This window comes from Helianthus annuus, chromosome 11, assembly GCF_002127325.2.
Source record: "Helianthus annuus cultivar XRQ/B chromosome 11, HanXRQr2.0-SUNRISE, whole genome shotgun sequence".
NCBI classification, from domain to species: domain Eukaryota; kingdom Viridiplantae; phylum Streptophyta; class Magnoliopsida; order Asterales; family Asteraceae; genus Helianthus; species Helianthus annuus.
The window spans coordinates 24,626,525-24,698,613 of record NC_035443.2 but is presented as its reverse complement, the minus strand read 5'-3'; the positions used below and the strand labels follow the sequence as shown (position 1 = coordinate 24,698,613).

Here is a 72,089-nt window from a genome sequence, read left to right as displayed (position 1 = left end):
AGTGTTAGTAGGGGTAGCACGGGCTACCCCTCAATCCTGTCTCCGTAGTGTAAAAATACCCCTTAACTCTATTTCCGTAGTGTAAAAATACTCCTCAACTCCGTTTCCGTTATATAAAAGATACCACTGATCCTAAAAAAAATAAGATACCTCTAATTTTTAGGCTAGTTTCACCACTACACACTCACAACATGCGCAAACATGCATGAGGGGGCTTCACACTCTCTAACGTCCCTAATTATTCCTTATCAGGAAACAATATCAAATGAAACTCTATGGTTGAACTTTCCTTTTATGTGGTTCCACCCATTTTTCAATTTGCCTAAGACCCCGCGAGCTTTGTGGGTGGCTAAACACTAACTAAACACATAGAATAATTTAAACGTAGAAGCGTTAAAGTGTGATTTGTTAAGCCTAATATTTTGAGACAGTTGAGCATGTCCCAATAGTATATCTACATAATGTTCGTTACAAATTAAGTTTTTGTCAACTAAACCTTCATGATGTTTTCATGATGTCTTCTTTAACTCCACTATCGTATTCATCCTCTGACATTATCAATTCCAATCAGGACGACTTAGAATTTAAAGCTCTATTGCTAGATTATTAAAAATATACATGAAATTAATTTGAAAAAAAAAATAGATTCTTACTTAAGTGTAAGAACAACTCAAACGGGTTCTTAGAGATATCAACTGGTTAGCTACCCTCCAACACTTGATTTGCTATAAACCCCTTTTATTGTTATAGAAAAAAATAAGGTTAATAAATTAAAATACCCAAGATACCAATAACCAAAAAAACTACTATCCTACATCATCTTGAATTGCAAAACTTTATAGATTACATGTAGGTCTTCTCCTCAAATGCATAGCATGAATTAGATGATAGAGAGGTGCACAATTCATTATAATTTGAAAAATTTATGAACAAATTGGTATTCCTATAAATAACAACCTTTAAAAAGATGTCCTAAAATCCTATGAACATAAGTTTAGCTTTTAAAACTAAGGCCTTAGATGAAGATACACAATAAGTCTTCAATGTACAATCTATATCTACATCATATACAAACCAAATAAAAAAAATAACTTTGAAAAAAAATAATATAACAGGATTTAAGTTCTTTTTATTAAAAATAAACCAAAATTAAGTGACTATCGACTACTTCGAGTCCTTTGACATGTTCTTTTTTGTACCTAAATTGTTTCGTATTACTTTCCATAAATTAGACCAAATAAATATAATAATTTCGGTAACATGTATTCTTAATTGTATTCTCTTTTACACATTATAAAAGACAACTGAATATAATAAGATCCCGCGAGTTTCGCGGGTGGACCAACACACAAATATATAACTTAAAATTGTTGAAATAATAATTGGAAAGAAATAAACGTTCAAGTACTATTGAAATTAGTAAACTACAATGAATTGAAAAAATGAAGTAACGCAAAAATCACAAGTCAGTCTATATAATGAAATATGTGGACCGACAATAACCGAATTTGGATCGGAGGACTGGATGTCCTTTGTAGTCAAAGTTACCGTCGACAAAGTTGTTGAGCATCCGTGTAGCTCAGCCGTCTATATCATAAAAGGATTAAGATAATAAAGATGTAGATCATCATCACCAAGCTAATGCATCTGCTGCCACTCTTTGCTGAATTGGCAGCCTGTTAGCTGCAACCACGGCTTTGTTCACCCTCTCATCCACATCTGTTGTAGCGACTGCTTCCCAGTTATACGTCTTGCTTCCTGAAAACAACATATCAGATTCATAAACCATAAGATGGTAATGATCAAGAGCATTTGAAAGAAGAGAAATGGAAGACAATGATAAAAAAAAACAACTGCACATTAAATTCCTGAAAACAACCACACATCAGAGAAACTGTAGTGATAGTTGTTTGATTTCTTTGGACTGTTTCAAGTACTTCGACATGAGAAACGGAAGAAGATGATCCAGGAAAAAAACACATCTTGAGAAGTTAAAACAGGGAGAACACCGTTATCCCAGTGACCCAATTGAGTTATGTCGTTTCTGAAAGTAAACATACAAAAACCTTGTCTTCCTACTTCATGCCAACCACCCTCATACAGTCATAACTATGCCCGTTTGCAAAACAGTCTCCAACATGTGTCCCTGTTTCTGCATCATGTAACTCAATGATACCATACATATCAATAATGTGACCAAGACAATGGCAAAATGTGTAGTTTCAGCTTTAAGGAATGCTATAATATCATGGATGTAAATAACTCGAATTGCAAGAAACTCTAATCACAATCAATTGATTCAGCTATCCAATTTTGAGATTAATTTAGCACTGAACACCTAGTCATCACCACATTGCAACTTGTAAAGTTTTAGATGATGAAACACGGTTCACAAAACACAAATGCATCAATAATACACCCTACGATCCACACTTAGAGCCCTAATTAAAACAAATAAATTCAACAAAACTCATTCAATTTCAATATAAGAATTACCTCCATGATTTCTATATAATTGTTACTGATTGACCCATCCAGCAAGATATTGAGAAGATCCCATCTAAACAACACCAACATAGAAGTATAAACATAACCCAAAAGAGACCTGCAACTAAACTAAACAATAACCAACAAAAACACTATTTTTGATCATTTGGGATAAAGTCAGACCACCAACTCCATTCCCAAGTTGAAATCCTGGTGCGATTCAATAAACAGAGAAATGTCGTCTCTTTAATATCTTCAATGGTTTTGGTAACCGAGCTTGGCCTACCATTAAATAACTTGCCATTCCGGATGATCCACAAACTCCATATAGTAGTATCACCCTCAACGAAAGCAGTTCCAGGTGACCTGAAAACATGTAACTACCATATAAACCCATTGATTGGTCTTCATAAAAAACACAACTTTCATGAAAAATAGACTTACATGTACTTTTGACCACCTTAGACATAAAAATTGTCCCAACTATCGTTATGCTATACAAAAACGCCAAACCATCCCATTAGTTTCAGTGTCGTCTCTGCATAAGGTACAAATACTAAATTATCTACAAAGAAACCTAATCTTGCATCATTTTTTACAATAACTTGCAGAAGATTTAAACAAAACTAAGGATATAACTTCATGCGTGGTTTGAATTATGCCTGAAGCATATAGAAGAATCGATTGTTTGACGACTGAGAAACGTCGAGCGAAAGAAACCACAATTGACAAACGATTTCGAAATTTTCATATTTCCATGATTATAGAAATTACGATTGAGAAAGTATTAAAAATATTCAAATCGTAAGGATTAGAAACAATGTGTATAAAATGAAATGTGTTCATACATTACGCATGGATGCAAGTGTGGGTAAGTGCACCGGCTCGGTTTCTCCTCTGCTTCTCTACCAAACTGTAACAAAATGAACAACAAACATAAAAAGGTCACTTCAAATAGCATGATTATTCACATAGAAAAACTTATCCGTATACACACATCCTCAAGTTTTATTATTATTAAAGCATTTAAAATATTGAACCACGCAATATTAAAAAGTCGTTGACTTTCACTTATGTGTTCTCGTTCTTCTTGTCTGCACACATCAAGTTAAGATTCCAAAAATATGATGACATTAATAAAGAGGTATTATATAGTAAATTCTACTTTTTACACAAATGTATGGATACCGTCCTCAAAGAAACGCCAGATCTCAGCAAGACAATTTGGTAAGAGTTCTTTGATGTTAGTGTAGTGATGTAATTCCGGGTCATCTGCACATACTGCTATGATTTTTTCATCACCTCCACCCTATAAAACCAAAACATATTCCAAATGATTAAGTTGAAAATAAGATGCATCTAAGGAACCTTGAGTTTGGCACAACGGTAAGCGTCTGATCCCCATCTATGTTAGGAGGGTATTGGTAAGCCTCCGTCAGCTTTCTCTAACGGATTCTCACGGTTGCATCTGATCGGAGTGTCGTGCTCCGATCAAAGATAATATTTATAAGCCCTATTTACCCTTAACAAATAGTTAGTGGTAGCAAGGGGTCGAACCACGAAGAGTATGTGGTTTGTGTGTGGATTTGAATGAATTATAGAAAAGTGTCACAGTTATGAAGCTTGCTATGATATTTATTTTCTTTTTGTTTTGTTGGAAAATGTGAATTTAAACTAATGAAATAGATTGGACTGATTAACAACTAACGAGTAACGATTGCAAGAAAGATTGATTACTAAACAATAATAAGATAATGGGATCACACCCGGTTTCGGTGATTGCCAACCTAGGGTTTCTACAAGTTTTTATATTCAACTCAATTGCGTATGATTAACGGATTTAGTGTAACGTGACTTAGGTGCTAATAACTATCAACGTTTCGAAAAACGGACAAGAATACACTTTATAATCAACACAAGTAAATCCTAACCACGACAACGTATAACTACACATAACCATTTCGTAAAGTCATAAGTTTTAACATCGTTCGACAATTTACGAATACGAAACAAATGTAAACTATTGTCAATGATTTCAAAAATCAAACACAAATTGTCACAAAGCTGAAACAAGAACAATTTGAAACCCTAAAGTTAACAACTACCTACACCGGGGTGAAACCGAGATGATTAGCCGCTCATGGTTGAAGAAGCTTGATCACCGGATGATTGGAACTTGATGAAGATCATCTTGAAGCTTAAAAGATGGAGGAATGGTGAATGATGAAGGTTTTGTAAAGGATGATGGTGGAAGGGTTGATGATATGGAGAACTAGGGATTGGGATGAATTGATTGTGAGTGATGTTGGTGATGGTGTTTCTTGATTCGGATGATGATCTTGATGATGGATGGAATAGCGATTAATGGTAGATGATAAGTGGTTAATAATGGCTCCTAAAGTGAATTCAAACTCCCAAAATAAGTGTAACTCCCGTATTCATTGGCCAACCACCAATTAACATCGAACTCCCCCAAAGAAATCTCAATTTCGCGTTTTGATAAACCCTTAGCCATCGCCGATGGCACATAACCCATCGCCGACGGGCTGTAATTATATCGAAGCCGTCCGACGGCTTAAGTGACTGGATATGACAACTCTTGGTTGACGGGCATATTTAGGGGGCATCGCCGACGGCCTTGGACCCGTCGGCGACGGGCTCTCCGTTGCCGTTTCTCCAAATTCTTCGATTCGCACTTCCGGTTGATCTATGACGCGTCCCAGTGCTCTGGTTTTCGACCCGATGACTCGTAAAGCTCCCGAAAAGCTCCTTAAACTCCATCAAACCTGCAAAACACATTTTTGATTAAAAGTAGTCTATCCGAAATTAAAACTTATGTAAAAACATTAAGTTATACACTAACGAACACCGGTTTTCAACCACGTATCACATCCCCACACTTGTCTTTTGCTTGTCCTCAAGCAAATCTGTTTTTCACTTTCACGTGGGTCGAACAACGAACACACTCCCCATTCCCGAGACAAAGGTCAAGGTCTAATGTCATACAAAAGTTCAAACTCTTTACAATTTTCACAATATTTAACAGTAAAAAGAATATTTCTATATGCAATGGTTATCCAAGATTAACCCGCCCGTAAAACTAACACTTCATGCACATCCCTCACAATGTTCTCTACACTCGGCTTATAATTTAGCTAATGTGTATAATATATTAGCACCTCAATCAAATAATCGCTCAAAACCGATTAGAACACGTACCCGCATAGGCTTGCAACTCAATCATTCTCCACCACCGATCACGAATACTAAGCACAAGTCGTAAGGGTTGTAACGGGGCTAGGCTAGGGGTAGGAAATATGATATTTTAAAGTGGCTAAGGCGATGAAAATTCGATTTTTTATTACAAAAGACTAAACTAAGCATCACTAAATATAAACATCAACTATGAGGCAACAACTTTCGCCTTTTATTCAACAAACTACTAGCACATCTTTTTGTGTTTTTCTCAATGCTTTTTCATTCTTTTTCGCAACATTTTCTGATTTTTTTTATTTTTTTTTTTGCAATACAAATGAATCACAACTATACAAAATTAAACTCTTATAATCGAATTTTCATCATACATGTTTAAAAAGAAAAGGCTTATGGTTATGGGCTAAGTGGGTTGTCAAACGAAAGGTTTAGGCTCAAATTGGGCGACTAAGGGACTTGTTTGGGTAAGGATAGATAAATGGTTTAAAAGGAAAAGGTTTACCTAATGCCTTAATCATTCTCGTGCTTGTATTCGGTCTATGGTCTCAAACGTATCAAAAGTTGCAAGTTCTACAATACGCCACTAATCGTCCACTCAAACAAAGAAACATGTAAATGTAAATCTATGATATAAAAGTGGCTCAAAACCTCACGTATAAGGGTATGATATGTGATATGCATCAAATGCTAGTTCCTTAGGCGAATTATTCCCAAATAACCACCCGCTAAATACCCGTCATGCTATTAGTTTGAACTTGACCATGACAAAAGACCAAATGGGTTGTGTCATCCCTCGCTGACTTGGTTACTTGTGCTTTTAAGATCGCTTTTGAAACAAGAAATTCTTGAAAAATTTTTGAAATTTTCCCCCCATCCCCACACTTGAGGTAAACATTGTCCTCAATGTGTAGTGTTTAAATGAACGGGTCAAAATCGAAAATTTTTACTACTCCCCCATCCCCACACTTAAGATAAACATTGTCCTCAATGTGTAAGAACTAGAGTTTGAAAACGCACAAGGGATGTGACACGTCTAACCTTCCCAAAATCTCACCACGGAAAATAAAATACAATTTACAATCCACTTATTACTAAACTAAGAATCAAGGTAAAAAGGAAACGCATGCACCTGATTTTTGTCGCTTGATGCTCAGATCTTCTTCTTCTCTTCATAAAACGGTTGTCCCGCGAACATGTTGTACCTACAAATTCTAACCCTTGTGTAGAAGCATGCTTCTCACAACCATCAAAATTTGTTAGTTACCTAGTTCTACCACTTTTATGAAAATATTACCAAGCCATGCGTTATTTCACTTTGATTTATGTGGAAAATAATTTACAATAACAACAAACCTAACTCACTTTCGTAGGAATCACGGTTGCATTTAGCTTATGAAACAAGCCCTTTTAAAACCCCAATAGCTTGGGAGGACGAGAGGTCTCGTGAGGGTTATATAGGGAACACACCCACAACGTTCATTTAACTAGGCAAAAAGTAAATAATAACGAAAAAGCAATAAAGAACTAAAGTATACAACAACAACAACACAAAACATACCTTGCCTTCACCGCTGATATCTTTCGTTGGGATTAACTGGCGAGTTTGGCAGGTATGGATAACCAGTGAGGGCTTCAAACATCTCCCTGTAGTTATCGAGTGGGCTCGGTCCTCCTTGAGATGGTGGCTGATAGGGTATCAGAATGAAGCTGGAGCCTACGGCTTCGGGCCACTAAGGAGATGGGTCGGATGGGCCTCGTGGAACGGGGAGGTTGTAATAGTCGGTCCACCCCGAATGCTCGACATAAGGGCGGCCGGCCTCAAGGTCTCTTTGGTGTCTCTCCTGATCGTGGAGAATTTTGGCATTGTTAATAGCCGTTTCATGTGAGACATATAAGGCACTCCAACGGTGGTCCTCCACTGTGTTTCGGTCATGCCGTGCCTTTTCCTCCCTTTCTTCCCATGCCGTCCGTGGGCCATGTCTTCTTCTTGCAACTGTATTAAGCGTTCCATGTGAGATCGTTGAAGCGCTTGGTGCAATTGTTGCTTTTCCATAACTTTCTCCATTCTCTCACGGTAGGCGGCTTGGGCGGCCCACTGTTCTTGCGAGTAGGTTCCGTGCATTCCTTCCCAATTCTCTCTCCTCCTATTATATTCTCGGCATTCGCCTATACATGCCGAGATGTTTTCATAACATGCTTGTTGCCCGCGGTTAAAATTTCTGAGTGACGGCCCTTGTCTTTGTTTCACGAAACCTGCCACATCTGCATTAATCTCCCTGTGTAGCCTCATGTACCTCTGTTGTGGTCCCCGTGGACCAGAAGGCTCATCCTTGTCTTCTTCATCAATCATCTCCTCATCTCCCCCAGCTCCTTGCTGTGCGTCTGGATTGACAAAGTCATATCTGTGACCGAATTTATCAGTCACCACATATTTGTGACCCGACAGATTCACATCTATTTTCCAATTTTTCTTCACTATGTTGAACTCTTCCAGAGGTTTGGATACCCAAAGTGGTTCCGGAGGCAAACAATTCTGTTGGACAATCATAACACTGATGAGGCGTGCATAAGGAATAAAACGCCTTTGAGACGCCTCCCGGGTGATCCATGTATTCATCATTATGATGTGTCTCCATGACAAAGTGGGGGTCCCGTACAACAAAGAATGGACCACCCTGCAATCGCTTGCTCTCACTCCTCCTCGATCACCGAATCTCACCATCACATTCTCTAGGGAAATTCCTTGAAGAATTTTCCCTTCGATCGTCATTTGAACTCTTTTAGCCTCGCCCCCATCACTGTATGGTAAAATAACCGCTGTCATCTGCTCCGTATCACCATCGTTCATATGATTATCCAAAAATTGTTGCATGGTTGGATAGTCATATGCTTGCACCCCCAAAGAATCAAAGCGTGCGATGCAATTGATTGTTTCGAAGGACATCGTCATTGCCCCTCGACTTGTTTTACCAACTAATTTCCACTGAGTAGGAGGACCATCCTTATTCATAAGCCTCAACGTCGACAACCATTCGCACACTTCCGCCAAATATACCCGCGAAGTGTTGTCTTCACACCAATCGAGCACTCTCTCCCATCCTTGACGCTCGAACATTTGCACAATCCCTATTTGCTTAAACTCTTCCACATTCACAACCCGTTCACATATAATCCTTTCAGGTACTGAAGTATTAACATTGTTGACCATCTTCCATTTCCAAAGTTTGGCCTCTAACTTCCTATCTTGATAAGTTGATAGAGGTTTATTCTTCTCCTCATCCCAAATTTTGGCGCTTTTGCTATCCCGGAACTTTTCCCACGCCCAATCCTGCCTATACAGTCTCGCATCGTTCTCTTCTACGGAGCTTAGCTGCTCCCACTTCTTCGGTATTAAACCGGAAGAAGAACCTACTCCCGATGATGAAGCTTGCCCTGTAGTCTTTTGTCTTTTACCACCGGCCATAACTACAATCACAAACAAAAAAAACATCAATATAAACCCAAACCTTTACTAAACTCTCAAACTTTGAACATGATGTGTGAAGTTGAAATTTTAATTAACAAGTAGATGCAAAATCGCCTTTTTAAACTTCCAAAGTCGCTCATTTTATCATATACTTATCAATTTCCTTGTTAACTTGCAATTTCTTATAAGTTCAACAAAATTCAACATTCACCTTCATGTTCAATCATGTGTATAACAGGTGTAATCACTTCACTAATGTTATAACATGCTCAAATTCCATCCAAACAACTAATCTTACTCAAAATCATGCTAGAACAACATACATTGTCTAAACAACCTACTCTTAAACTAACAAATTTAAAAATTTCGGAAGAAAAACACTAAGCATATGATAATCAAGCATAAGTTGAGGGAAATCCATACCTTTGACGTTGTAAACAAGAAGAATTAAGAAAAAAGTGTAAAGCAAGCAACTTGATGAACACTCCTTCAAAAACCCGAAATTACACACCCAAAAATCTTGCAAACTAACAAGAATTGATGGAAACCGTGATGGGGGTTTTGTTCCTCTCGAAAAATCACCCAAGATGGACTCAAAAATCAAGAGATTTGGTGAAGATTTGATGAAGTTATGGAGACTTGAAGGTTTCTAGGGTTCTTGGTGGAGTAATGGAGAAGATGAAGTGAGATGAGAGAGAGAGAGAGAGTTGTAATCTAGCTGTGGAAGTGTATTGAAACTATGATCAATGTGACAGAGTCTCGGGTCTTGTATTGTGACAAAAGATGTGTTTTAATTAGTTGAGTTTTTTCGGTTAAAAGGAGGGTTAGGTTCGAGTTAATGTTGGAAAAAACGCGAAATCCCGGAGCCCAGACCACAACCCGTCACCGACGGGTCCCACCCCGTTGCCGACGGGCAAGGAGAAATCGGCTTAGTGCCGACGGCCTAACCCCTGGTTACGGGTTAATTGTGCCTACGGGGTTTTCTACGGCCCGTCCCGGACGGACTAACACCCGTCGCCGACGGGTCCCCCTTTTTCAAGTTTTAATTTTAATTCTTTTTTTTTAAATAAAAAGAATTTTATGTGCTTTTTGTAAAGGGGCTATATACAAACAAAATTCCTAAAAATTATTAAAAATCTTTTTGTAAATTTTTATAAGTTAAATTTGAAAATGCGATAACCATTAACAACCCTACTACCCCCCAAAAAGTCGTGTATTGTCCTCAATGCACATGACAAAGTCTAAAAAAAAAACATACCATACATCTTCAAGACTCGCTCGGGATATCTGGACTTCACACAATCAAACGGGGTTAGTATGAAACGAAAACGATTAAATCCAAAACACACAAACAATTAAAAATTATACATAACTTTACACAAAATGTTACTGGTCCTTTTCATTCGACCTCATAAACCGGAATGCTTACCACGAAGCTCACTGATTCCTTGTTTTCATCCATCTTTTCGTTACCATCGAGAAACGGTTTTAGTCTATGACCATTTACCGTTTGCCGTGACCCATCCTTCGGGTCCTCAATGGTAACATCACCCAATTGTCCGACCCGGGTGATAACATAGGGTCCCATCCATTTGCTTCGGAGCTTTCCGAGAAAGAATTTGAGTTTCGAATTGTAGAGCCACACCTTTTGCCCAACCTCAAACTCTTTCTTTCTCAACTTAGCATCATGCGTCTTCTTCATTCCATCCTTATACTTGGACGCGCATTCATATGCCATTTCCCGTAGCTCCTCCAACTCGCATAGCTTGAGTTTCCGTTCCCTACCTGCATCATCATATTGAACATTAACTTCCTTTGTAGCCCATAATGATTTGTGCACAAGTTCAACCGGTAAATGACAATTTTTATCGTAAACCAACCGGTAAGGTGTAGTGCCAATGGGTGTCTTATGTGTTGTACGGTAGGCCCATAAAGTATCGTTCAACTTAATTGACCAATCCTTACAGTCCACCCGTACGGTCTTTTGCAAAATCTCTTTGATTTGCCTATTTGACACCTCAACTTGCCCGCTTGTTTGCGGGTGATAGGGGGTAGCAATTCTATGGTCAACACCAAACCGTTTTAAGAGTTTCCCAAACCGAAAGTTTTTGAAATGAGATCCTCCATCACTTATGATGACACGAGGAATCCCAAACCTTGAAAAAATATTGGTTTGAACAAAATTACAAACCACGGAATGGTCATTTGTCTTGGTGGCTATTGCTTCGACCCACTTTGACACATAGTCAACGGCCATCAAGATATACAAATTTCTAGAAGAATTGGGGAATGGGCCCATGAAATCAATACCCCAAACATCAAAAACATCGACTACGAGGATTGGTTGCATGGGCATCTCATCCCTTTTTGAAATACCCCCTAGTTTTTGGCATTCTATACAATTCTTTGAAAACTCATTTGCATCTTTAAAAATGGTTGGCCAATAAAGACCACTATTCAACACTTTATGACCCGTTTTGTGGCCACTAAAATGGCCACCACATGCAAACGAGTGTAGATGCTGCAACACGCTTGGAATTTCTTCATCGTCTATGCATCTTCTAATCACTTGATCCGCACATTCTTTCCACAAGTGCGGTTCTTCCAACCGGTAGTACTTGATTTGAGACATGAAATGTTGCCTCTGTTGGATCGTCGTTGACCCTGAATGAGTCGATTAGAAGAGTCGTTTCTCTAATTCAAAGGCGGAATCAATGAATTAGATGCTCAAACTAAATATAATGCTTCACTTTATTGATTCTGATAATGTTTACAACCTGGAAGCAATTCGGCAGCACTTCGTTACAAGTTCCGAGCCGTTACAAATGAAACCACCATGCACCTATTTATAGAGTTTCTGGATCGCCTATGTGTACCTGCCCTATGAGCGATCCAGACAAGATAGCTTGGATCGCTTTTATGAACATTGTTCATATAAGCGGTCCAACATGATAATTCATCACATTTCGTTTCTTGAACCTCGTGCACTGGTTATTCTAACCTATCTTATCCTATTACATGATACAAGACGAAGTCAATAGACGTAGTACACCAACAGACCCCCCCTCGGATATTTACGAAGTCTTCAGTGAACATTCTCTGTTATGCCACCTCTTCAGTCTTGATCATCTTTGTCAACTTCATCATCAGTAGGCTCCCCCTCTCATCAAGCTTCCGTGCTTTTAGAGATCATCACCTTGCTTTTCAGCTACAAGCTCTTCCTCACTTACAACTTATCTTCAGACTCCCCCTTAGACTCAGCTCTTCGGGATCGTAATCTGATTCTTTCCTGTAATCACTCAGACAAATGATAAGTAACAACATTTTAAAATCATTAAACATGTTCTCTAATATATTTCCCCTGTCAACAAACTTAACAGATATGGCAATATAAAGAATCCAATTCCCTCACAAATTATCATTCAAGTTCAAGTTAATGACCTTGAAGATATCACAAATGTTTTTGAAGTTTTTCAAGAAATTTCAAGTTTCAAATTAATGAACTTGTTTTATTTTTCAGAAACACAATCAGCATACTTAGACTTTGAAACTCAGCAACTCAGACATCGGTCTATCAAAAATAACGCAGAAATCAAAATCTTTTTGTATTTTCTGAAAATATAAAGCAGTAAAGAAATATATACAAACATATTTACAAACAATATTTTTGTTTTGAGAATGCAACAGAGGATCATATCAGTTTTTGACAAGTCACAAGTGCCGTTGAGCTTAAATTCACATTAAGAATTAAACAATTCACTTAGATTGTCGATATACTGATCCATTTAAATTTTCATACAAATTTCAACTGATTCAGGATACGATTTAGATGTTTTAAGACTTAAACTCATTCATGTGTCCCACCTCTTGAATATACTCCCGTATCCAGAATCCCAATATTCAGTCTTACAGGTAAAAATACTACAATGATGTCTGTACATAAATTAGGGGTTAAATGTGAGAACTGAGGGATCTCAGGTCAGAACTTCCGTTTAGCAGAGAGATATCAGCTTCGACTTAGCAGTGTGTCCCCTTTAGAGGATCTTTTCAGCTACAACAGATGATTGTCAATTTTATTGTCTAATCAATCTGAGGGCTATAATGCTATGTTTCAAGCATTTTGGATAAAGTATTAGCCAGGGACTAGGTCAGAACTACCGTTCAGCAGAAGTCCCGGAATAATACCCCAGACATCATAGAGTATAAACACCTAGTATATCAGAATATGAGACCTTTCAAACGAGATTTCAGGGGTTACCTATATATCCAAGTAGTGTTCCCCACGAAATAAGCAAGTTTGAATTTAGGTTTATATCCCGAAAAAGCTTACTAAATGTATAAAAACCTATCGACATATCATCTGTGAGACTGCTTAATGCTATTTAATCATTACATTTCTTTAGCATACTGTAACTGTCTACTGATGTACTATCATTTCCTCTTTTTACGCAAAACTCAAATTTTTGATTTTATCATGTTTTTGGCTTTTTCAAATTTTCTAATGTTTTTGTATTTTCTAACAATATTTCTCCCCCTAAAATGCAAAACCATTAAAGAAATTTGACAAACCGATACTGATAACTTTGTCTCGCCATCCATTTTCTGCATCTCATGCTCTGTTTCGCAGAAAATATAACGTACCCCCATGATTTACAACCCATTGATTTTTACAATTAGACAACCGTTCTTCAACTTGTGAGAAATCATGTTTGTTCCGCCGTGAGTGTTTCGGCATAGTCCAACACCACGTATTCAAAGAAAACTAACATCAAACATCACAATCATCAACCAACCAAACAAACAACCAACAATCAATCAGCAATCATCAAACACAACTTCAAACTTATACAAAACAACAAACAAACTCCCTGTCTGACCAAAACCAGGGATCTTCAACCTCTTCCTGTGCAACACTCTCACAATCTTCATCAGCAATTATCACCTGCACATTTAAACCTTATCAAATACACAAACAATTTGTCATAAAAATTTAAATCAATAAAGATAAATGCCGATTCATGCTTCGCACTCCAGGAAGCTCCGGCAATTCCAACCACTTAATCAAACATGGTGTCCACCCAGGCCTCAGGAGCCTTAGGTGTAACCTTGATTCTAGCAACCTGAATTTTAAAATTTTCAGCCTTAAGCGGTGGAACATTTGCATCATAGGCAACCACATCTGAAACCTCAGACATTTTCACCTCAGAAGTTGAACATATTGTGTCAGTTTTTGGTTTCCAACTTTGTTTCTGTTTCTCATCTTTCATCAAATCAACACTTTTCTTAACAGACCACACTTGACCTTTCGGAGTACCTCTTTTGTAAAAATTTGTTTCTTTCTGAACCTTTTGAGTTTGAACAACATTTTTAGGTTTCCAAATCTTTTGAGGTTTTGTCATACCAACCGATGTTTTCCGACTCCATGATGTTCTCATTCTGGGTGTGTGAGAATTCCAGGTCTGTCTAGAATTAAACCTGTTCGGGTTTGATTTCCAATTTTGATTTGAGGCAAACTTGTTTGTTGTATACCGCCAAGTTTGTCTTGAATCAAATCTGGTTGACCGCGGTTTCACACTCTCAGATTTCTGTGTCTCAACATCAACAGGCTTTGGATTTGGACACTTTCGTGCAACATGTCCAATTTGATCACATTTAAAACACACTTTCTTTGACACATCTTTTGGCTGTTGTTGTTTCTTTTTCATAGCCTCAAACTCTGCATTAGATTGTTTTCCAATTTTGAATTTTTCTTCTTCGGTGAAACTTTTTCCTTGAACAAAATTCATTTTTGTCTGAAAATTGGACCTTTCAGTTCTGTTTTGATTATGTTTCTTCTTATACCCCAAACCAGACTTCATGTTTTTCTTCTTAGAACCAGGTTTGTTATAAGACCCTTTGAAACCTTTACCAGCAAACTTCGACATTTCAGACTTCTCAATTTCAACCATCTTGAAAACTTTGTCAATTTTCTCTGAAATCACATTCTGAATTGGGAAAACAACATCTAAGAATAGTTTGTCCGATCCAATCATGGTATAAACCAATCCTTTTGAATCATCATTCAAATTCTTCTCGGATTTTGTATCTTTCAGATATCCATCATACAGATTTCCTTCATCTTCATCCTGTGATTCAGACTTACCTTTCAAAACACTATCACCCACCTTACATACCACCTCTGAATCATCAGCATCATCAGATTTGGTGTAAGTAACATCGATACTTTCAGGTAATTGGTCAGCTATGTTCAAACCCTTTGCCACCTTTTCCTCATCATAAAAAGTATAATTGTCCCTCAAAGGTGGTGGTACCTGATGAAACTCTGAACCAATACCCTTTTTACAATTATTAGTATCTTTGTCATCTGGTGTGATATTGAAAATACGTTCAAGAATGTACGAAGAGTTATGATAACTTTGAAGTTTTGTAACAATCTTTTCTTTTTCAGCCAAGACTTGTTTAAGATTAGCTATTTCATCAACACGCTTGTTTAATTCAATTTGCTTTTCTTTAAATTGTCTTTCATACATTTCTTTGGTTGTTAAAGTTTCAGACAATCTCTGATCAAAACTTTTGACTTGGCTCTTCAAAGTATCATAAGCTTCTTGTACTCTCTGACTTGACCATTTTAAAGAATCATACTGTTTTTGTAACTCTAGAAACTTAGATTCTTTCTCAATACAATCAACACATTTTGTATCACATTTTTCTTTCAAAACCTTATTTTCTTTTTCAAAATCATGACATTTCTGTGTTAATTTCTCAACTTTCAATTTTAAACTTTGTTCTGTGTCAATCCTTTCTTTACATTTCAGTTTTAACGCATTTTCAAATTTGTTCATTTCATTATCTTTTGTTTTGATTATTTCTTCTTTTTCAATACAGGCTTTGCACTTTTCAATGCAATTCCTGCACTTGTTTTCTTTTTCAACAACCAATTCAACATTTGATAATCCAGAAGATTTGATTACCTCAGTAATTGACACCTCGACGTGCTCAGCTGCTTTTGTCTCCTGTATCTTCTCAACTTTTTCTTCCATCTCTTTCAGCTTTTGTTCTTCCTCAGCTTTTTCATTTTCTTCACCAGCAAGCTTTGCAACAGTCTTTACCTCTTCAATCATCTTCTTCAACTCTTCTTCTTTTCTCTTCTTCATCTCTACTACCTTCAGTAGACTAGCTTCAAAAACTTCTTTCAACTTGTTCATCAACTCTGGCAGATAGCTGCTATCAGAAAGTCTTTTTGTGTTGAAAACACGCTCACTTGGAAACACATTAGTTACAGCATCAAAATCAACTTTTGACGGATCTACCACTGGATTCCCCTGTGGATCCAAGTAACACTCCAACTCTTCATTCCATCTCTTGGCTCTCTGTGCTTCTTGAAATGGTTCATACAGCTTGCCAATCTCCCATCTTGCACTATCTTTTCTCCACCATGTATCATGATCATCTTTTGCCACGAATGCATAACCAACAGCATCCTGTTCTGGAAGAACTTCTTTGCTCCAGTCATAACCTTCGTCCTCATAAGTGACTGCAAGAGCCCTTGATTTTTCTTCCTGCTGCTTCAACCTTGGTGGTTCAGACTTATTTTGATGATAAATCGCTTTCTTGTAATAGTCTTCGTTGAACGGATTTTCAGAATCTTCAGCAACATACGAGTTTATGCACTCGCGATTGAAGTGACCTTTCTGTTTGCATTTGAAACATGTCACTTCGGATTTGTCAAAACCCAGTTTAGTAGATGGCCCTCCAATTGACTTCCTCCCCGTAATTTCCATGAACCGTTGTGCTCGACGAACTGCACTGGCCATGCACCATCTGATATCCATCAGTTCCATTTCTTCGGGGTCTATTTGATCATACTCTTCTTTTGTCAAATTGGTATTTCCAATCTTCCCTGCAACGAGGCCTTCATACGATTCCAATACAGATGCTAAGAAAACCATCTGTTGTTTTGCTGATTCTTCACTGAAGTTCTGCCCATTCTTTAAATCGATTGCGATATTACACTGAAATACATTCTTTGAAGCAGTTTGATCTGAAGTGTTTGAAGAAGAATCACTGTGAAAACCACTGTGAAGACTTTCATTGTTGACTGATTTCGAACTTTCAGCAGAAAATGCTATTTTTGGAGAACCAGCATTTGGTACATTTCCTCTGTAATAAATCTCTACATTCTGCTGATATGCTGGACTGTTGACTTTAGATCTCTTTAACTCCAATTCATGGCTTTCAAGCCTCTCAATCAGCAAGTCAACTTTTAGATCATCTGGCTTGATTGTATTCTTCAGCATAAGAGCAAAATATTGCCAATCTTGATCATTTGGCAATGCATCAAACAATTTATCCACCATCAATTCTTCAGAATAGTCTATGTTATATCTCATCAGCTCCATTTTCAGATGTCCAAATCTTTCTAACATCTTACAAACAGATTCATTTTTCATGCAATTGAACACTTCAAACTCTTTACGCAACAATTTCTTCTTATTCTTTACAATCTCGTTACTCCCGACACACTTTCTCTCCAATGCTTCCCACAATTTCTTTGACGTTTTTTCTTGTTCAAGTAATGAAATAATATCCTCTCTAACTGACTGTTTAATCAAAGTTATCATTCTGTATTCAGCAACAACATTCTTTACATCTTTTTCTGTATAATCTTTCTCCTCGATTAACTCTCCTCCTGCTTTTTCTGGTGCTTGATATTCAGTTACTAATTTTAACCAGCTTTCAGGAGCAAAAGCTTTCACCCATCCTTCAAACCTGTTTTTCCACCAATTATAATCTTCAACTTTCATCAATTTTGGTGGCTTTTGTTGACTTCCGTACATGTTTTCGAATTTCAGATTATCCGAAATCTCTTTTAAATACTCTTTCAACTCAGCTCTTCTATCTGACGATTCGGAAGTGAACGCGTTGTAGAATGTATTGTAGAATTCTTCACCGTTGTTCGACATTTTTGATCTCCTGAAAATCAATAACCTGGAAGCAAACAAACAAATTTAATCAGTTCAAACAATATCCAGTAATTTTGAAATATACTAACACTCGGTTGTCGAGAAATAATCTTGACACTTGAATGAAATCAGATTGATCGTATGAACAAAAACCAATATAGACAAATAAGCGGAACTGGTTGGACAGATAAGCGAACCAACAACTTTGACTAAAAGAGCAAACTGGATTGGACCAAATAAGCGGACCAAGTCGGGTGTGCGGACCAAAACAGTTGACCGAATAAGCAAACCAATCTATGTATCTATAAGCCGTCCAAACAAGTTTAATCTAGCGGACCAGAAAATGTCATACGAGCGGTTCAGAAAATGTCTTATGAGCGGTCCAGATATCGTTCGTTCGAGCGGTCCAAGGCAGTTTTTGGAGCGGTCCAGACTCTATACTGTACGAATAAGCGGTCCAGGCGATGAACGTTCGAGCGATCCAAGTAATCCAAACAGGAATTTCGAGCGGTTCAGAATGTCCGAAAACACGATCCTAAGTTTTTAGCCTGTTTTACCCATTTTTAGTCCGAATTTCAATCTAAAACTTTCTAGGGTTTGTTATTGTCCAATAATACACGTCCTGTGAAAAATTCGTCCGATTTTAACCGTGGAAACTTGTCTAAATCGAAAAAGAAGGTGTAGAAGAAAGAAAACGGATCAAATTTGAGCTGAACTCTTCTTCCTGAGCTCTGATACCACTTGTTGGATCGTCGTTGACCCTGAATGAGTCGATTAGAAGAGTCGTTTCTCTAATTCAAAGGCGGAATCAGTGAATTAGATGCTCAAACTAAATATAATGCTTCACTTTATTGATTCTGATAATGTTTACAACCTGGAAGCAATTCGGCAGCACTTCGTTACAAGTTCCGAGCCGTTACAAATGAAACCACCATGCACCTATTTATAGAGTTTCTGGATCGCCTATGTGTACCTGCCCTATGAGCGATCCAGACAAGATAGCTTGGATCACTTTTATGAACATTGTTCATATAAGCGGTCCAACATGATAATTCATCACATTTCGTTTCTTGAACCTCGTGCACTGGTTATTCTAACCTATCTTATCCTATTACATGATACAAGACGAAGTCAATAGACGTAGTACACCAACAGCCTCTTCCGTCCATCCCAATGTGCCGGTAAGTCACCTGTAACAAGATAATTCACAATGTTAGCATACCATGGTAACTTGTCTAATTTCATAATATGCTCATCGGGAAAAGACTCATTGATCTCTAACGATTTAGGATCCTCATCAACCATCAACCGGGACAAATGGTCCGCCACCACATTCTCGATACCCTTTTTGTCCCGTATCTCCAAATCAAATTCTTGGAGCAACAATACCCATCGAATCAATCTCGGCTTAGCATCCTTTTTCTCCATCAGGTACCTGACTGCAGTGTGATCAGAATAAATAATCACTTTGCTACCCCATATATATGACCGAAATTTATCCAATGCATATACCACCGCGAGTAGCTCTTTTTGGGTAGTGGTGTAATTCAATTGTGCATCCGAAAGAGTCTTACTCGCGTAGTATATGGCAACGGGTTTCTTGTCAACCCGTTGTCCCAACACGGCCCCCACCACATAATCACTTGCATCGCACATAATTTCAAAAGGTAAAGACCAATTGGGCGATTGCAAGATTGGGGCCTTAACTAACTTTTCTTTTAACTTGTTAAAAGCGTTTTGACAATTTTCATTAAAATCAAACGGTTGATCTTTTAACAACAAGTTACACAAAGGCTTAGTTATATCACTAAAACCCTTAATAAACCGTCGATAAAACCCTGCGTGACCTAGAAATGACCTAACACCTTTAACAGTCGTGGGATATGGCAAAGTAGATATAACTTGTACTTTTGCACGATCAACCTCTATCCCACGACTCGACACCGCGTGTCCCAACACGATTCCCTCTTGAACCATAAAATGGCTCTTTTCCCAAGTTAGGATCAAACTAGTTTCGACACACCTTTTTAACACTTTATCTAGTTGGTCCAAACAAGCCTCAAATGATGACCTAAAAATTGAGAAATCATCCATGAAGATTTCCAAAGACTTCCCCACCATATCTGAAAAGATACTCATCATACACCTTTGGAAGGTGGCGGGGGCGTTACATAATCCAAACGGTGTTCGCTTAAATGCGAATGTGCCGTAGGGACAAGTAAACGTGGTCTTTGATTGATCTTCTGGATGGATGGCAATTTGGTTATAACCAGAATAGCCATCTAGGAAGTAATAAAATTGTTGCCCCGACAATTTCTCAACTATTTGATCAATGAACGGTAAAGGAAAATGATTTTGGAAGTTGCGGTATTCAACTTCCTATAATCAATACAAATGTGCCACCCGGTTACCGGCCGAGTGGCTACCTCTTCACCTGCGTCACTTTTGACGACTTGTATACCTGCTTTTTTGGGAACCGTCTGTGTTGGGCTCACCTATTGACTATCCGAAATCGGGTAAATAATACCCGCATCAAGCCATTTCAGCACTTCCTTTTTCACCACTTTCCACATATTCGGGTTTAATCTCCGTTGTGCATCTCGAACGGGAGTCACATGCTCTTCCGTGATGATTTTGTGCATCACCACCGAGGGACTAATGCCCTTCAAATCAGCAATGGTCCATCCAATCGCCGCCCGATTGGTGACCAAAACATCCATCAATCTCACCTCTTGCTCCGCGGTTAAGTTTGATGCAATGATAACCGGGAAGCATACTTGAGATGCTTCGACAATGCTTTCAACTCAACCTCCGGAGGCTATACTAATGACGGCTTCAATTTAGTATCAATGCTCTCCGGTAAACTCTCAACTTGGTGCGTCCATGTCGGTTTTCCTTCTCTAACCGCAAGCACCTCCAAACTTTTCACTTCCTCGTCTGTGCTCCTTTCCACCTCCACCTATGACCTGTCAAACATATAACAATCCTCCATTGTGTTTTCCCCATCCACGACTGTGTCGCAAAGAGGTATACACGTGTCAACAATGTCCGCCATATAGCATTCATCATCAACTGGAGGGTTCATAAGTACGGAAAAAACATGCAACCTCAACCTTCGGTTTCCAAATGTCATGTCAACCGTTCAAACCGGGTTGTACCGGGTGGTTCAACTGGGTTGCCTAGTTAACTATATATTTTGTACATTAAGTAATGTGTGCATTAAGTACGAGTATGAAAAACATCATCAAGCTAATAATTCAACTGTTTTATATACTAAAAAGGAACGGGCAGAAGGGTTGTTTCAGTTTCGAACGTGGATCCACAACAAATACACTTTCATCGGCCACTATTTTATGATGAAGATGAACCACTGAAGATGGACAGAATGTCGTGGATGAGCAGGTGATGAACCGTAAGAGATGAAGTAATGATGCTTTTAAATTTTGATCTTTTTTATGTTTGTGAGTGAAGCCAAAACGGTTTACGTTTAAAATTAGGGATGGGCCATTAAAAAGCGTAAAAAACCAAAGTTTCAAACCCTAAAAGTTATCTTGGTCCGGTACCGGTATTACGGTTCAAACCGGTATACCGGGTTTTACCGCCGGCACAACTCGCATGCCATTTCACTAATTTACCTGAGTGTTTCGTACCGTATTTACATCCGAGACCGGTAATACCGGCCGTTATTTACCGGTTTTTAAAACATTGGTTCTGCGTATTCTCACAATATTTAGTGTTCTGCATAGAACCTTCGCCTATACACACACACACACACACTTTATTTGGCTTGGAACCTGACTCAAACATTAGTGCTACACTCATATTTTGTTATATAGCATGTACATGCAAACCATATGAGTTGAAAGTATCGCAATTCACAATCATAAAAAAGGATGGCAAATCCAATAGTTTTCACATAAATTAGAAACAACTTAACTGGCAAAACAATAATAAAATCCAAATAAGCCAAGCTTCACAAACTATATAGTATATTGTAAAGATAAGTTGAACAATTCAGTTTTGAATGATATTGATACTGTTAAAACGGGGGATAAGTTTAGAAAATGTAAAGATGTATATATTACACATTTACTGTAACCAATTTTTAAGCCTCTGCTTCATCAACTGAAAAGAAAAGACTCGTGGTTTATTGGGTAGCAGAGTTTCAAGGGGATTATATAAACGTTTAGCAATCATAGATTATACGGGGCAAAAGTTATATATAATGGTGGGAAGCATACAATATTTCTCTATCAACAAATAAGAAGCATACTATACTCAGCTTGATCAAGTTAACAAAAAAAAACACCTGATGATTTATTGGGTAGTAGACATTTAGCAATCGTAGATTACGTGGATGAAGACACTGACCTTGAAACTTAAAAAAGGCAGCAGTAGCTAAAGCATTAAACAGTGACTCTGCAAGACAAACATAGTATTATGCAATTTAAAAATGGAAGCGATCTTGCCAACAAACCAAAAAAAAAAACGTTGGAAAACACTCGGAACTGAAGTAAAAAGCCTACCGACTAATATTTCCGCAGTCAAATGTAGAAGGAAAAGATAGACATCCATGTATGCATGTTGTCCAATCATCAAAATTAATACTTTTGCAGCCCCCTGAGTGATGGTTGTTGTATAATGTGACTTGCCAACCCAGGCTCGATCACGTAATCTTTTAAGTCTAGTTGGTATTGAAATCTCTTTAGCTTACCTCAATTAAAATGTTTAATTAATTATATATGTTACATATTGTGTATTTGTTTAAGAGAAAATATTAATATCAAAATAGTTTATAATTCGATTTCAAGCAAGGGAAATACACCCCTTTGTAGAATAGAATTTATAACCCAAATTCTCTTGAAAGAAAAACCAAATGGGCAACTTTTGACTTTGGGGGGAAACTTTGAATTATCTAATATGTAAAATCTTAACTCTTTTTACCAAGAATAAAAATTCAATGATGTATAAAACCAGTTGCGATGTAGATAAAATTCTAGTCTTAAATATGTAGCAAAACAACTATGAATTTAGAAAAATGAAATCTTTGACCTTAAAAGTCAACTATCTAATTTTTATTCTACTTTCAGGCTCTGAATGCTCTAGGGATTATTATTAAAAAGAACTCGAAAAGGTCAACAAATGGATCAAACCTCTAAGGCCCCATTGAAGTAAAACATGATGAAACATACAAACCACTAAACAAAGTTATCAATTTTGACAAACTTAAACTCATCTGCGACTTTGAAGTGTCCCACAAAACGCGCGAAAAACACCATCTGTTGTTCAACTGTAAACTTAATGTTTTCAGCCTGCATATAACAAAAATGATGCAAGTTCATATGGGAAACAAAACTTAAAATAGTAATTATTTATATATTTTATCTATCCTTACCATTCGAAAACTATGTTACTCGCCTTCATATTCCACAAGGGCAACGGTAATCCTTTTGATTTCAATGCTAGAAACCCTGGTGAACACCGCCTTCATAGCAAAATAGTATCAAATATTCACCTTTATATATCACAAACAACAATAGTTCAAGGAAAAACTTATTGTTTCTACAATCTTAAAACAATAAACAAAGAAAATTACCAGTGATCTATTGCTGTAACAACTCAGATGTAAGCTGCTTCAAGAAAACAACCTTTTTCCCCCTTGAACCTCCTAGCTAATAAAATTATTTTCCTTAAAAAGCCCAAAACCAAATCCATAACAGAACTGCCAAAAGGTTTGATAATTAACTACTTTTCATAAAAACACCAAAACAAAACAACCAAAACCGAGTACCTTGACGTTAAATCTTACGATTGGCCTTGACAACCCTCTCAATCTCATCTTTTTTCTTAATAGCATAGCTTCACAAAAGAAAAAAATCAAGCCATTGCCGAATCAGCAAAAATAAAAAATAAATATAACTGCAAAATTTATTTTATAAAAAGGTACCTGTTTGAAGAACCCTTGGCAGCGTTGATAAGCTCATCAGCTAGACACTCAGCAATGGTCTTGACATTCCTAAACGCATTCTCACGTGCACCAGTGGTAAGCAGATAGATAGCCTGGTTAACACGCCTTAAAGGAGAAATATCAACGGCCTGACGCCTAACAACACCAGAAGAACCAATTCTAGTTGCATCTTCTCTTGGTCCACTATATGCGAACAACCATCAACTTTTTAACATTGTTTCTCCCGTGCATCATAAGAGAGTTGGTCAAACGTTCAATAATTGGGCATTGGGATTTCCAGAATCTTTTAGCTTGGTACCTACCGGCTGTGTGGGGCATGTAGATTGGGTGTTTTGAAGCGGTGGCGGTGATGCAATCCTCCACTGAAAGATCAGGAACCTGCACATGAAAAAAGTTACGTGTTTGCAAATAAAAAAACATATCCACCTACAGTGTTTTAACTTCAGCTAAATAAATACAAAACTCAATAACACAAATCCATCGTAAAAGTTAGTAAAAATGTCTCCACCTTTCCATCACTATGCAAAATTGAACCTATGTAAATACTATGCTAACATTTTAAAACGCATTCCAATCTCTTTGTTTTCAGTTGTACAAACTTCTCAATCAACCATATTGGCAAAAAACAAAAAGCCGTATAAAATATAAACATAATTAGAGTTAATGCACATTATTGTCATATAAAAAAGGATTACAGGTATAAAATATAGATACATAGCATGCTTAAAAGATGAATGATCTCCATACAAAACTTAAAAAGCTAAACTTCACCATGAAAATTGCTTTACCAAATACATACACTTGTATCTAGATATCACAGGTTAATCAGATTGTATTCAAATCAAAAAAAAAAAAATCTAAACTTTAATTTCTATTGACTGGGCAGATAATCATATGAGAAAAATATTCACGAATTCCAACAAATGTTCACATCCAAGAGTAGACAAGCTAATGTAAGTATTTCTAAAAGTTGCAACATAATAAAATCATAAAAACTAAAACTCTTTTGTTGATAATCATTCGAAAGTCTAAACATCATACAAAACCAAAATGTGACTGTCAAAATAGAATTCACATATCTGACATTAAAAACACCTAATTAAAATTTTGAATTAACTTTTATCCTGCATATCTAATGTCTAAAACCCAATGCATATAATCAAACCTCATACATAATCAACAGCCACACTAAAACCCTAAATTCATAAAGCATCAAATTGCAAACCCTAAAGAATCACAAATGGTGGTGGTGTTTTGGAAAAGGAAAGAAAAAGATAGAAGAAGAAATCATGAAAAAGGGTTAAAAGATAAAGGTGAGGCGGATTTAGGATATGTGTCTCCTAGTAATCAAACTGAACAAAGGATCGTCTTACACAAGGTGTTATAGATGCCACACATCTTCATAGTCCCAATTACAAAAGGGTGAGCAACGACATCCGAACAGGTTGCTTTCATAAGTAGAGAGAAGAGGTCTAGGGTTCTTCAACTGAAAATGGAATGAGGAAAAGGAAAAGCGACGGGTGTGAGCTTTTGGGTTTTCTGAAAACTGCCATAGATACAGGATGCAGGAGATGGGTATTAGGGTTTTGGAGTGAAGTGAAACGTATTAAAGAAGCTAAGGAGGATGGTTTTGGCGAAAAAAAAGCAAAAAAAAGTGGTCTAAGCAAATGCCACATGACAAAGATTGTTTTGCTTTATTAGAAGTAGTAGATCTTGATTATCAATATTCCATATATTTTAGCTCCATTTAAGACAAATCGTGGTTCAATGCAAAACTCTTTATATAACAAACAGAAACCTGTTATGAATGCATCCATTATTAGTGACTATCCACATTTCTAACCCCCATGTCACATTTATGTTTGTATTAATGTTTTAGCCTATATATAGTGGCTCATGTATTTTGTATGTGATATCAATAAGAAATTCATCTCTTGTACTCCCATTCTCTTCTATACATTGCTAATAGGTTCTAGTTATTACACAACACGTTATCAGCACGAATTGCTTTTGAAGTTGGATTGTATCAACACAAGACACCATGTCATATCAACGTTGGCAAAAGAGATAAAAGACAAAATTGTTGATCTGGTATGAAAACCCTTAATTGTTTTAATTTTATTTCCTCTTTTCTCATCGATTGTTGGTATGATAAAACTCTAAAATTAACTTACGTTTTTCTTGATCTTTTTATTGGTTATGATTTAAGATTAAAATTATCATGAACAACATTGATATCATCCTTATTTAACCAGGATCATAATGTTTTTACTTCTTTGTTTACTTTACTATGTGTTAACATATCTGAATAGTTTTCTTTTCACAAACAAACACCTACGAAAAACATTGAGATGTGAAGAAAAGAAAGCAAAGGTAAACCAGAAACACAATGGTTTTTCTAGTTTTTCTAATTGATTATTTACAGTATTGTAACTAATTTCTTACACCTCTTGGTTATCTCCCTTTTATCATTAAATATTTTATTGGATTTCAAGAGAAGTTTTGGTACACTAAACTGAATAGGTATGTTTCATTAACGGTTTGAAAAGTTGAAGTATCTAGTGAATTTATGCGTTAATTTAGTTGTCCCAAATATGCAATATATATTTAATTCTCCACAATTGATCATTTTGAAACTACTCTAAAGATTTTAATAATATAATTCTACTTGTATGTCAACTAGCTCTTGGAAGATTTAGTTTTGGTTTTTGAATTGTAATCAACTTATTACTTGTGGGATAAATTGCTTTTATTATTATGGTTATGAGTTTTGATATCATTATGTGTTTTTATTATTTTTGGGGTTTTAAAGAGACATTACAAATTCTAAATCATTATTTGCTTTTATTATTATGGTTATGAGTTTTGATATCATTATGTGTTTTTATTATTTTTGGGGTTTTAAAGAGACATTACAAATTCTAAATCATTATTTGCTTTTATTATTATGGTTATGAGTTTTGATATCATTATGTGCTTTTATTATTATGGTTATGAATTTTGATTGGTCCATTAATTAGATTTTGGGGTTTTAAAGAGACATTACAAATTCTAAATCATTATTTGCTTTTATTATTATGGTTATGAGTTTTGATATCATTATGTGCTTTTATTATTATGGTTATGAATTTTGATTGGTCCATTAATTAGATTTTGGGGTTTCAAAAAGACATTACAAATTCTAAATCATTATGTGCTTTTATTATTATGGTTATGAGTTTTGATTAGTCAATTAATTAGTTTTTGTATACGTATTTAGACAATTTATGATGAACTACCAAAATACAATTGGTATTACAATAATGCACATGTTTATATGATAATATGTTATAATATGATAACTACTTAGTCAACTTTGTTGTATATCATTGTTATTGCAATTGTATAAGTCCTTTAGTTGCTATTAGATATTTAAATATGTGAGTTGATTCTATAAAATATTTGTGTGGTAAAAGATATTATTTGCAAATTAACATGACACAAAAATTCTCAAGATGCCTGTTATATTTTCTTTAGCAACAAAATATATATTTCCATTTGTTTAGCAATACTTCTGTTGGTCTCATTGTTTTAGATAACATATATGTTATATGTATTGCCTTTTGACAAGTTAAATGTACTAAATAAATTAATACAAATTTCATTGGTAGCTGGTTACCAAAACAACTACGCTGAGATAAACATTGTTATGCTTTAGTGATTTGATATTTCAGCTTGTTACAATGCTATGCATAGTCATCATAATTAATTGTATGGTTATTCTTCTAATTGTTTGTTGTTGCTAAACAAATATTAATAGACATTGATATAGTCATTAGAAATGAGCCCTCACATGAAAATGATGAAAAATAGCTATGAAAATAATTAATGGACTTTAGCTTAAGTAAATTACTCTGATGTTAGTTACTTAAGTTGATAGATAATAATTCATTTGAGTTAGTGTTGATGCTCACATGAATTCTAAATCAATGATGAGAACCCGAAGTTCTCCCAAAAGTATACAAAGTCCCGTTTGTTTTTAATAATGATTTTTCAAGTTTAACCAAAATTTTAGTTCATCGCACTTGGCGTTTTTGGCTAACATATAGCCTAGTGATGGAAAACCTTATGAATAGTACATGTTTTCCCTCTAAACAAAGGCTAAAACTATAATATTTCACGTGGTAGAGACGTTATTGATACTATTTCACGTGTTAATAGCATATTAAATGCTCCAGAAGAGCATCGATAGTTTACCCGCTAATATCGAATTTTGTAATTCATAATGCATCATATTCTAATGTATACCGAAGAAATTTATTAAGTTTCCACTATGTTTGAATGAAAAGTCATCACCTTGGAATGGTGTAAAAGAAAATGTACTAAATATCTAAAATATATCATATAGCAAATATGGTCAGAAGACTATATTAGAAGTTACTAGAAATGATACTAATTTTCCACAATATTCCATTAAATCAAATATGGTGAGTAACCAGAAGTTACTATAATCTTTATACGTTCACCACATGGCATGACCAAATAGGTCATCAAGATAGCATCATGATATGCTAAACAATCAAACATGCTAACCGGTACCTTAGCACCTCTAAGTAATCTAAAAACATTGCTCCCAAAATGCCTTATCATATGTCTAGTTAGTTTTTTTTTTTTTTTTTTTTTTGTGGCAAATAAATTTTTATACCCTTCCAAACAATAGACTCCTACAAACAATCCCTCTTATATGGGACCATTGAAATGTACAGTTGTGTGGATTGTGGCATTCATACATGGTTACATGTGAGTTTTTAGCTACCCGTATGTAGCATATGCCCAACACTATGGAACGTTGTTTTTTTACATGGTTTAACATTGTTCTTTGACAACCCAATTGTAGAGACCATTGTTGGGCACAATGTGAAATATAATGAGAGGCATACGTAGTCGAGACGGAATTCGTCGATTGATTATATCAATTCAAAACAAACTGCTTATCACAAATACTCCCCATTACAACTGGTCTCCTGAAGAGAACCAAGTTTCCATTTTTTTATATATATTTTGTTGTGCAACCTATGTACCAACAGCACCACCATAACATATAAATGGGATATGTACATCGTATTCCCAGTCTTAGGGGGAGACAAGAAAATGAAAGACTGGTAACATAAAAAAAATGCATCATATTATATATCGACCCCTGAAGTGGTCAATACAAATCTGAAGTCCAAAAGAAAGAGCGTGTATTTGTAAATAATAACAAATGAAATACAAGATGCATTCACTAACACAAATAAGGTGACAAAGTCACATATACCAGCTTAAACTTATCTGCTCGAATGGAAGTACTCACAAAATGATTATCATATTAATAAATTGTGAGAGATAAATCGGTTCCAAAAAGATAAAACCCACAAACACAAAAAGAGCAGAGTAACGCAGTTGGTGTAACCCCAAAAGAGGTGGCACACAAAACACCATAAGTGGTTGCATACAAAACCCCAGAAGTGGTTGCATACTAAACCTTAAAGAAGGTTGTTGTCAAAACCCTAAAAGAGGCTAATGGAGTTCTAAAAGAAACTCTAGTACCAAACAAATATGAGATCGCGATGAATTATGTACAAAATAAGTACACTATGGAACCGTAATGAAACACGTGTAAAATGATATATTTGATTATGCTATAGCAGTAGATGTAATCGATGAAGAAAAGGATTACATATATAGAAAGTGTGCAAGAGTGTACGCACACAAATAGTCAAAATGGCTACATGACTTAAGGTTGAACTAAATTTGCTCGACAAACTAAACGTTTTCGAACCAGCAGTTCGAACACCCATAGACGTCAAACCAGTAGGTTATAAATGGGTGTCTTTAAATAAAAGGAAACGTAAATAATGAGTTTTTGCGATGTAAGGCACGCATTTTAACATAAAGATTTTTCCCAAATCCCAGCAGTTGATTATGAGGAAACGTATACCCCTGTAGTGGATGCGATACTCTTTAGATGTTTAAGCGGCCTCACAATCTCAGAATGACTTCAGATAAAACAACTTATGGATGTCATCACCATATACATGTACGAGACAATTGCAAATGGCATCTGTATGAAAACCCCTGAAGGATTAAAAATGCTCAAAGCATTATGAAACAATAACCCCATATGTGTTATATATATGAATCTTAAAGGAAACTACTCGTATGTGGTACATTCGACTATACTCTGAAAAGAGAGGTATAATTTTGATAAAATGAGCTAGATCTATTTAACAAGATTTCACTCTTACAGTGATAATGTAAACATTATCGAGAGGGAACTCTCAAACTAAAGAGGAAAATTTTGAATGACCTTTACAAAGTGTAGTTATCCTCGACCTGTAGTTTCGAGTATATATGTACTATTTTTGCTCATTAATCTGACTACATCCAGAAGATGTTATATAGAAAAAGCTCATTCGTTGAGAACATGAACGATTGTCTGATCGATTGACATAGAAAAATTATTCTTATCAACCCCTAGAAAAGGATGTTGAACTACTTAGTCAAGAAGTACCATACTTAATTGCGATCAGAGCATTGACGTATCTTGCAAACAAGACGACATCTGATATTACGTTGTATTGGTAAGATTACAGTTCTAATCTCAAATGTTGCACTCTTTTTCCCTTCACTAAGTTTTTCCCATTGGGTTTTTCTTGGTAAGGTTTTTAACGAGACAACATAACTGATCCAGTAGTATCAGTTTATCTTATAGGTCCCGAAGTACTAATTTAACATCATCATAAATCATGTTGTTAATTATGTATAATGCGTAGTGCACTCTTTTCCCTTAGCTACGGTTTTGTCCCATTGGGTTTTCCTGGCATGGTTTTTAACGAGGCAGAATTATAAAGCGCATTAAATAATTATTTGACATATTTACAAACTCGAGACACAGGATAGTTCCACAAGAACAATATGGCGTCCTGGGTTATGATTGATATATATTAGACTTGCATAGAGTTCGATCTCAATCCAGATACAAGTTATGAAGGTCAAAGATTTCAGCATATTTAAGAAGTATGTAGATTAGAGTTGATCAAGAGAAGCTCAAGCCATACTGTATGAAGACAATGTAGACAACAACACTTAAATCAAAGAACACTACGCCAAATATCAAGTCAAGCAATTGTCACAGAAGATTGGATTCAACATCATCAAGAAATACAAGTAAAATTGAGGGGGAGTAATGTACCCATAATATACACAGTGTATGTACTCTTTTTCCTTAATGAGGCAACATACCTGATCCAGAAGTATCAGGGGGAGACAATACGCGCTGCACTCTTTTTCCCTTAGCTGAGGTTTTGTCCCACTGGGTTTTCCTAGCAAGGTTTTTAACGAGGCAACATCACCAAGCGTATTAAATAATAGTATATCATCATGTCGATAGTCAAGGGGGAGTGTTATGAATGCATCCATTATTAGTGACTATCCACATTTCTAACCCCCATGTCACATTTATGTTTGTATTAATGTTTTAGCCTATATATAGTGGCTCATGTATTTTGTATGTGATATCAATAAGAAATTCATCTCTTGTACTCCCATTCTCTTCTATACATTGCTAATAGGTTCTAGTTATTACACAACAAAACCCAATTAATAATTATTGTATTAATAATAATTATATGTAATGGTTATTCGTATTGAAAATCATATTAGACTAAAGGGTGTGGGGACATGGTTGGGTCATCAATCGTCATGTAGGACCATTAAAGAATTGCTACACCACCCCTTGTCTTATTCACCATGGTTGGCATGGATTAAACCATGGCAACCATGAGTCTCATTTCCTTTTTCAATATTTCTTTTTCCTTTTTTCACAAAAATAAATTAAAATAAGAGAATAGTTGTTTGGATCATGACCACACCCTTAGGCTGGAGGGTTTGGTATAAAGCCCCTAGGGGCTTTATCACACCACCTCAGCGTCACGTCATATCAACTTCACATAGGGGGCTTTAAGGCCCCTTCTTTTAACTTGTAGGGTGTGGTATAAAGCCCCCATTATCATTACCTAATTATTTTATTTATTTAAATATTTTATTTTTTTTAAATTAAATGCCAATTTTAATAACTAGAAAATTAAAAAAAAAACATAATTTCATTAAAATAAAAGAAAAACATTACAAAATCCTAAAAAATGCAAAGTTGACGAGATTAGTATGTATATTGTTGAAATTGCTAACCTTCGTCCTCATAGCGGTCCACTTTCCCAAAAAAAGGTCGGCCGTACGATATTCGTCACGACCCATTGCGGCGAAAAACTTCTCACGTATACGACTCCAAAATACCTTTACATCTTGGTCGTTCCCTATAAAAATGTTTAATTATAAAAATATATTTACAAAAGTATATGTTTATAAAAGTATGTAAAAAAAGTTTATGGAGATAAAATTTACCAACAATCTCATCTTCCGATACGTCGAGCCATGCTTGTGCCAACGCAAATTCTTCCTTAGGCGTCCACAATTCGACCTTCTTAGGAGCACATGTTTCGGTCTCATCCTTCTTACGATGCCTTCTCGATCGTCCACCTTTTAAGGAAGCGGGTTCGGCTTAGGTTTCGGGTACGGATTCGGTTTGGGGTGTGTTTTGGGTTTGGGGTGTGTTTTGGGTTTTGGGGAAAAATGGAGGTTGGGAATAATATTCGTAAAAACCGGGAATCGGTGGAGTGGTCGGATGAGGAGAAGTTTGGGTGCTAGGTGGCATCCGATAATATCCAAGCTCACCCGTTTGCGGGTCTTTTCGATAAGGGTCTTCTTGCTCGTTGTTTGGCGCACTTTCCCAAAACGGATGGCTCGGATCCCACGCGTTTTGGTTATCGGGAAACATTGTGTGATTATATAAAAAAAATGTAGAGATTTTGTATAAAGATTGAGGTAGAGGGATGAAAATTAAGAAAAAAGTGGGGTATTTATAGGTGAATTTTATAAAAAAAAAAATTTAAATTGAATGTTACCGTTCAACGGTAACTTTGACCAAACACCTCTCGATCAAAGCAATTCACCTCCGTTAACGTGCTGGCGAGACATTGATGGCGCCCCCCTTTAAATCGTGCGGTATGGATGGTGGCGCCCCGGGGTCGCTATCGTCGATGATGTGGCGGGGTGGCGTCATGCCACACCCACCGGCCTTAGGGTAGTGGTTTTGAATAATGGATTAAAAGTGAGTGACATGACAGTATGACACTGATGTGTAGGATCATGGAGAACATAAGGCTGCACGGTATGGACGTTGAGGACGGTCCGTCCTTCACCGGCGCCGGCGTCGACCCCATCCCCCCCCCCCCCCCCGTCCCCCATCCTGTCCCGTCTTCAACGTCGAAATTCAGACGGTGGCGACGATCCTCCAATGGTTGGCCCCCTTTGTTGTTTGTTTGTGTTAGGGACTTGTACATTAGGCTTCAATACTTGTACATAGGGCATAGAAATTTAAAAAAAAAAAAAAACTGGTGGGGTAGGATCATCCTCCCATACCCTCTAGTGATCATCCTTGGGAGTTCTATGACATGGCGCATACGTGACGAATGGTCCTCCAATGATGGAATGTCACCATACCCTCTAACATAAGGGTGATGACCACACTAGAACTCTCAAACTTTCCATTTTCACTATTTTCCAACATTATTGAACTAACTTATTTAAATACATGCATAATTATATGTATTGCATTTTACATATGCTAATTAGACCTTTCACTACATTTATAAACAATAACACTTATTATGTTTTTATATAAAATAACTAATATTATATTTTAATAATTATTTATTTGTTTAGTCTCGCGAGGTAGCAAACTCTGTATTTAAACATGGATGCAAGCTTCTTTATATAATTAATATCGTATTTAGACTTGGGTTTATTTATTAAAGAGTTTCAATTATGGCTCGAGTTCAGTTTGATCAATTCAAACTTTTAACGAAAAAATCTCGAATAACTCACAAGAGATTCAAACTTATTTACACTCTGTGAGCAGTGATTTGATTTTCACCCAACATTTTTCCTATTTAACGTTTATCTTTTCTAAAAATTAAAATAATTGGTGTTGTTGTATATATCCTTTATATTAAACTAGGTTATAACCCCGTGTATTACACATGGTTGAATAAATAAATTTTATATACTAAATAATAAAACAATATATCTTTAAAACCTCATTTATTGTACGGGTTGAATAAATATAATTTTATATATTAAATAATAAAAAGTTATATCTATAAAAACCATATTGTACGGGTTGAATAAATGTAATTTTATATACCAAATAAAAAAGTTATATCTTTAAAACCACGTGTATTACACGGGTTGAATAAATGTAATATTGTTTACCAAATAATAAAATAATACGTCTTTAAAAAACTTCATTTATTACACGGGTTGAATAAATGTAATTTTATATACCAAACAATAAAAAATTACATCCTTAAAAATATGCGCATTACATGGTTTGAATAAATGTAATTTTCTGTATTAAATAATAAAAAAATATATATATTCTTAAAAAACCCCGTGTATTGTACGAATTGAATAAATCTAATTTTATATATCGAATAATAAAAAGTTATATTTTAAAAAACCTCATGCGTTACATGGGTTGAGTAAATGTAATTGTGTATAGAGAAAATAAAAATATTTAATATATTAATACAAATTTTGGTTTTCGTGATAAAATAGATTATTCTGTTGCAAAATTTGTTAACGAAGTCTCAATAAATTTAACCATTTATTTATAACTCCGTAATGTATAAATGATAAATAATATTAGTTAATTTTATTTTATGTTTCGTAAAATTTATTTGATACCAAACTAAACAAAACGTTCAAATATATTAACTCATATAAATAATATTATGAATGAGAAAGAGATTAAAATAAATAATAATTATCCATAAGATATTAAACTAATAATATTTAGTAGGAGGATTATCTATAATATAATATATTAAATTAAATAATATTTAGTAGGAAAGTTATCTATAATTAATTAGAAAAAATTAAATTAAAATAATAATTATCTATAAGAGATGGCCTAATATGATGACAAGTGTCCGTAAAGTGGTTTCTTTTATTATAAAGTAAGATTAATAACCGTTTATCCTATTCAATTTTAGGTTGTATATAAGGGGCCGGGAGGGGCGCCCGACCCCCCGAACTTTTCGTTCAGTAGTGTTGTACATGTAGTTTTCGTATAGAAATTTTTTGGTATATACATTTTCGACCCCCAGGTTCTATAGAAATTTTTGGGTATATACGTTTTCGACCCCCTGACGAAAACTTCAAGCTTCGCTACTGTTAATTATGTCTGAACTTTCCAACAACATTTAGTGACTATATTATGTCGTTATAACTTAGGTTGTTGATATCAGTCCATTATGACTCCTCCATGAGATAGGTTTTGTCTGCTGACATAAGGATAAACCCGAAATTACATTTTGTCAGCTTTGAACATTACAAAGTTAAAGTAATCAACCGGTTTTAGTTCTCACTTCTTCTTTAAAATATAGTCTCTCGTTTCTTTTAAAGATATTGTAATACTTTATTAGATGCTTCACATTAATCTAGACATATCTAGTGTGTTGCAAAGTGAGTAATTGTAACGCCCGGCTATTTTGTACTTTCCATTTATAGAAAGTTTGATTCGTAATTCTATTTTTGGAAACTTTGTATTCTTGTAATCGTTTCTTTCCTTGTAATCTTTATCAAATCGAGACTTGGATCATTAATGAAGCTTATATTTTGTTACATCTATGTTAAACGTATTCTATGTATACTCGTATGTTCGATTTGGTGAATCAGTCTATGTTTAATCGTGATTCTTGGAAACTATGTGCGAAACTTGTAATTAAACTAAACTTATGCATTGAACGTGTTTTGAACGAGAACGATACTTAATTTCGACATTCATGCACTCAATTATACTTGGTTTATGATAAACATACTTGTCTTGCCCTTAAATAATGCTTATATGACAAGAACATCCCCTAAAACTCTTAAAAACCCTAAACTATGAACTACAGGGACCAAATTGTCATTTTTCAAACTTAATCCAGAAAATTGGACCCCGTCGCGTAGCGCGACGGGTATGGGGCTTGATGCTCGCGCTACGCAAGCCCCTGTTTTCGGCAGATTGTGTTTTCTTTCAAATTTTGCACGAAATCCAACTCTCCAACCTCACCCAATCACCTTTAATCCACCTCTAATCACCTCCAATCACCTTCTAACTCATTTATTATAAATACCCACCTTCTCCAACCCATTTTACACTTTCACAACTCCTAAATCTTCACTAAATTGCTCTCTAATCAGCTGGGAATCTGAGTTTTGGACAGATTCGTGAAGCTTTACTAAAGTGAGTGTAACTTGCTCACTTCTCAACCAAATCACTTGGTTCTTCTTCCTATTGCTTTGTTATTTCCTTGGGTTTGAATCCTTGGTTTTTCCTTAGAAGAATCAGGCTTGGATTTGCCCTAAAATGGACTAAAACTTTCTGTTTTGTTTCAAACTTATGCAAACTTCATCTAACTTGTGTGAAACACATCTTAAACCAATGTCCTAATGCTTACAACCCCTCTTATGGTTGGTTAAGCTTAAAAACATGGTTGAGACATCTAAATCAGAGGTTAAAACCTCATAAACCTTCTGTTTTAATTAGGGTTTTACCCACAAGTAATGTTCAAGTGTGAAACTTGTTGAATGTGTGATGGTTGGATTAGCTTGGGCTATCCTTCATAAGAATCCACTCATTACTTGATGTTTTACTATAGATTAGTTGTTGTTTATACCTTGATACTTGTATGTTCATGACCCTCCTTGTCGTTTATAACAACAAGTGTAGTGGTGAACAATAGAGGTGCCTAAATGGAAGCTTGTTCTTCCTACCTCATGTATGTATTCTATGACACAAAGAGGTACCTAAATGGAGACATTAATCTCCTACCTCATGCTTGAATCTTAAGACTTGTAAAACTATATAATATCTAAGTTATTCTATACGTATACATCTAAGTAACTAAGACTTGATGATGACTTAATAGTTATTTGTTAAGTGGACGTTACATCATCTATGACCATGCCCTTGTTACGACTCTAATGGATCTTAGAATCCATGAAATCATACCAACTCTTTTGAGTTTCAATAGTGTCAAGAACAAGAGTTATGTGTACAAGATGATTATTTTCACCTATGTTACTTTCTTTATATTTTAAAAACTCCGAATCTATAATCTTCCGTATACGCCAAACTCACACACCTACGTTTCCTTGTGTAGAAGGACAAGGTGCTCCAAACTAACTCATCTACAAACTTGCTCTCGGAACTTCAAGTCACCACTTGTAAACCGTGAGTATACTCGAACCCATTTCTACTTTTAACACTTTGGGTGCAACATGTATTCTATATTAAACGCACACGACACTTGAAACTTATTTGAAACTTACTCTATCCATTTAAACATGAAACTTGTGAATCTTGAGACTTTTTGTGCAATGTGAACGTTTAATTCTTGTGTGTAGTTCCGCCTTAACAATAGTAGCGCTATAGGAGTAATGCACCTCCCCGTTAGTCTTTGGGGTATTGTTAGGAGGAGACATAACCACCTCCCGTTAAACTTTGGGTTAGGTACTTTAAACGCATTGGGAAACTTGGGCTATCACTTGGACTACGTAAACTAGCACGTTGAAACTATTTTGTTATGTTCATGTTGGATATGAGTTTTTATTCTATTATGCTATGTAAACAAACTTGTATACTCGCTCTTTGCTTTTGCATTGAAACTCTATTTTAATACATGTTGCAGGTTGATTATTGAAGTATGGATGATTCATGAAACAAGTTTAGGGTGGACTAGATACACACCTAGATTAATCTATCATTTTGTTTGTTATGTTATGTTATGAAACAAAGTTGTTATTTCCTTTTGAATTATGTATGACATTTAGTTTTGAAATGAAATTTGAATTTAAATTAATTATTGTCACATAGTGTTATGACGTTTTGAGCAATCTACACACTTCGTCTCATCCCGATGTTTCCGCCATCGGTTGGGGTGTGACAGTAATATCTAAACGAGTATAGACTTGAACTTACATAAGGCTTCTAATTAATGAAGCGTAAGAAAATAATCTCATTTGGCCTATTATCCTCTAAAGGAGAGCCGTATTTTGTTACATATGTAAGGACCAATTTAATGTTAAACTTATGGAACGGAAGTAATGTCCCATTTGGTCTATCTTAACATGTTATGATATCTATTATGTAAGAGATATCTCTGAGATCTATTATATCAAAGTTTGTGTTAACAATGCTTTGACTTATGTAACATATACTTGTCAAAAGAATATCATCTATATAGACAAGTTTATCTTAGTTGCTCCCACTCATCTTGAGGTATGTACATTAATCCACTTGGTTGTTGATGAAAATAATTACGTTAAGATTTCATCACATTATGATGTTTGCATTAACCCATACATGGATTTTATTGGCTTATAGACAAACTGTTCTTTAACCTTGAGTTTAGAACTTTCAGGTTGTTTTATGAACATGTAAATATGTCAGCCAGTTGTTAGGGAAAGTTGTTTTAATGTTCATTTAATGTAGCCTTAAACTATTATAAGCTACTAGAACAGTGATGATCCTCAAAGAAATCTTTGATAATTTATCTCTTCCTAAGTATAACCTTTGACAATCAATCATGCTTCTTAGTGTCTTAACGTTTATATATTAGGATTTGGTTTAGTTATGAACACTCTTAAGTAATTCAATCAAATCCCAAACGTTATATGAACACATAAAATCAGTTTTACTAGAAAACAGTTTTATTCCATTCAGAAGATTGATTAACACTAATGGCTTAATTAGAAGAGATAGGATCGGTAAACTTTTCCAAAATCCATTTCAACTTCAATTAGGGAGGTTATGTAATCATCAAAGTTAGTAGGTTTTTAAACCTAGATGACATCCTGAGTTGATTATTGGGTTTGTTAGAAGTTTCAGTTTTATGAATTAGCTCTTGGTTAGGTTGCTATCATTTTCAGGATTCTAAGTTTGTAAGAGTTGGTGCAGTATGGTGTACAAGAGGTGTAATCAGAGTTAAATTCAGAGTGGAATTTAATGACAATCTTCCCCCCGCCTCTTGTATTCCTTGCAAGTCATGATAAGGACTTTGAATGCTCCCACTGACCTTAGAAATCTTTAGGAACTCAGCATGCTTAGGGTCAATATTTAATGACCAACAAATTTTAATAGAGAAACACAAATTAATGACGTTAATCGTTGTAGTTTCTCTTGTTGAGGATTATGTTAGTTTAGGTAAGAAACCTAAGAGTGCCCACAATTAAGCAACAATGAAACTTTTGTAAGTGTAGCATTAGATTGTAAAGAGACAAGTTTTGATGAAACAGTGCCAAAATGAGCAGTGACTTGTACAAGAGGTGTAAATTGAAGTAACGTGAAGTTTGCACTCCCCCACCTCTTGCAACTTTTTACAAGTTATAATTAAGACACTTAATGCTCCCACTGATCTATGATGTCTCTAGAAATGCTACAAGATAAGTTTCAATTAGATATGTGACGTGGGAACCTATCATATATTTGTTAGACTTTACTTGATTTTCTTAATGTCCATATGTCATAAGAAACTTAGGGACATATTTAATAAAAAATCATGTTAAGCACATATATGAATAGATTTCTTTAAGACCAGGGGCCATATGCGACTAATTTAGATACAAGCAGATAGTCTTTAATTGATAAATGAATTATGTCTGAATATTCCATTTTGGAATAAGTTTCATGAATTTTAGTGAAATATAACTTATGGTGGACCCATACTTATTCCTTAAGCCAAATAATGATTTAGGGCTTTTTACGTCATGATTTAAAATCACTTAGAATGAAATTAGATAAAAAATCATCCTCATTAACCATGTCATGGTTTCTCATGAATTTTGGTTATAATGGATGAAATTTGTAGGTCTCATTTTCCTTTTGTCAAATTCTCATTTACATGATGACAAAAGTTGTGAAAGTGTAAGGTATCATCTAGTTTTATCTTAGTAATGTTTCAATCCAGATATTGAGAACAAATAATATAAGAGTTTAAGGTAAGTGTGACTTTATGGTGACTATGCAAACCTCACAACCTTCATAACATTGCTTAATTATGATACTATATTCTGATTAATCTTCAGAATATTTAAGGTATCGAAAGACGTTGTTAGAAGACTGCTTATTATGGTTCTTATAGCCTTAACATTTAATTTTGTCACTAACTCTCATGTTAGTTATTTGTTGACTTCTGGCAAGGAAATGTTTAAAACTAAAGTCAACTAATCATGTGTTAATAGGAATATTAAAAAATTATCAGACTTAAATATCATTAGTAAGTGACTACCTAATTAACTTATCCAACCGATCTTTGGAATAATGGATAGTCTCGTTGCTTATGCCTAGTCTAATGACATAATCATGTAGTGAGATTTTCCCTTGAAGAACCTTAGAGTTGGGATTTTGTACTTGTATTTTGGCTATGGACCTTAGAACAATCCTCTTTTAAAGTTTTAGTGGTTGTAAGGTGAATAACATCTTATTTTCCAGTTTCAAACATTTATTTCTTTGTACATATGTTGTCTATCAACACACTCATTATACTTTGGTATTTTTTGAGTGCTATAGTTGATTTATAAGGCATCAAATTGTACAAGTGAAAATCTTAGTATGTAATGTATTGAAAATTGTACTTATTTCCATGTGTAAGCCCTTAACTTTATGGGTCATGGCATTGTACATTATAATGTATTCACATATACCACTTAACTTTATAGTTTAGAATTTTAAATGAAGGCATGCATCTTAGGAATTCTTGTGATTATTCCACAAATAATAGATTAGTCTTAGGAAAAACTTAATCTGGAATGACCTTTTAGTGATAGCATTTATGTTTAGAGAGTTCTTGATTATCATGAGAGACATCATGTTTGATTTGTCCTATTCATCATGCTCTACTTTTCTTCTGTAGTAATCATTATTAGAAGAGAGCAGTAGGATTATCGTGTCTTAAGGGATAATCAAGGATTCAATTTAAGAGCTAATTCTTATAGAAACTTTAAGTAAAGAAAAAACATATTAGGTTTAGAAATTAGAGTGGATGAGATATTGATTTATAGAAGAAAGTTATAGTGAGTAAGATTATGGGTACTAAAAAATAAGGCAGACGAAATGATCATAAAATTAATGAAGGATCTTTGATATAAGGATCATTATGTGAAGAGGTTGTGATATGTCTATTACTAACATCAAAATAATAGACTTATTTAAAGTTCTACTTAAACGAAGACAAATCAGCTTTGGCCAAAAGTGTAATCATTTAAGCATGTGTGCAAAGTAATCGTGACAAATCAGCTTTGGCCAGAAATGAGACAACACTTTAGTTATGCACTTGTTAAGTATGCTAGACATAAATGAATTAAATCAGCTTTGGCTAGAAGTAAGACATTCACGTTTGTAATGCATAATTAACACAGCTTCTATAATACTTGAACAATAAATAGATGCATCAAATCAGCTTTGGCCAGAAGTGATACATCAGAAACTCATTCAAGTTAAGCCATTTTGGTTTTGTAAAACATTATTTGATCCTTATTAATTAACTAAGTATTTACAAAACCAATTATTTAATAGCTAAATCTTAGTTCACATTAAACAGCCTAAAATAATGTGGTTTCGAGTGAGATCTCGACTCAGTTATGAGGTCTCGAGTGAGATCTCGAGTCAAGTCTCGACTCATCTGTAACATTATGAGGTCTCGACTTATTAAGGTCTCGAGTCGCAACCTCGTTGTTCCGAGTCGGAACCATGGTCTCGACTACTGTATTTTATGAGATCTCGACTCATAATGAGGTCTCGAGTCGCAACCACGGTCTCGAGTTGTAGAGATTGAAGCCTTTAGTCGAAACCTCAGTAGTCTCGAGTTGAAACTTTATGGTCTCGAGTCGAGACCTTTGTCTTGAGTTGTAAAGATTTGAGGACCTTATGATTTCGAGTCGAGACCATGTAGTCTCGAGTGAGATCTAATGGTCTCGAGTCCACTATTAATAGTTGTTATTGTGATAATAACTGAAAACTTGAAATTTTAGGGATTGTGGGATAATGTTTCCTGTTTTATTGCTGATCTAAACTTATCAAAGATTTCGAAAATTATAACTGGTTATCTATTAACAGTTTTCGACAATTTTAATAGATAAAATTCAGATCAAAACAGTAAAAACGTCCACTAATCCAAATCATATTCCAAAACTTAAGGAATTTTTCGAGTTTCTTAGAACATGTGATGACAATTAATTAATTAACATAATAAAACTATGAAGCTTTCAATTAATGAAAACCAATATTCGTTTAACTTTAAATAATGATTTCATGAGGTGAAATCTCATAAAGAATTTACTGTAGGAATTATGATTTCAAAGCAAAAAGTAAAATAATGTATAATGGAATGATAAGAATTAATATGTGATGAAACTGAGAACGTGAACCACTAATTTCACAAGCAATTCGACCACCATCATTATTGGTATAATTTTGATTGATTTTAATTTTCAAATTAATTTGAAGATCATAAAAAAAATCGCAAAACAGAAAAAGAAAATCAATCTTAATGTTTTAAATCCTAAAACATTGAGTTCCTTGATGGAATTGATATAATCAACATACGCTTTGATACCACATGTTGATTATATCATAAGAACATGGGTAAAACATAAACCCTAATTGAATAAATTCAATTAGGGATAATAAAACATGTGTACCTGGTTAGCCAGTGACCGCATCAGAGAATGAAGTAGACGTCATGTTCGTCAGATTGATTCGGTTCCCCTTTAGGATGTATCTTCTTGATGGTAGTACCGAGTTCTTTAGGGTTGAAGAACTCGTAGTAATGGAGAGAGGAGGGGCGATTTTAGGGTTGATGTTATGAGGGTCTAACCCTAATCCATCTCTAGTAATCTCCTTATATACACCCAATGGGAAACCCAATTAGTTAATTAAGATTATATGGCCCATCAACAATTACTAACTAATTTATTATAGGTTTTAATATATTTTGATCCATATTATATAAAAGATAATGATGGCTACTAGATTAAATATAAATAAATAAATATTTAATCTTACAAAGTATGCCATATATATATATATGATTAGTATGTCATACATAAACCAAAACCAAACCATCACTATAGCTTTAGTTTATACAGTTTTTCGGTTTTAAATTAAACGGTAAACTCCCATAGCTAAAGTCATCCAAAAAGGATATGAACCTTTGTTAACTTGTACCCACTTACTTGGTAAGAATTTTGAATTTTGATGATTTTATTAGTCCTATTTCATTAACGTAGTTGCAATATAAGTGGAGGCATTAATGAAGAATGTGATATGTGCGGTGAAGTTGGTGGTGGTTATTTATGACAATATTAAATCATCAACCCTTTGTCTTGAGACATATTTATTTCCCCTTATTGAAACTAATCATTTTATAGACACAACTATAATGAAAACTACAATAAATTAGGCTCTTAGGGTGGGCGGGGTACCCACCGAAAACCAAGCGGGGACCCCTTTTGCCGAGCGGGACAAGCACCGCCAACATAGCGGTGAGGTAGAGAGAGGGAGTGAAATCGGTGAGGCTTTACCGAAGAGAGGGGGAGGAGAGAGGGAGGAGAGAGGATGAGTGGACCAATCAAAACTTTTTTTTTTTTAATAAAAACCAAGTCACCTAAGAGGGGAGTGCCGCCATCAATTTAGGGTGTTAGGGGAGTTTAAGAGGGGAGTTGACGTGGCACACGAGGATTGGTTGGGCGTAAGAGAGGGGACTCACCTCTTAGGTGAGCACCCCTTACACCCTTACTATTCCTATTCTCCTATATCTTAGGCTAGAAGGTATGGGAGCCTCATCTCCAAGGGATAGGCCGCCACATCAGCGTCACGTAAGCTTGGCTTGGAGGGGATGGACCTAGGGGTTGGGGGATGAACCCCTTTATATATATATATGTATGTATGTATAGATGTGTGTGTGTTAGGAGAGAGGAAAGTAGGCACGGCACATCCAGCTGTGGGTAGTTGATCTTGCCGAGCCGAGCCCAGGGGGGCGGTGTGGGGACCGGCGCCGGTCCTAGCCGGGCCTCAGCCGGCCCCTATACCCTTTAGTCTTATTTCACATCATTTTTCACTCAATCTCTCACTATATATATTTATGTATATATAGAGAGATAGATGGGAGGGATGTGTAAATATTAACTCCCTTAAATTAAATTATGGTGCTATTATTCCAACATCCTTCCCTCTATCTCTCTCTTTATATACATAGATATATATATATTTTTTTTTTGAAAAGCTAATTTATTGAAACCAACAAAAGCAAACATCAAACCAACAGACCCAAAGGTCAACCCAAATTTACATATTTCTATAGAAAACTAAAATCACACCATTGCTCCCATTCGAGCAGCACGATCCTTGAGCGGCTCTTCACCCAAAGGTATCCAAGTGATTTCAGATCAGCCAAAATCTCTCCAACGATCGGCCTCTTTGATTTGAAGCTAACTTCGTTACGAGTTCGCCAAATTAACCAGCAAGCCAAAAGAATCACAGTTTGTACGAGTTGCTTTTTAACCTCTGATCCATCGATCCCTTTATGTAATTCGAACAGGTCTTGTAAAGAGAAAGCATAAATAGGGGAAATACGACACCATGTTGAAACCTGTTGCCAAACAACAACAGCGACATAACACGGAACCATTAGATGCTCTGTTGTTTCATTCATATCACCACATATTGGGCATGCTAAAGAATTAACATAGATACCCCTCCTACATTTCCATGTTGGAAGCCGATTTCTCGCAAGGCGCCAACCAAAGATATTTACTTTTTTGGGAAGCCATCTATTCCAAGGGATATTTGGCCCGACATGTGGGGAAGCTGGGATCGCTATGAAATTTCTTAAAGATTTCACTGAAAAAATTCCTTCCTCGCCAATCGTCCACGACCAAGAGTCTTGAATATTCCTCAATTGACATGAATCAATGAGGTTTGTACATAGATTCAATTCGTTTACCTCTTCCAAAGTTGTTGGTTGCCTGCACCAATTCCAATTAAGTGACGTCGACATCCCGTTTATCAACATTTTATCGCTGATGCTGCAGAGCTTTAACTGTTCTAAGCTGAATAATGCCGGAAACAACTCTTTTAGGCATGTATCCCCAACCCAGTGATCGATCCAGAACCTGATGGTTGTACCATTTCCCGGAACCCCCTTTATAATATTGCCAAGGATAATATTTTGTGATCTCAGTTCATTTACCATCCTGTTGATATTGTTCCAGATCCCAGTCCTTCCCGATTTCAAGGGTAGAAATTCTCATCTTCTAGACACGAAATATACATAGATATATATGGAGTGAAAAGATGTGGGAATAGAAACACCCTTAAATTAACATCCTTTCGTTACAAATTTCGGTGACTAAAATGTCTGATCACATCATTTGGTTTTAGCATGTCACTTGAATTATATTATATATAAATGGTACAAAATTTAGAAAAAAATGGTCTTTAAATAATATCACTTATGTTAACTGATAATGATCTATACTGAGAATGTGTTTATCGACACTCAGATAGAATCATCAAATTGTTCATGACAATTTAGACCACTTCAAAACAATCTAGAACATTAACATTGAGTTAGAATCATCATATTGTTCATGAGGTTATGCGTTATGGTTTAACGAAAAAGTGGATAACGCCCTGTCATACAAGCAATGAGGTTTACATAACTCAATCTTTAACTATCAGTTTTTGGGTTAACTAAAAATTAAATGAAAAAAGAAAATTGATAATGTGTGCAATACCACTAACGCCCCACATTAACTCCCCACCCCCCCCCCCCCCCAATCAGAGGGCTAACACCCCCTGCAATGGTGCCCCTTTAACACCAAGAAGGCGGTGTTCCAGGGCGTTACAAGCCCACGTAGAGGGTGGGGGATTAAGCCACAACGAAGAGCGCGCCTTAAAAAGTAGAAATACTTAAAGTTATTTATGGTAGAGTGAGATTCCTCTTTAGAAAATGAAAGTTAGGAATTTCATTTGTAAAATTGAAAGTATAAATTATTATCAGATAATAAATTATTGGTTAAATTATTAGAATCCAAGTTGCCTAACATCAACGTCAATAGGGTATAGAATTTCAAAAATTCTTAAATATACTCCTTTCTTCACAATGTATAATAACTACTAGTGAGACTTCTAGCAAGAGTTCAAGATCATCTTCTCCACCATTTATATGATATATTTTGTCGCTAAAGAATGTGTCATATCTCTTTTCGACGTGACCATATAATGTAATCTACAAATATATTTACTAGTTAAATAGGGTGTTATAATGTAATTGTTAAGGCCACAGGGTGTGACATCGCATCACCCCGCCACATTATCGATTTTGATGTCCCCATAGCACCCTCCCCACCTCCCGCTCATTAACAAGGGGGCGCTATCCCCTTGTCGCCAGCACACTATCGGCCATATTTTGGCTTCATTTAAAAAAAATAAGTTTAAAATTTATGTTTTACTTATAATTAACAAGAATAAAAAAACAAAATCCACAAATAAAAAAACTGAATTTAACAACGAAGAAAAATGATAGAAAAATGAAAAGCAAAAGACGGCAAAGACGTGGGTGAATCACTTAACACCCTCTATGCCTTTCAAAAAAAAAAAAAAAAAACCTTAACACCCTCTATGCCAACTCAAACTACTAAGCTCACCCCTCCACTTTCAATTACTTGTCAAACTTAGCTGGAAACTCATTGATTACAACACACCATCTAATTACATACTTTCTTTTACTTAATTAAATTGCATTTTAATTTCTAAGATGGGTTTTTTATCATCAAATAATCAACAACATAAAAAACAAGTCTAAGCATATACCACATTACTCTATACCACATCATCCAAAAAAATGGGTCATAGTCATTATTCATTAAATTACAAAGGCTAAATATAGAGTGGATCATTTGACATAAACCACCTCAAAAAAACAACTTGAAAAGTTTCATTATCAAGGGGATGTTTAGTGTTGCGTTATCAAAATATATTATTCATTTTTAAAATAGATTTTGTGTTTTCAAAACTGCGTTTTGAAAAAATATGTATGTACATGCTTCTCCAAAACTGCGTTTTAAAGGCAGATAATCACTTTTTCATCCAAACACCTTTTTAGATTATTTATGTTTTACAAACGCAATAATCAAATAATCACTTCAAAACGTAATCCCAGACACCCTCTAAGTGTCTTCAAATCAATCAATTGATTTTATAGAATCTTGTATTTCTAAGTAGTCATGTAATTTAATTTGTTACAAAGAATAGAATGAAGTTTGATTGACTCAGGAAAAAAAACTTCTTAATGTTTCTCTAAATAAGAATATTAGACAGATTGTAAACTAAAATAACAACTATCATATCATGTTTACCAAAAGCTATCAAATAATATTAAAATGATATAAAAGAGATCCTTCAAAAATAAATAAAGCTGTTTTTCGGTTTTGTAAATTGCAATGTTTAGTTTGAGTCTAATAAAAATGTTTGTGCTTATGAAAAGAGACTACTTATCATTTGTTTTTTTTTTTTTAGGAAACTCAGATTTTGTGATACATATATAGTATATGTATGTGTGTGTATATGAGATTATAATATTAATATATATATATATATATTATATTATATTGTTGACGAATATCCATGAATAGTAATTTTAATTTTATAATAATATATATTTTTTTAATTATTTATTACTTTAATAGTGTAATATTTAATTATTATATTTGTTTTTCACTATTTAACATATTTTCATTTTTTTTTCTTTTCTTAAACCATCTTTCCTCTATCATTTATTTTCTATTTTTAATAATTATTTTTTCCTTTTCTAAATCATATTTCCTTTTTTAGTTAATTAGATATTTTATTAATAACTTAGATTCGTTGTTTTCCCTTCACATTCATGTATAAGTTTTGTTAAAAACAGACATGTATTCAAAATAGAGTATTTATTTGGTATCATAAAACGGTACGATAATAAACTAAACCGATTTTCTGATGGTTTGACTTTTTAAATAAGTTGCTTCTTTTTCAAATAACGTTTGTTTTACCTTATCATTTGCTCTGTTTCGCCGTAACACGCGACGTGAACGTATGAATATTAAGAAAGAAGACTTGTGTAGTTTAATTGTGTGTAACATGGTTATGATTTAATTAATGACCGACAGCCCACGTGGCTTGATTCCCACCAAACAGCCTGTTAATGGTCATTTAGTACTTTTGTAACCTGCTTTTCAATTGTAATTTCGGTGTATGAATAATTACAGAGAAAATGCGTAGCATAATTTGATTTGATACATAATAATATATAATAATAAATATAATTAATTGATGATTTGTTAAAATATTAAATATGTCCACCATGTAATAATATAATAATAGTCTATAAAGATTGTATCGAGGACAATCACATACTACGTGGGAACAAACTTGTTCAATAATTATTTATATTCCTTTTGCATTATTCATTTAAATCATGTACTCATTCATCAAACTTTCTAAATACAATGTTCATTACAAAACTGGATGCTCATTATAGATACACATATACCCAACATGTCTTTGTCAATTTGAGTTGATATAGTCATACTCAATAAAACAGTTTAAAAAGATTGAAAAGATTTGGCATCCAATGTAATTCAAAATTAGATTTAGTACCCCGTATAAATATCGTCATCTTCTGACAGTTATGTTTACAAGAGAGAATTGAGTCATAAAGGATTCTCCGTCTCAAATATCACCAGCTCATTTTGGGCACATCGACTGTGATTAGACAACTTCATAGTTAAGCGTGTTTGAGTGCGAGCAATCCATTATGAAAGTTTCCTCTCGGGTTATCGAAAAACAAATTCGTGAGTTCTTTGAAGGCAAAGTTGATAATACTAATTGGTATTATAGGTAGGATGTTACAACCCTGGTATCAATAAACTAGACGCAACATGTAATGATCAAACCCTGTTCTTGGTCGTGACTATGAAAGTGGTTTAACGAGACATGATGGATGAGACAACACTTTTCGACGAGGAGGCTTGGATCATCATTAGTCTTGTTACATATCACACACTATAAAGATTAATAGTGGTGAGAGAAGATAAAATGAATCTTTGAGACTCAATTTTGTGATAGATATACACTAATAAAAAACCATAATGTGTGAATTATATAAGTAGTCTTTATCTTATGTCAAAATATTGTTTTAAAGTTTTCAAATATTTATTACTAACTATTTAATGTATTTTCTTTTATTCATATCGTTAAAAAATCGTGTAATAACATAGTTATGAATATATACAAAATCAAGATGGTTGTTTCAATTTTAGTTATGAATTGTGGGTCAAAAAACAACGGGTAGGATTATCCAAATTGTATATTTATCACTCGTTTAGAATTATCCATAAAATGGGCCCATTACCTTTTCTACACACTTGAAATTGAATGCCTTAATTTATGGACAATTTTTTTATTGGATCTAACAAAATTTGCTTAATATAGATAGATCTCCTGAATCTTAATTTTATTCCTAGATATACCTAATAGGTTATACAAAATATGTAACATTTCTTTTTATAGAAAACAAGATACATTTATATAAAACAAACTACTTTTTTGAGTATTTACTTATAAAATATGTTGTCTAGAAAGTGGAGGTTATGGGCCCGAATTCATGATAGAAAAAAGTCGCTAGATGTGATGATTATATGTAGAGAAATGAAATACCATTATACAAAAGGAACATACTTGCACACGATAATGAATTACCGAGTTAGTTATTAATACGGACCACATACTCTGCGTGAGCTCGAGTCCTATGACTTAAAATATAATCCTCGTATAAACTCACGTGATCGACTCATTTTGTATTGTCAAACATAGATCATATGGTTTCTTTCAACCAAAGAAACGATATACACATGTTAATGACCAATTTTAAGAGAATATGTAAAAAAAAGTGACATAAAGCATTTAAGTTATCATGGACTCAAGAAAATGGCTCAAAGTTATCCCATATAAAGCTATCACCTTGTAATGCATTAGTCACACCATCATCCATAGTGTCCCAAGCAAACAAGCTATCACTCGGTTCAAAATCGTGGATAGCGTCATCATCCTTACTCGGACCTGCTTGTTCTGACCTACATGAGTCATTGACCAAAGGGTTGACCTCATGCTCGGCACATGGTGGTGAATCTTTGACAAAAAGATGAGGGAAGTTGAGTCGCGCCTTGTCTCCTCTCAACTTAAAAGCCTCATGATCATACGCTAAAGCGGCTTCAAGCGCGGTATTAAAAGTTCCCAACCAACGTCTACTCCTACTACGTGGGAGCCGAATTTCCGCCACCCATTTTCCCCATTGGCGTTGCCTAACCCCTCTATATAGCTTCACCACAGCCCGTTGGTCACTCGTGTGATGACCATCACCCGTCTCATCATCATTTGGTTTAAAAGAAATCATTTGTTGATTCCTTGATGATTGAGATTGAACATTGTCATCAAGAGAAAATGGAAACACAAACTTTGATTCATGTTTGATCTTCTTAAGTGGTTGAACCAGATTGCATGATTGGTCCCCTTTGCGCCTACACGAACCCGAAGAAGGTTCATTAACATGTTCCATTTTTTTTGTGTTAGAACCACATTGAGCCTTTTTGGGTTCTGAAATTGGGATATTGGATGATTTAAGCAGCAGGCCTGTTGATGTACATAGCACGCGTGCTAACTTACTGAAATAGTTAGTAAAAGTGCCTCAATAGGCATGCGGAAGGAGGTTTGACTTTGGATATTTCTTTATTGTGATTTTGTAATGTTTTCATCAGCAGTGTTATATAGTCCAATAATATAACAATTACATATGATATGGTCAACCGTACCACCTACGAAATGGGAAAGGTCGCGCCTAGAAGTCAGGGTCGTCGCTGAGAATTGGTGGATCGTGTGCGACTAGAAATAATGGGCCACTGAAATAAAGATCAACCACAACATCAAACCTCTACCTTAGCTGTCACATCAGATTCCAAACTTTCTTTAAAAAAACCATATTTTTCAACACCACCAAAACCCCACGAACCATCATTAAAAAAATATTGGAGAGGAGGGCCCCACCACCTCGTCCGAATGTGGTTTGAAGACACGGGCCGCGGGGGTGGACTTGGACTCCACATCACCAGAGGTCCGCAAGGGTGAGGTTTGGATTTAGCGAGAGCAACCACCTCAACCATGTTGTGCTGCTCTAAACTTATATAAAAAATGGGCCCTACAATTAATTGGGTTTAAAAGCTTAAAGGTTCATATTTAGTTTAGTTGGGTAATTGAGTTTAATTGAAAATTGGGTTTTATTATTTAATGGGCCTAAACTAAATTAAAAGGTTAATGAGTTTACAAACATATTGGGTTTTTAAATTCTATTATTTTGTTAATAAAAGCTTTTGTATAAATAAAAAAAAAAAAATTGGTCTCCCAAGAAAGCGAGTCCTGGGTGTTCATCCACTTTGCCCAGTGGCGGAGCTTGACCAAAAGATTCCAGGGGGCGTAAAGTGATGACCCAAATTTTTTTTCCTATCGTTATGTTTCGGGTCGGGTCGGGTCGGCTATCGATTCAGGTCAGGTCAAATAATAATAGTTCTAAATAAAACTAAAAAATTTCATTCATTCAAAGGACCCGTCCTTACACATAAAAACTTGTGATTAAGTTTATTGTGTTGTGGGTAATCTAGGGTTAAACAAATAAGAGTTAAAATATATTTACAAAACTACCCATCACTTATATACAAAGTGGTAACAAACTTTACTTTAATTAAATTGTATAAATATTTAGGATATACAAAGTAGTATACTTTACTTTATCTTATATATCGTATAAATATTTAGGAAAAATAATTGGGGGAGGCGATCCTATATAATTTTTAAAATTTCCGGACGAAAAATCGGAAAATATACACTTCTAGCCGAAACATTGGGGTGGGCGAATGCACCCCCGGATAACAACTAACCTTCGCCTCTGACTTTGCCCACCCCTTAGGCCAGGTTGCTAGAAGCTCTTCTAGTTTTATATCTTTGAACACGATGACTAAAGTATTAGACTCGATTAAAATTAAACTTCCCTCCACAACTTTTAAATAATTTTGAATATTTCAAAGTTGTTGTATCTGTTTAGTAATTCCTATTTTGTTGTTTTATTATTCCTTATATCTAGGATCCTCTTTGTATAGATCTAGGATCCTCATGTCACATCCGGAGATGTAAAGGAGTAATCTAAGGGTGTGGGGGGCACCTGCGGGGACTCCCTTCGGGGACCATATTCACCGTGCGGGAGAAGTGCCTCCAACCAAGAGGGGAGGGAAATCGGTGACCATTTTCGGGGAGGAGGCACCGAAGAGAGGGGAGGAGAGAGAAGGTGGCCCCCATTCAATCAACCAATGAAATTTTTTTTTTAAATAAAAAACAAGTCACCTAAGAGGGGAGTGCCGCTATCAAATTGGGGTGTGAGGGGAATTTAAGAGGGGAGTTGACGTGGCATAACCTGATTGGGTGTGCGTAAGAGAGGGGACTCCCCTCTTAGGGGAGTGCCCCGCTCACCCTAACTAAGCTGGTTATGACATTGGATAACAAGGATCAAAGAGCAATAAGGGATAACTCACTCTCGTGCAATTACTACCCAAACATCCAAGGATAAAGACAACTTGACAATCTATCATCTCTCGGTCTCAAGATTGGTAGGACACTGATTTAGACCAGCCAACACATATGTTCTTGAAGTTATCTATCCCTAGCTTAACCACAAAACGACTACAAACACAAAGTAGGTGACCTAGACACATGTGGTTGTAACCGATAAATACGAAATCAAACAAAAAGAATCACAAGAACATGGCATGCAAACTAAACGTGGAACCAATACTCAAAACACATCACAATCAATAATAGAAAGATTCTTTACTCTAAAAGCGAAAACAAATGAGTTTACACGATATCTGCCACATCTCTTCTGAAACGTGGAGAATGCCACGTCAACATTCTATGGCAACTAACCTCGTCGTGGACCGCCATCAATTTCCTTGGCGGTCCGCCACGAGTCTTTTTCCTCGATTTTCACCATGTTCTAGATTGGTAGTGGACCACTACGCCTTTTCTTGGCGGTCCACTATGAGATTCGGCAACTGAAGGTCTACTTCTTATCCAACCTTTTTCAACTCTCACTAATTCTTCATTTCGGCCTCGCTTTCTGTTCCAATTGCTTCTTTTCTTCCTTAATTCCTACAAATTCAACATATAATCAAATAAATACCTACAATCCAAAGAATTTATATGAAAACCACTCATAAACTTAAGGAAATTTATACCGAAACATGTACAACTGCAAGCTTAGAATAAGAATACTTGCATTGCTTTGACTTCACATTTATATGAACTTGGATGGGTTTGGCCAAATGGACCACCTATATCTTTAAAGCAGCCATTGCTTGTTAACGTTTATTCATCATATCTGTGCATGTTGGTGATCAGAAATTCTTTCTTTCCATCTAAACAGCACATCTATAATAGCCTTCCAGGCATTCTTGTATTTTGGGACTTCATATATCCCTTTTGAATTGCAATGCAGAACCGATCCAACACGTTATGGAGTTCAATACACCAAAGTTGTAATACATTTATTTAAAACAGATAACTCACACATCCACTAATCCTACTCCTAAATCTACATTCCACATATTTTTGTCCACCACGAGACTCAAACCCTCAACCTCATAAGGAAACACTTTTCCACCACACCTTGGTACGACTAGGCTACAAGTGGTTAAAGTCGCAATATGACCAACAAAATCATCTCAACCATTACTGTTAAAAATAAATAAATTCATCAAGATATTCAACTGAAAGAACTATGCTGTCAAACTGTACCATGGTCATGTTAACTAAAACCCAAGCAAATAGAGTGAACACAAATCAACATTCAAAATTCCAATTCTTTACCAAAAAAAAAAAATTAAGGCAGGTTTATAGAGGAAAAAACACTAGTAACGGACAATATCTTTGAGGCAATCATAGAAATGTGACATTTGAATTGTTTCCTTGCCAGAGTAAATTGCTTCTGCACTTCCACCGGATTCTCCTTGTGCCGCCATCTCTACCACCATATAAAGCCTCTTAAGTGGCATCTAAAACACCACCACAGACGTATCGCCATTTAAACATATTCAAAAAAATATACGGTTTTGTGTTTACAGGAACAAAATATTTAAAAGATCAAGAATCTTACATCATTCAAAGCCTCAGCTGCAGCATCAACATCACCTTGAGAGAACACATTAAGTTGTTGCAATACCTGAAAGCACAAAGATTGAAGATTAACCGAAACGACAAAACAGCAAACACAATCATAGAACAAGTAACTATGAAACTTACCTTTTTAGCATCCTCGGTCTTTAACATAGGAACGTGATAAGTGACTGAGAAAGCATCACAAACACCAACCGACTCCAAGAAAGTTACCTCGCTTGTTGTTCCGATCACCAGCAGATTTTTACCCTGAAGTTTTAGTAACAACAATTTAAAAACATAAAATACATGTGCTTTAATACATGTGCTTTAATACCTTTGGAGGAAGCCTTTTGAGGAGGACCATTAATGTCTGAGAGATTAAGTTTGAAAACCGAGGGCCAATGGCAACATATTCCAATAGTCTGTTAGTGAAATAAAAAACAGATTAATCAGCAACCGATACGAACTTCATTTTTATGCCATAATGAAATTACCTTTCAATATCATCAAGGACAATAATGCTCAGTGTTGACTTGTAAGCATCCTCAAATACCTACAAAAAGTGTTCCCATGTAAAAGCACATCATACAAATGGTATGAGCAGGAATAACTGAATAGGTATAAAACCTTGACAATTTGTGCGCATTTACTGGCTTCACTGAGTCCAATCATCGATTCGGCCGAAATCTACAATTGTGGAAAATATGTTGGTTTCACACTAATATGTGACAACAGTTTAAATATATAACAGCTTACAATCTTCACATAGGAGAAATCGCTACCGATACCAACAGTAGCTGCCATTGCGGTCTTACCACTGCCAAAGATGATTAAAAAAAACGTTGTGAGTTGGAAGAAATAGATATACTAACATTAACTAGAATTGATTACCTGCGTTGCAAGGTCAGTTTTTTTTTTTTTTTTTAACGTGATTTGAGCGAACTGATTTTTTTATGTAATTGTTTATCGATCAAACATAGACCGACTCAAAACCTCAATAGTAATAAGCACAAAAACATATTATATTTGATATGACTCATTTTCGGAAAAAAATTACGTCAAAACGTAAACCAACTTGAATTTTTGCTGACACGTACATAAAAATAAGCACGTACAACTCGAGGGGGGTCAAAATATCACTTTACAAAGTTTTAAGAATGTTGAGAGGGGTGTAATTACTGTAGCTAAGTGGTCAACTAATTATATATAATAATAATAATAATAATAATAATAATAATAATAATAATAAAACTATTAATCAAAACCACAATTTACCTGCCACTTGGACCTTCTAGAAGAACTGTGACAAGTGGACTACCACTGCTAACCTTAACTTGCTCCGCTAATAGCATAGTTCTTTTAAAGATATGATCATGTCGCTCACCACAATCAACTATTCCATTCAGTCTGCATCAATTCATAAAAATACACAAAATGTTACATAATTATTAATCGAAATGAAAACAGCTTGAGATAATCAGATAACATATATATATGTATACCTGCAACGTTCCAGGTCGTCTGTTGAAGCGCCAAATGCAGGAGTAACTTCATGAAGAGCGTTCAAGAAATCTTCCATTGTGACTTTTATGTTTTCCTCATCAATCGATTTAGTTAAATCGTCAAGACTGAGCTGGCGGTTGAGAGCGTAAGAAACTGCACTTTTCACAACACCTTCGAGTTCTGCTCCACTGTAGTTCTTTGTTCGTGCAGCTAAGAATACAATTCATAAGACTTAATCAAACCCTACTATTTTTATTTTTTGAGTAAAATGTCATTTTCGTTCCTGAGGTTTGGCCAGTTTTGCGACTTCGACCAAAGGTTTGTTTTTCCGTATCTGGATCCAAAATGTTTGAAATCTTGTCATTTTCTTCCAGCTCGTTAACTCCATCCATTTTTATGCGTTAAGTCAGCGGTATTGCCCTTTAAGTTAACAAAAAAGACGGAAATACCAGACTTAACGAAGGAAAATGGATGGATTTAACGAGCTGGATGAAAATGACAAGATTTCAAACATTTTGGATCCAGATGCGGAAAAACAAACCTTTGGACGATAGTCGCAAAACTGGCCAAACCTCAAGGACGAAAATGGCCGTTTACTCTTTTATTTTTTTCAATACAATAAAAGACTTCTACGAAAGTTATACCAAGTTCTTGCAAGTTAATATCTGGAGATAGAAACGAATTCTCCCTCATCCTATTTGTATGAATCTGAAGAATTTGGAAACGACCGTTTTCATCAGGAAGGCTGATTTCCACTTGGACTTCCAAACGACCAGGCCTAAGCAAGCGTTAGAGGAAATGTTTAGCAAAAGTTTAACGCTAACTAATGACGTTTATGTTTTAACATCTTAACGAGAGATAAAGAACTCGCCTCATGAGAGCTTCATCGAGCAAATCCTTTCTATTTGTCATACCGATTAGCAAAACATTATTCAGCGCTTCCACGCCGTCTATCTTTGTAAGAAGCTGATTGACGATGCTATCGTGCACTCCTGTACCATCCCTCGTTGAACCTCTAGACTGCAAACGCAACCGATAAACGCATGTTACAGCAAGGCATAAGTTTCCGAAAAAACAAAACTGAATGTTTGGAAATGGACCTTACCTTACAAATGGCATCAATTTCATCAAAAATGATCACATGCAAGTCACTTTGATCCCCTGAGACAATTTGTAAAAAGGGCATCAGGATTGGAACAAAATTTGTTTCAAAGTCCAGATTCTAACAAATAGACAGTCCTACCTAGAGGTGCTAAAACGGGTCGTGTTTGTGGGTTTAACCCGACCCGAAAACTTTAGATGAACCTGAATACGACCCGAATATACGTGGCTTGACCCGAACATGACCCGTTCAACCTGATTCTTATTTTTATTTTTTTTCTGCAGATTAGTATATTAAAATTTAAATTAAAAAGCTTATGGCAGTTTATCTTTTTAAGGTACAATTATGGCTACACACCCAATTTGATTTATGGCGTAAAACATATTGTATAAAAAGTATAATATAAATAGGTTAATGGGTCAACCCGACTGGTTGACCCGAACCCAACCCGTTACGCTAAACAGGTTCGCGGGTTCAACCTGAAACAGACCAGAACCCGTTTAGACTAAACCCAAACCCGCGAATTTCGTGTTTGGTTCGTGGCGTGTCAGAAATTCACACTCCTACCTCTTGTTCTTTGATCTTGTTCAGCATCAGCAAATAAGTCCCTTACATTCTTCTCAGTTTCACCAACAAATTTACTCAGCACTTCAGGTCCATTTACAATCTAGTTTGTACAAAAAAAAAAAAAAAAAAAAAAAAAAAACATCAACATGACCTTTAAATGCTATTGTGGATTCACATTCCCATGATAAACCCAAAGGAAACATAAAAACATAAAGGTCAAGGCATGCATAGAGTACCTTCGGATCCTTTCCGTTCAACATTTTTCCAATCTGGCGAGCCATTAGAGTCTTGCCGGTACCAGGGGGACCGTACAACAGCATTCCCTTAACATGCTTTACACCGAGTCTGATGAACGAAAATTCACATTCATATAACATTTCACACTAGAGCGGTGTATAGCATGACAAAAACGATAGGCGGCATTACTTGCTTGCCACGTGTGGAGGGAAGACCCTAGAGGCAAAAGCTCTTCTAAATATATCAGCAAATTCATTGCTCAAACCACCGATACCGAGTGTTTGAAGGTTAAACTCCTTGTGCTTGAAAATGTTGCTGCTAGCAGCCTCGCGCTGATTTATAATCTGCACACAAAGAAAAAAAAGATAAAAAAAAATACAGAGAATAGCCAAACACAATAGTATTTACAATACCTTTATTCCACTGGAATTGGACGCTTCAAACACGATGTATGAATCTTCGGAAAGCATGCCTCTTTCGACGTCTGATTGTTCTTGCCCTTCAACAGAAACTTGGCTGACTATGAAGTTATAACCATTTCCATGAAACTCAAAAGTTACCCGTTGTCCTGATGTCAAAACCTGCATTGAATTACAGAAATAAGCAAATACATATAAAAGAACACTGTTAGTATTCAATATAATTACAAATGTAAAGATGGACGAATCATACAATGTCATACCTGGTTTATAAATCTATTCTTAAGCTGTTGAGCTAGTAGGACAGCATCAACCTGCAAATTATAAAAATTCGATACTAAGGTTGAAAAGCTGCAAACTCATAACAGGAAAGAAAGAAAGAAAGAAAAGTGTGCGCTTAATCTTAAAGGGAATCATTAGCTGGTGGCCAGCAACAGTCCCAACTTCAAAAATAACTAGTGGTGGTCCCACTTTTTCACATATTGTAAACCAATGAACTTTTACTAACAGAAAAGGAAAACGGGGACAAAAAGAAATTAAGGTTCTGTTAGTAAAGGTCCATTGGTTTACAATATATGAAAAGGTGGGACCACCATTGGTTATCTTTGAAGTTGGGACCGTTGTCGGCTAACGGCTAATATTTGGGATTATTAAAATCCATTATTCCATTTTAAAGCGTGGGGCGTGCCTGCTCTTCTTTATTCCCTCTTTTCGTGAATTCCAACTCAAGGGTAAGTAATGCGATGTTGAAATCCTCAGGTGGAATAAACCTAAAACGGTTGGTAAAACAGACTTGTAAGAGAATCAACATAAAAACTTAAGTTACAACACTAGAGTAACTATGACCACAAACCTGCTAACAGATACCGGATCTCCAGTAGAAAGTCTTGCATAACGTCGTTGGATGGCATTAAGCCCAATCTGCCCGCTTTGTATGGTTTCATGCGCAGTTTGTTTCAGTTAAGCAAAGCAAAACAATAAAATTTCTCCTTACAGATAACATGATAACAACAGCATTTCAATGCTCAAACAGATCATTTAAACATATTATATACACCCCATCATATGTAACTGTAATCTTTATCCAAGCTTAATCATCATCATCATCATCATCATCATCATCATCATCATCATCATACTCAGTAAATCCCACCAATAGCAAAGCTAAGGTAGGGTCTGAGGAGGGTAAGATGTAGACAGCCTTACCTCTACCCCGTAGAGGTAGAGAGGCTGCTTCCAGTGAGATTCCTGGCTCAGTATTAGTTTTGCATCAAGCCGGACATAAGGCACATAACACTCAGCAATTGAGACAAATGCCAATTAGTGCATGTACCCCTTTGTCCGAGCTTAATGATAAAACCATAGTTACGGTCACGGACGTAGGTCCCCCACTGAGACCGAACCACGTTAAATTCTTGTGTCGTCGATATGTTGTGTGTGTGTGTGCGTGTTAATTCATTTGTGTGTTTGTGCATTGATTCGCTTCAGCGTACCGTTTGATCGTAACACAATGTTGTTAACATTAACAATAGCCAAACAGTAACATCAACTTTATTTATATAGTGATCTTCTAACAGTTGAACTAATTCCACAAATCAAAGTTATCTACCAAGTGCCAAACCCTAATTTTAAGAAAACACTGTACTATATATGCTAACAACAATAAGCAATGAGATCAAATTAGGTTAATAAAAATAATAATAATATTGAATGCAGGAGATTAAAACTGAAATATATTCACAATTTAAACACCACATTGAACAATAAATGAAAATAAACAGGCGTTAAGGATATGCTATAGATAGAACAAAGGCGTCATGAACAAGAGCGAGAGCGAGATTAGATCCAGGTACGGTAAACTGACGAATATCGGAAGGTGAGCAGTAGGCATAATTCGTATAGGCGAGATCTTTCGCTGGTGTGTTTGTGACGATCATTGATGATCCTGACATTGTAGACGACGATCCTGAGATTGTAGAAACCAACAGAGATCAAATTCTTCAAGAATGATTTGTGCTACCAGTTGTTATGGAATGAAGGAATGGAGACGTAGGTAGTTTTAGTTAGATCAATTGTTAACACGATTAAGAAACCCCATAAATTACAAAAGTAACGCCTGAAGTTACCCTGAAGTTTAAATTTAGGCCTTTTAGTTTTGGTTTTTCTAGTTTTGGTACCTAATTGTATCAGTTGAAAAAAATAACTTGATTAACTAAATAGGTTGTTTTTTAAGACTTTTGGAAGCTTCATACATTGGTTTTTGTCGACCTTATTGCCAATAAGGTTTTTTTTTTTTTTTTATATTTCTAATTGGAACCATTAACATCTTCTTGCAATACATATTGCATTCAAACCCATGACCTAGTGTTCTAATGGGTCTAATGGTATGGTGTTGTAAAAAAAAATGGTGTATTGAAACATGCTCTTTTATATTCACTTGTGAGAGCTTATCAAAACCATGGAATGAAACACACGAAGACATAAATTGTGGTTGACAATTTTAAACACGGACATGAAGATAAAAATTATGACAAAGTCTTACTGGAAATAGGATGTTGTGAGTATTCTACCCTATTCAAATACAAATTTGGTTTGTATAAACGAATAATATGTTAGACACTTCTATGTGTTTATTTTTCTAGAAGACATGTGAGATAAGAACTCTTTGACAGCCTTGACTTACTAATAATAAAATGGGTGACGTAGATTGTTATTACTAAGTTACAGACACGTGTATTACACGCGATTGTATATAATTATATAGTCTGTATATGATCTTATAACTAACGTATTTTCTTTATCATATGACAGTTCACACAAGCTAATTTGAGTTTATCACAAAAAAATGTCAATGTGTTAATAAGTAACACTGAAATATTGTCATACCAGACAATGGCAGAACCACGGGATGTAGCATTCATGGTGTTCACAGCCTTTGATTACATCGAACGACATCTAATGAAGTTTATTTAAAATCCCAAAAGCCACTCGATTCATATTTCATAAAATATCTTACAACACACCGTTCACATCGATCCAAATCGTTTCAATAGACAAGTTTCCGACAAAAGAACTTGTGTACTTTTTAGCCACGTGTCTTTTGCCTTCTAGTTAACATTTTACTTTACTCTTTGCCAGTTCATTTTGTGTTTAGTTTTGTTATAGAGTTTTGCCGGCGATTTGTGTGACTGCCATTTCTTACTTAGTCGGTGAGTTTTACTTGAACCATTGTTGCATATGTTGAGACCATTGTTGCTTAATGTTTTTGACTTTTTAGTTATATGGTCTGCGGGTATAAACTTTTGTTGCATATGTACAAAACATTTTGGTGATTAATTTAGATTAGTATGGTGTCATGTGGGTCTATGATGTTATGTTGAGACCTGTTGTAAGCGTTTAAGACGCTTTTATTTAGCTCTCAAATTGTTACAGGTTTAACACGTTGTGTTGATTGTTTTTGTATTGTTGATTTCAAAGTCATTTTAACTTCTTACATATGTACAGAACATTTTGGTAATTAACACTATATTAATATTGTAGGCTTTTGGATTAGTAGGGTGTCTTTGGAGTTTATGATGCTATGCTGAGACTTGCTGTAAGTATCTAATATGCTATTATTTAGCTGCTAAACTGTTGCATGTTTATCACGTTTGTTTTTGTTGTTTTCGTATTGTTGGTTTCAATGTCATTTTGACTTCTTACATGTGTACATAACATTTTGGTAATTATTATTGTATTAATATTGTGGGCTTTTGGATTAGTATGATGTCTTGTGGGTCTATGCTTCTTTGTTGAGACCTGCAGTAAGCGTTTAAGATGTTTTTATTTAACTGTTAACCCGTTACAGGTTTATCACGTTTGTGTTGCTTGTTTTCGTATTGTCTGTTTCAATGTCGTTTTGACTTATTACATGTTTATCAGCATTCGTGCCTATGTTGTTTCTTATCAATTGTTTTGTTTTACGTTTTATGTGGTTGATGATGTCACACCCCTTTCTGCGGCAGAAGCACAAGGTGTGATCATGAAAGGTTCTCATTGCATACGAAAGGTAAACATACTACATGCTCGTAAAAATAACTTCAAATACCAAACATTTTATAATTTAAAAACATAAGTTAGCGTTACATCGCGAGAGAGCATAAAACATTGTCTTAAAAGTTTACAACTTTATTTAAAGATAAACATAAGCGACATCCACAAGCATGAGTACGGTCGCGCACACATCCACTTCTAGTTACCTGAAATACATGTGAGTTTTGAAAAAAAAAACGTCAACATAATGTTGGTGTGAATTCATGCAGTTTTTGTATTGAACGTTTGTATACTTTGTATGAAAAACATGGTATGTATTTTGTTTAAATCACGTATTCATGTATAAATCAAGTATTTCTATAAGTATCAAGTGTTAATGGGTTGCAAAGCCATTAACATGTGACACGACATAGGAAGTCACCAAACCATAGGCATTTTTCTGTAGTCGATTCACGATTGAGACACAAAAACACTACTTGGTTCTAGTTGTCACCAAGAGTGGGGCTGCCCTGAAACCCATTAGATCTAACATTTTGTTCTGCGGTCTAAGTATGTACACGATTAATGGTGCTTCTGGTACCCTATTCGTGACAGGATTTTTCGTATCAATTCTTGACACTAGTTTTCACCAAGAGTACTTCTCGTTTTAGTACACATCATACCATTTTGTAAATATTGAAGTATTTGTAACATGTATTTCACCCCCGTCGTTATAAAACTGAAAACAGATAAAAGAAAAGGGGGAGCATGAACTCACAACTTTGCGTTCCTTGCGTCGTAAACTTCACCGGATTTGCTTATAGTGCGTCGTGACCTAAACGTGTTTTATTATCGTTAGTCACTAGACTTGTATCGTACAAGCACAAGTCACTATCTTTTGTATATATATTGTTGTGTTAAAAATATTTTATATTTTTAACTATGTATCTTACTTATACTATTTTCTCAAAAATTAATATAAGTATCTTGTATTTTGCACTTTGCACCCGAATTATGTATCTTTGATCAAAACTTCATTTTATGTCCATAACTTGTCCAAATTATTTATTCTATCAACTAATATATTTTCACAAATATATTTTCTTGTATTTGTCTAAGTATGTTGTATGTGTATTTTTGTGTTTTTACTTCTCAAGAGTATTTAGTGTATTTTCAAGTCCTAATACACTAGCACGTATAATACATACTACATACACTTAGCATAAAATTTGGTGATAAAATAATATATATATTTTTCTCAAAAATATACATACTTAATGTCAATTTTTAATCTTGACGAAATCATCGTTTCTTAACTCAAAAATTAGGGAAACCTTGGTAAATACCTTGGTATACATTTTAGGGAATAAGTTTTTCAAAACTTATATATTTTTCTAAGTGTCAAAATTTATAAAAATTTTGACAGAGTTTCCCCTAAAAATGGAGGTTTCTCATGTTTTCAAAACATGTGTTTATTTTCTTTTAAATCGTCAACAACAATCATCAACAACAATCATCAACAACAATCATCAACAACATATACACTAATTTTTCTATTTCATGAACTTGAAAATTTATAAAAATGTGTAGTAACTTACTAGGGTATTTAGTAAGTCTTGTTACTCTTTAAAGTGTGTTTGTTTCTTTAAAAACTTCATTTTTAAAGAATCTAGTTCTTTACAACTTGTGACCGTATTTTCTAAAAATACTACTTCTTGTATTTTTCTTGTTACACATATGTTTATACACTTGTTTACTTACCAAAAATAATTCTAGTTCACACAAGATCCGGGTTTTTAACAATCTAGTATTTTCCACTTGGTTCTTACAAAAAACCACTTGTAGATCTTTAGATCCACAAGTTTACAACTTCATTTTACAAGAAAAATTATGTTTATTCAAGTTTCAAGTTCACGGTGGATGGTCTCATCATCTTTCTCATTTCTAACACTAACGTAATACTAGTTCATGTTCTTGAACATGATCTAGTATGTCTTGATGATGATCCATCCTACTTTTATTAACAAACAACATCAAATAATCACAACCATACAAGATTCACAAGATTTACACACATATCTTCTCTTTATCCACCATTAATCACTTATGTTCAAGACTTTAATGGAAGTTCTTTAGTGTTCTTAATTTTTAACCATTAAATCATTTATTAACCACCATAAACAAGATCAAGATGATGATTAGAAACACTTACTACTAGCTCAAGGCTAGGGAAGAAACAAGATGTAAATGTGGTGGATAAAAGAAATCTAGAGCGGTTCTTGAACTTCCGAGTGCACCAAGCTTAGTTGTTATACCTCTTGCACCTTTGTAAGTATGTAAAATGCTTGAAAGGAAGGTTGATGGTGGTGATATGGTGGTGATATGGTGGTTAGTGGTGGCGGTCGTGGGTATGGGAGGATGAAGGAGATGGAGCTTGTTGATGTATGTTGGTGAAATGAATGATCATGACCATGGGGTTTATTTATAATCCAATCTTCAAGTTTAACCATCATGCAATATGTTCTTAATCCACCAACACTAATCATTATAAAAATCAAAATAAATGTGGGGATGTCCCCACATCCCATGACCGTTTTAATGGGGGGGGGGGGTAGGGGGTTGGGTTGTAATTGTTGGTTACATATTTAGTTAGAGTTTAGTTAGGATTTAAAAGTTAAATTTGTATGTTAAGGTGTGTTATATAATATAAGGGGTGTTCGGGGTGTTCGGGGACCCTAACTAGCTCAGAAAAATAAAAACAATATGTTTGACATTATTTTTGTGTTCCGGGTAAAGTCCGGTTGTTCGGTTAGATACCGGTTCGTTAAAGTGTTAAACTGCACCGTTTAGTGTCTTTTAGGTATCCTTTTGTAACTTTTTCAATTCCCGACACTTAGGGAAGTATTCTGGATGATAAAACGAAATTTCTGCATGATATTTTAATGTTAAAAAGTTGTTTTGAGCTGAATTTATTAAAATTATGCACTTAAAGTGCGTTTCGGGTGCTTTTTAGTGCTTGCTTTAACTTCCGGAGTGTCTATGTGTTAACCCATGTATGCACTATTGGGTTTTAATGTATTTTTGACGTTGGACCTACACCTAGGCCCTAATTCTAATGTCTGACTGCTTTCTGCAATTCTGTTGACACACCGTGTCTTACTGGTGAGTTTACTAGTATTTCTGACGCAACGCTCTCGTTAATGCATAAAGCAATATTTGGTAGTATAAAACGTGCATGAATTCACTTGTATTGTATGAAATCAGGTAATGTTGACACTAAAGCACATAATTGCAGTCATTAAATAATAATTAAAGTGTACGGAAATTACCGGTTTGGTGTCAGTTGTCACAGATGATGCTCTTCGCTTTTCGTTTTGCATTAGATTTCATGCTTTGATGGTTCATTTGTTTTTTTTTTTTTTTTTGTGGAAAATTTACATTTTATGTTGTAGATGTGTTTTTAAAGCGAACAATCGTCACCAAAACTACTTGTTGCGATCAAAGTTGGTGGTCACAGCAGATAGTCTGAGCCTCTTATATAGTCCTAGTTACTAACAATTTGGTGCATTGTGTATTGTACTTATTTGGTGTGCATTTTTTGTTATGGGATGTCTTCTTCACTCATGGACCCTTTCGTTTTACAACAACTTGAGAAGCTTTTGAAAGATGTTATCGAATCAGATCAACTGCTATCCGAGAAGCTTAATGACTTTATCGCGAGAGTTGCTAGCATACGTGAGAAACAGGTGGAGCTACACGTCTTCATTAGCACGCTTTATGCGTGTCACGAAGGCCAAAACGATATTAAAATCTAGCTTTAACATTACTTCTAGTACACATGTAAGGTTAATTATAAACTTTGTATGTTATATACAATGAATGATTTTGTTATCAGACTTATTATTTTAGTTGTATGTTTTAGGTAGTAAATTTCAAATCGTATTAATACATAACAACAATTTTGTAGTTTTATTAGTTTATATGTTGTTATGCTGTAAAAATTCAATCACAAAAATACATGACATATTTCAATAGACATATCGAATCAGATGTGGAGCCATAATAAACCAAAGTTAAATAACATCAGCGAAAGTCAAGGGCACTGATTATATGGAACTTAATGCGGACTTCTAGTCTTGTTGTTTCGGAGATGTCATTTTATTAAACGTCATTGCAAAATTGTCCTTTACCTTATGCTACATCTCTGTAAACAGAGAATACATGACATATTCGGATGCCGCACCACGTCGCGTCACGGTCGGGTCCGAATACTAGTTGGTGTGAATTTGTAACCCTCCACCGCTACGTGGCATTTTTTTCCTCACAATTTACATTTACCACAATACATGAACTAATATTTACATAGTATTAGTTAGCAACACTTTTATGCATCATGGGTTTATACCTCATTCTTTGGGTTATAAAAAAATATTTTTTTTTAGTTTTAACCCAAAAGTTTTTCATTTTTTGTAATTTTCACCCTACTAAATTTGATTTTTTAATTTTAACCCAGAACCTTTTATTATTTACAATTTAACCTCTCAACATTTTTACTTTTAACTCTGGTTCCCTATACTTTTCATCTTTCGCAAGTTTCGTTTTACGTTTCGTTCTAAATTTTGTGAGTTAACACGACGCAACGTGCGTGTGGAGTTCAACAGTTTTACGTTTATTTTTCCCATTTGACAAATTCGTCGCAACACACAAATCCTAGATCGACTCAGCATTAGCAGTCGGTAACGATGATGTTATACAAGTACTATCTGACATAGTTTTACGTCCCGCCGCAACCAATAAAATATGGTTAAATAACAATCAACAAACCTTATTCAAATTTACCTTACCTTCACCACGGCAATATGACATCTAAACCTCCACAAATAATTATAAATAAACAACACCTAAACCTCCACAAATAACAATCAACAAACCTTATTCAAATTTACTCACAATTTCATAATTCACACACACACACTGAACAGTCGGTCATGCCAATGAGCCTAAACTCGATCTGCACCGGATCTTCTTCCTCGGATCGCGGTTCTACCAAATCATCGTTGATTCTGCATGGGGTCGCAGCCGCCGCCGCTCTAGTCGTCGGCGCTCACGCTTACTACTTTTACCGCCGATCTGCCACCGTGTTCCGAAGTCGAGTAGTGGGTATAATTCCTGCCCGGTTTGCTTCTTCCCGATTTCAGGGTAAACCCCTCGTTGAGATCCTCGGCAAACCCATGATCCAGGTTGCATTTTACTCATTAATTCTTGAAATTCTTTAAATTTAGTAACCGGAATTTCTAGCAATATCTGAATTACAAGTGCAATTATTATTTAAGTAGCTGTTTCATTGATAGAAATTAGGGCTTGATTGTACTTTTGAGGTGCTGGATTTAAGTTCATAAGTTCCAGTTATTGCTAAAAGTAGGAGACTTTTTGGATCATATCAACAAATCTGCGTTGATATTGGGTAGATGCAACTAACTGTGTGATACATTTACCTCACAATTTGGGTTTTCTTATTTGATTTGAACAGAGGACTTGGGAGAGAGCAAAGTTGGCTACAACATTGGATCGTGTCGGTGAGTATTTTTTTTCCGAATTCGGTACTTGTTTGTTACTATGCAGTAAAATCGGATATTGGTGAAGGACCCATATTTGAGATATAGGTTATCTCGGTGAGATATCGGTAATTTTAATATCATGCAGAATTTATATATATATAGCAATTTAACACTAATAATTCAGTGATATATCGGTCAAATATTGGTTGTATCGGCGATAATATCGATACCGATATTCTGACCAATATATGACACCGATATTTTACTAGGGGACCGATATAACCGATATATCAGCAATATTAACTGCATAGGTTCGTTATTGATAATAGTTTTCTCAAGACTTTGGTTTTGCTTGTTCTATGAATTACCATTGAGAATCATAGATAGTGTAATTTTTTTTTGACCCGTTATATCCTGACCCCTCGTAAGCTGACCTGTTATATCTTTACCCATTGTAACCTGACCTGTTATATCCTGACCCATCGTAACCTGACCTGTCATATCTTTACCCATTGTAACCTGACCCGTTATATCCTGACCCCTCGTAAGCTGACCTGTTATATCTTTACACATTGTAATCTAAAGTGAACATTGGCCCTGTTGTAGTTGTGGCAACGGATGATGAAAAGATTGCAGAATGCTGTCGAGGGTTTGGTGCTGATGTAATAATGACTGCAGAATCGTGCAGAAATGGTATGAAATCATGTTTATCGTCATCAAGCTGAATTATATTAATTTAGATTGTTGGTTAACGGGTAATGTTATTTGTTTGTATGATGTCAATTTGTAGGTGCTGAGAGGTGTAGTGAAGCACTTCAAAAGCTCGAGAAAAAGTATGATATTGTTGTCAATATTCAAGGAGACGAACCTCTAATCGAACCTGAAATAATTGACGGCATTGTCAAAGCTCTTCAGGTAACACGAACTGATCAAATTCTTGTGATTTTTAGAGTTTTTTCCCAAATTAGTGTTGAAGGAAAAAATATTTACCATTTTGGTGATCCTTGAAAACTATTTACCAAAATAGTGTTTTTTATTTATTTTTTCTATTAAGTTAACTCAAACCTTTTTTATATGTTTTTATCCAATCATTCAACATTTAATTTTTTTTTTATTTTCTTAAATCAATCCACTGTAGCTTTTACTAACTTGTAAATTTTTGTTTTTTAATCAACTCATCTCAAATACGAACTATGAAACATAAAAAAACCAATCAAAGTTTTATCAACATCAACAATGATTAATTAACAATAACCATTTGAGACTTTGTGCTGAAATCCACGTTTTAAATTCATATGTAATACTCCAATAACCTTGTTCATCATGTAAATCAAAAGCATTTTGCTTCAAATTCAAGATTATACAATTCTGAACGTCCTCTATAAGTTCAACTTTACATGTAAATAAAACAAAGAAGGTTATAAAGTTCTATTAAACCTGCTCCAGGAATTTTATACAGAGCTTGGTTCATTCTCTACATTTTTTTTATTAAATTCATTAAGTTCTATGAAACCTGCTACTTCAACACTTTGCGAGTTTATGATTTCAAAAAATTCTACATGAAGACTTGTAAAATTTGGCAAAGACTGAGATTAGCTTTCCAAAAAACGACAATGATGTTCGTTTCCGATTCGGAGATTCATCCGATTATGATTCTACTGCTCGCTTTTGATTCAATCGATTGGTTTGATTGGGATGCGTCGAGCGTCGGCTGGCATCTGATTAACTGAAACGTCGGGCTCACATCTAAAGCGAAAAAAAAAAAAACATAGAACGAAGGGGTTTAGATCTAAAGCGAAAAAATGTAAAAAGAAAACATAGAATGAAGAAAATAATAGAATTAGATGTTGGATTGATTGGATAAAAACATGTAAAAATAGTAATGAGATGTTGGATGGATTGGAGAAAAACATATAAAAATAGCAATGACTTAACTAAATAGAAAAAATAAAAAAAATAAATGAAGAACACCATTTTGGTAAATAGTTCTTAAGGAACACCAAAATGGTAAATATTTTTTCCACCAACACTAGTTTGGGAAAAAACTCGTGATTTTTATATTTCTAAAGTGTTGTTGAAATATAATGATTTATGTGTCTGCAGACCACCCCAGATGCAGTTTTCAGCACAGCAGTCACTGCGTTGAAACCAGAAGATGCTTTCGATCCAAATCGTGTCAAATGTGTGGTTGATAACCGTGGCTATGCGATCTACTTTTCTCGAGGGCTGATCCCTTTTAACAAGTTTGTGTTTCTTTCATTTTTAACGATATGTTCTTTTTTAACATTTTTAGATCCTTATTTCTTTTTTGTTCCCAATTATTTATCTAGGTCAGGAAAAGTCAATCCTTCATTCCCATATAATCTTCATCTAGGTATTCAGGTACAAATTAAAAATAAAATAAAATTTTTATTGTATTTTTATAAATATCAGCAGTTTTTCAAGCGAATTAACGTCAGAATTTTTCTTTATAGAGCTATGATTCGGAATTTCTGAAGATTTATCCTGATCTGACTCCAACTCCATTGCAACTGGAAGAAGATTTGGAACAGTTGAAAGTACTTGAAAACGGTTACAAGATGAAGGTACTAAAAGTTGTTTCTTGGCAGACATGTGAAAAATGAATCTGATCGGAGTATCGGTGTCTTGTTTCTTATATTATTGCAGGTAATAAAAGTCAATCATGATGCTCATGGTGTCGATACGCCTGAAGATGTTGCCAAGATTGAAAGTTATATGCGCGAAAAGAACTTGTCTTAGCTTCATGTCGGGTTGTCTAGTTGCAGTGAGGTTTTGCCACCAAGATAGTGAAGATTTCGTCATACCAGTGTTTGTTTTTCTTTGTTTATTTTCTTCTATGAGTGTAATTTGTAGCGTAAAGCTTGAATTTCCAACCGTAATGATGTACCTTCCTAATGCTTTTGTTGTATACTTTGTGAACATTATATTTTGTAGAAAGTTTTCTAGACAGAATATGGGATTAAAGGATTGTGTATTGAGCTTTTAAGAGTTGTGGAGGAAGCTCTAAAGGAGATTGATTAGAGAAAAAAATGTTCACACCATTAGTATGGATGGTGTTGTGATCGGGTGAAATGTGATGTGTAGCGAGGTGGAGAAAAAAAAATGTTCACGGAAAGGGACACATTTCCTTCATACCTTGATACCACTAGGCTTACGAGCGGTTTGGTATTTGATGTTATTATGCGGCGTTTTTTGTCCAACAAAAGAAAAAAGTCTGTGTGTGTGTAAAATATTTGGGTGGATAAATAAGAGTTAAAATGAATAACATTAATTAATAAAATTCCCTTGATTTAACGTTAAAACTTGGATGAGGTTAACCAGTTAGATGAAAATGACAAGTTTTAAATACACGAGTATTCAAATAGAGGTGTAAAAAAACCAGTTTGGCCCGGCAAACCTAGAAACTGACCTTGCTTGACCTGTCAAAAGAAAAAAAAAAACCGGTTTGAGTCCAACCCGACTTGCTGTTTGATACCAACCTGAACTGGTTTCAGCCCGTCTAAAATAAACTGATAAAAAAACCAGTTTAAACGCTAAAACCGGATTGGATCTAACCCAAATCGGTCTAGCTAGGTTGAGGTTTTCAACTCTAAAACTAGTTCTTAACCTGAACCAGTTTAAGACAACTAAAAAACAGGCTAATCGAACCGGTTTAAGCCCAAAGTCCCAAACCATGTTTTGTACACCTCTATACTTGGATCCGAAAAATAAACTATGCAAATGAAAATAAGATAAGTGATAGAAATCATCGGGTAAATAAAGGAAAAGGTTAAACATCAATACATCATCTTCAAATTTTTTTCAACTTGAAGAAAAAAATAAAAAAAAAATAAAAAAAATGGAAAGTAGAGAAAGATTTGAAAGGTGCCAAGCACGTGACACCTCATCCATCCCACAATAATCTCATCTCACCAACACACACCAGCCATTCACACTCCCACACTCCTCCCCTCTCCATTAGTTTGTTAGTTTTCCGATGGCCGCCCTTCTCGAAACCCTAACCGTTCCTCGCGCCACCGGATTCCCCGCGGCTTCTCTAACTCCGATCGCCTCTTCTCCTCTCGCTCAACTCTCCGTTCGCCGGAACTCTCTGCCGGAATCCAGAACCTCAAAGTTGAAGATCAATTCCTTCAGTTCTTCTGGATCTGTC

General features: G+C 35.2%; 5 protein-coding genes and 1 pseudogene across 5 annotated transcripts in view; 2 read left to right on the top strand and 4 right to left on the bottom strand.

Moving 5' to 3' along the window:
• Nucleotides 1-13,757: 13,757 nt before the first annotated feature.
• Nucleotides 13,758-17,019, bottom strand: LOC118483911 (101 kDa malaria antigen-like). Its single transcript, XM_035979659.1, has 2 exons — nucleotides 16,138-17,019; nucleotides 13,758-14,108 (listed from the first exon to the last, which is right to left on the bottom strand). Exons 1-2 carry the CDS (start codon nucleotides 17,005-17,007, stop codon nucleotides 14,010-14,012), a joined length of 969 nt encoding a protein of 322 aa, XP_035835552.1. The 5' UTR covers nucleotides 17,008-17,019; the 3' UTR covers nucleotides 13,758-14,009.
• A 5,111-nt stretch (nucleotides 17,020-22,130) lies between these two features.
• On the bottom strand, nucleotides 22,131-32,951 carry LOC110887788 (annotated as a pseudogene).
• A 17,065-nt stretch (nucleotides 32,952-50,016) lies between these two features.
• On the bottom strand, nucleotides 50,017-50,953 carry LOC110891778 (ethylene-responsive transcription factor ERF095). Its single transcript, XM_022139349.2, has one exon. It carries the CDS (start codon nucleotides 50,878-50,880, stop codon nucleotides 50,245-50,247), a length of 636 nt encoding a protein of 211 aa, XP_021995041.1. The 5' UTR covers nucleotides 50,881-50,953; the 3' UTR covers nucleotides 50,017-50,244.
• Nucleotides 50,954-54,120: 3,167 nt separating this feature from the next.
• On the bottom strand, nucleotides 54,121-60,408 carry LOC110889642 (vesicle-fusing ATPase). The gene is made up of 20 exons (XM_022137206.2): nucleotides 60,144-60,408; nucleotides 59,203-59,298; nucleotides 59,038-59,119; nucleotides 58,613-58,663; nucleotides 58,344-58,511; nucleotides 58,120-58,274; nucleotides 57,930-58,038; nucleotides 57,694-57,793; nucleotides 57,130-57,185; nucleotides 56,896-57,044; nucleotides 56,669-56,802; nucleotides 56,024-56,234; nucleotides 55,797-55,928; nucleotides 55,278-55,338; nucleotides 55,149-55,208; nucleotides 55,016-55,074; nucleotides 54,856-54,943; nucleotides 54,666-54,788; nucleotides 54,520-54,585; nucleotides 54,121-54,418 (listed from the first exon to the last, which is right to left on the bottom strand). Exons 1-20 carry the CDS (start codon nucleotides 60,299-60,301, stop codon nucleotides 54,275-54,277), a joined length of 2,202 nt encoding a protein of 733 aa, XP_021992898.1. The 5' UTR covers nucleotides 60,302-60,408; the 3' UTR covers nucleotides 54,121-54,274.
• A 6,864-nt stretch (nucleotides 60,409-67,272) lies between these two features.
• On the top strand, nucleotides 67,273-70,913 carry LOC110889643 (3-deoxy-manno-octulosonate cytidylyltransferase, mitochondrial). Its single transcript, XM_022137207.2, has 8 exons — nucleotides 67,273-67,600; nucleotides 67,891-67,936; nucleotides 68,525-68,611; nucleotides 68,709-68,833; nucleotides 70,022-70,161; nucleotides 70,249-70,300; nucleotides 70,393-70,503; nucleotides 70,586-70,913. The coding sequence occupies exons 1-8, from the start codon at nucleotides 67,349-67,351 to the stop codon at nucleotides 70,676-70,678; spliced, it is 906 nt and encodes a 301-aa protein (XP_021992899.1). The 5' UTR covers nucleotides 67,273-67,348; the 3' UTR covers nucleotides 70,679-70,913.
• Nucleotides 70,914-71,828: 915 nt separating this feature from the next.
• The window catches only part of LOC110889644 (thioredoxin 1), a 4,005-nt gene continuing 3,744 nt past the window's right edge, over nucleotides 71,829-72,089 (top strand). The window contains exon 1 of the mRNA XM_022137208.2: nucleotides 71,829-72,089. This exon is cut by the window's right edge and continues 70 nt beyond it. Coding sequence (XP_021992900.1) covers nucleotides 71,916-72,089 — 174 coding nt within the window. The 5' untranslated portion in view covers nucleotides 71,829-71,915.

Excerpts from the sequence above, each read along its gene's own strand:
- LOC118483911 (XM_035979659.1), bottom strand. The coding sequence starts at position 17,007 with ATGGAACTGATGGATATCAGATGGTGCATGGCCAGTGCAGTTCGTCGA. Across the intron at positions 14,109-16,137 it reads TCGAGGTGTCAATTACTGAG|GTGATAATTGCTGATGAAGA; the intron begins GTAATCAAATCT and ends TTAAATGTGCAG.
- LOC110891778 (XM_022139349.2), bottom strand. The coding sequence starts at position 50,880 with ATGGAACATGTTAATGAACCTTCTTCGGGTTCGTGTAGGCGCAAAGGG.
- LOC110889642 (XM_022137206.2), bottom strand. The coding sequence starts at position 60,301 with ATGTCAGGATCATCAATGATCGTCACAAACACACCAGCGAAAGATCTC. Across the intron at positions 57,045-57,129 it reads AAATTGATGCCATTTGTAAG|TCTAGAGGTTCAACGAGGGA; the intron begins GTAAGGTCCATT and ends TTGCGTTTGCAG. Across the intron at positions 55,929-56,023 it reads GACGACCTGGAACGTTGCAG|ACTGAATGGAATAGTTGATT; the intron begins GTATACATATAT and ends GAATTGATGCAG.
- LOC110889643 (XM_022137207.2), top strand. The coding sequence starts at position 67,349 with ATGCCAATGAGCCTAAACTCGATCTGCACCGGATCTTCTTCCTCGGAT. Across the intron at positions 67,601-67,890 it reads TCGGCAAACCCATGATCCAG|AGGACTTGGGAGAGAGCAAA; the intron begins GTTGCATTTTAC and ends TGATTTGAACAG. Across the intron at positions 70,301-70,392 it reads ATCTTCATCTAGGTATTCAG|AGCTATGATTCGGAATTTCT; the intron begins GTACAAATTAAA and ends TTTTCTTTATAG.